This window comes from Nannobrachium achirus (assembly GCF_963921795.1).
Source record: "Nannobrachium achirus genome assembly, chromosome: 4".
NCBI lineage: Eukaryota > Metazoa > Chordata > Actinopteri > Myctophiformes > Myctophidae > Nannobrachium > Nannobrachium achirus.
In genome coordinates, this window is record NC_137813.1 from 55,089,636 (window position 1) to 55,161,072 (window position 71,437).

Genomic DNA, 71,437 nt, shown 5'->3' on the forward strand with positions numbered 1-71,437 from the left:
TCAAGAACAGACTAACTGAGCTCCATTTAAGTGAAAAGTACCTTTTCTTTGATGGCTGGCCAGTTTGCTGACATAGAAACAGGGTTTTTCAAAAAATCTTAGAAGGATTCAAAAGACACTTATAGAATCGGGTCAAAATTCTAATTTTCACGATTTTTCAAAAATAGCAGATCTACAAGCTCGCAGCGCGGCACTCGGTGCCTGAATATAAAGTAGTTCCGGTAATTTGGCAGGGATCAAATCATTAAAAATAGATGAATCCACAAAACTAGCGTCATTTGTATTGTTGACCTATTTCGTTCAACTTTGACCCCTCTGTCACATGGTACTATTTTTTTGTGTCCAGTATCACTACGCCGCTGCAACGTATTTCCCCAAAACAAGGTGCTTTGCAGTCAGCTGATCAGAACGAAACCTCGCTCTATATGGTAGAAATAGGCCAACAATACAAATGACGCTAGTTTTGTGGATTAATCTATTTTCAATGATTGGGCCACGCCAAATGGCCCCCACCCATTGAAACTACTTAATATTCATTAGAAACTGACCAGAATTCTGACCACGGGACTCTGGTAATGAATTAATACATTTGTAACCACTATTTTAATGGCAAGTATTTCATACAGCTTTATGTAAACATTAGCAGCACAGTGGAAATGTAGAACAGACCGTGTGAGGTGCACTCTTAAAAGGTAATATTGTACACGTGTTAACAATGGTAACCTAAACTAGGTCAACAAGGCAGTAAATAGGTGTTCACACATCTCTATGCTTCTTCCAAGTCATATTGATGTCAGTGTGCTATATTAATCGATACATTTATTGATTGGAGATACTGTACTGTATGTCAGCTACCATTCTAAGAAAACCATTTCGGACCCTTGTATCTGCAATCTTGTTTCGGCCATGACCCACCTTTCATGACCACAGGAGAGTAGGAATGAAGATTTAGTGGTAGATCAATAGTTTTATCTTCTAGCATGTCCTCTGTCCAGACAGGCTCACAGACAAGAAAGACAACATCATTCAATTTATTTGTGTAGCACTATTATTAAAAGATCACACCCAATGTGAAGTGAGCGGTGGCACGTTTTGCTATGGCAAAACACTGAGGAAAAAGGATACGGACACACGCACAACCACTTATAGGAGCGGTTTGCACCGCTCAAAAAGTAGAAGAAAAAAAAAACATCACAAAACACTGAGGCTAGGGTTTCTACAGGTAGTTCCTTTCCCTCCTCATGCTACTGCCTTGGCAGCCATGTCATTCCTGAAAAGGAACCGGTTGGAATAATGTGTTCCTTCAGGGGAAACTCCCCCTGTCAGGTGAAAAGAAGCGGCTTGGAGTCCTCATGCATAGAAGGAAGCATGAGGTCAGTCCGTTGCTATCCCAGGTTGGCAGAGGGAGTGTAGCGGCCAGGATTACATTATTAGACTATTGACACTGGGTTAAAGAATGGGTTAGGCCTACAAGTAGTGGGATAAAAAAAAAGGAGCATGTTTCCTCAGAGTATTTTGTTCCTCCATAGCTTCACGCTTAAGGTCCTCCAGCGGACGATCACCTCTTGCCTATCAGTGATGAAAAAAAAAGAAAAAAGATGAAGATAAAAAATATACTTTGCTCCTACAGTATAGAATGGAGCCTGTATAGGGGCTGTGTGTGTGCAACAAAATACATTGCTAGAAAGACTAGGAAAACAATTAAGGCTATAGTCCTTCTCTGGCCTTCTCTCTGCGCACGTGTCTGTTCAGAACACCCAGCTGGCTGAAACTCCTGGCACACAGTTTGCAGCGATACGGCTTTTCTCCCGTGTGGATGCGCTCGTGTGCCTGCAGGTTTGCCAGCTGGGCGAAGCTCTTGTCGCATTGCTTGCAGGGGAACGGCCGTTCCCCAGTGTGGATGCGATTGTGCGTAATCAGGGTGTCCAACCGGTTGAAACTCCTGTCGCACTGTTTACAATGGAAAGGTTTTTCCCCGGTGTGGCTACGCAGGTGCTTCTTCAGGTCGCCCGACTGAGTGAAGCTCTTGTGGCAGCGCTTGCAGCGGTACGGCCTCTCCCCGGTGTGGATGCGCAGGTGCGTCTTCAGGTGACCCATGAGGTTGAAGGTCCTGCCGCACTGTTTGCATTTGAAGCGCCTCTCTCCGGTGTGGAGGTCCTCGTGTCGCCTGAGGTTGCTCAGCTGACTGAAACTCTTGTCGCACTGCGTACACCGGTAGGGTTTCTCTCCCGTGTGGCTGCGCTGGTGTCGGTTCAGGTCGCCCAGCTGAGGGAAAGCCCTGTCACACTGCTTACAGAGAAATGTCTTCTTTTCTGTGCAAGTCGGCGCTTGTATCTTTACTTCTGCTTGGGTTAATAAAGTCTTGGCAAACAGTTGCTGACCATACAAGCCTGCTTCATCTGTGACCAGCCACAGACAAGGAGACTCCTGTTTCTGTCTAGAGCTGGCGATCTGCTGGGATGACGGGGAGATCTGTCCATTCTTCAGCATTTGGCAGTAGTGGTCATTGTGCCTGCTCTTCATGTGTTTATGGAGGTAGACCTGAGATGTGAAGGAATACGGACACTCGGAACAGGAGAAGACCTGAGTCGGGGAAGACTGAGACCCCACTCCTTCGGCTGAGCTGTTGTTGTCCCACGGCGTATCAAAAACGATTGCGTAGTCTTTCGCCTGTTCATCTCCACGCGAGACGTAAACTAATTCTCCCACCCCTACACACTGTAATGCCATCAGGTTCTGTCCTGTTTCATTATTAGCATAGTTCACATAGCAGTAGGGCTGAGTCTCTTCCTTAGCAACGTAGTTGTAGTTGTTACGCTCCTCACTGACCACCCAGTAATCACTTTCTATGGCTACCTCTCTGTCTGTCTTCACTTCTTCGTACGGACCAATGTCAGTCCTAACAGAGATCTCAGAGTCGGCATGGTGAAACACCTCTAGACTTCCATCTGGAATGCCTGGCTGTCTAATCTCAAGTCTACGAGGCGGGGCCCTGTTAGCCATGGTTACCTGTTCTGTGGTACCAGTTCTGGATGGCTTCCGGAAGTAGTTGTGGTCTGCTGTCACTGTCTGTTCCGTGTTATCCATTCGGGGTCGTCCTCTGGACTTTCTGCCGCCAGGATGCACTGCGACTGTTTCATTTTGACCAGCAGACAGACGGGGAGTCTCCTCGTCTTCCTTCTCCTCCTTCACTCCCTCATTCATCTTGTCTGTCCTCGTCAAATCTATGGGTTAGGGTAGTCGTAAACTAATGGTTCTTCACGGTGTTGTGGTATCAGATATCCTCAGCATTGGCCAGTTGGTTTCACTCTGCGGGAGAAAAACACGTCTTCAGGTCTTCAAAGATGTCAGTGTCCTGTCAATGAGCTAGTTGTAACCATTTCAACTGGTTTAAAAAGCTCTATAGGATCTGTGACATATTTAAAGAGAAACAGGTTTGTACCAGAGAATACTTTTTATATACAACAGCTTTGGTATGACGTCAGACACAAACACAAGCTGTTGACATGCATACCCAATTACCCATATACAGTACAGATAATCCTATATTAAAATTGGCTTACCTCCCGTAAGCCAGCGGGCAGACATCTGACGTCACGCTCATGTCACCATGACTCATGACTCAGCCATAACCATATAAGGTGGACAAAGCTCGAGCCCGCCATGACATCACCCATTGGTTTGTGGAATTCCCATAACTAGCATTGACTATTATGGTCACTTTGATTTGGGCACTGTATTATATTGATAGTTGTGCTTTAGGACACTTTATGTATATATATTTATATATATTATTCGTTCCCTTTCTTGATGTACCGTGCTCTTACTGTACTTACTGTACTCTGTTCTTGTTTTTTCTTTATCTTTTTCATACTTCTCTGTAACTTTGTAAATAACCTTATACTGCTGTGCTGCCTCTGGGCAACTGATTTCCCCCCTTTTGGAGACTCATGATGATCGGGATTCTTTGGACTACCTACATATCTCTGAGAGGACGTCTCCCAGTGAGCAATAGTCGGCTATTAGACGTCTGTCTAAAATTGGTCTAAAAGTGAATGTCTTTTAGATGTCTAAGCTTAGACTAGACGTTGATTAGAAACGGCTATATATAGACGGCCTATATATAGACGGTCTATGTCTAATCTAAGCCTAGACATGGTCTAAACATTAGACCAATTTTAGACTAGCAGTAGACATATCGTCACTGTCGGGCTGAAACCTCGTATCTCCAAGTTTCAGATTTGTACATGTTTTGGCAAAGTAAAGCCCTGCTTCACCATACAAGGCTGTTGCACAAAGGTAGTGAAAACAGCTGATCTACAAGCACACAACGCCTCGCGGTGCTTGTAGATCGTCTGTTTTCACTAGTTCAAATCATTTTTAAAATGATAAATACAATACAAACGTTTTTGGACATACAAGGTTGCCACCCGACAACGACGATATATTAGACGTCTAATAGCCCACAACATGCTCAGTGGGCTGCATCACAGATGACATCACACCTATGGTTAATAGAAAGTATATAAAAGGGGCTGCCGACCAAGAGGCATGTGATCAATTAAAATGTCATCAGATGTTGTTGTTGCCAGAGGCAGCAGTGCCCAGCAGGCCCTTAAGTCCTTCTGGCCTGGAGTCATGGAGGAGATCAGAAACCTCACCGTGGATTACTTCAGAGAGCAGCAGGAGTTGCCTCTTATACGTATCAAGAAAATCATGAAGATGGACGAAGAAGTCAGGATGGTCAGTGCTGAGGTTCCGATGATGTTTGCCAAGGCCGCTCAGATCTTCATCACAGAGCTCACCCTCAGAGCCTGGGTCCACACGGAGGAAAACAGGAGACGCACGATGCAGAGGAGCGACGTTGCCACCGCGATAACAAAGTTTGACCAGTTTGACTTCCTGATCGACATTGTGCCCCAGTACGAGCTGAAGCGCCCCAGACAACAGGAGGAGGCTCGTCAGTCTGCGGAGCCGCCCCCGTACTTCTTCAGCCCGGTTCATCACGGCCAACACCAGGGTCAACAGGTCAACACACAGTCAGCCGCCACGATCCAAGCTGGACAGGTAATCATGGCACAGCAGGTACAAGTGCAGTCACAGGGCGCACCTATCACGAATGCTCCGGTGGCCATGCCGGCGGGTGAAGGCCAGCAGGTTTCGAACATCCAGATGGCACAACGTCAGACTCGGATGGCCCAGGCTCAGGGTCAGACAATGCAGGGTCTGCAGCACACGTTGGCCAACACCGGAGAGATCCACCAAATGCCACTCAACATGGGCCAGCTGCAGTACTTCCGCCAGGCCCAGCCCGTCCCAGGAACGCAAGTGGGCCAAGGACAAATGCAGGCGCTAGCCGGCACCCAGCAGATCACGCAGACAGAGCAGCAAGGCCAGCACTGGCAGACCGGCGGCTACTGGCCCAGCAGCGGTTCAAACAGTTCAATGACGGACAGCAGTCGTATCAGATCCAGCAGGTGAGACAGGAGCTGACCCAGCAGCCCATGTTCATTCAGTCTGCCAATTAGAGGGCTGACGGGCAAGTGATGAAGGTCGTGAGTGCCACGGGCATGATGATCAACCTCATCTGGGTCACCTCAGCGATGTTTGAACGAATCGAAAGTCCTGGTAGAGTGGAGGACTCTGCTTAGGGGTGGCCTAAACGCTTTGAATTTGAATGACCCCAAATTTGATATGCATTAGGCCACGGACCCCATTTGATACCATTGGGTATGTCTGGTACCCCTACAGTTTAACTCTTGCGGGTCCATTTCGACCCCTATTGGGCCGTCACTATGTAGTTGAACTGCGTGTGTGCCGGAAGCAACAAGATATGTTTGGCACCCACTTGGACCTCCACCACATAGGCCCTATTGTGCAATATGTCAGAACAGGATTTGTACCAGTTTGAGTTAATTGTGGTTATTTGTGGTGACAGAGCCCCACCGGTTTAGTGAACCAAATGTCATGGATGCTGATAACCTAAAACACTCGTCTTGGTCCAAAGGTTGCAGAGTTTCTTATTAGACTGTGATGGCTTTTTATTCAATATTGAATCAAATTGACATTCCCATTACACTCTAGACACCTCACTACCTCTCTGTCTCTAGATCTTGTCCTAGATGTCCTCCAAGTAGGCCTATTTTGATGGGTACTTGTCATGGGTAATCTCATTAAGCAGCTTTTCCCTATAATATTTTACATTGTTTTATTTTATTTATTTATTTCACGTGAATGAGGCAACTCAGCATCTCAAAGGAGAACTTTTTTTTTAATGGCATGATTTTGTAAACCACAAAGGGAGAACAAATCTTGACACAAAAGAACCGTGTGCTCAGCGTCTCTCAGCATCTTCTGATTGATTCTAAGCTTTAGCGTGGCCCCACCGGTTGGCCTGCATGCTAAAAAGCAGGCACATCCATTTAGATTTGTTTTTCTCCCATTTACACATTATATGCTGTTGATGCTGAACATCAAAAGGTTATCATTAGATCATTGTAATCTCGCAAGTATAGTCAAACGGGAAGAAACTACCCCTGTTGTGTTATCAGAATCATGATAGACTGTAAGATCACAACTGCATGCAGGGCATGACATTAAGGTTGTCCTGTTGTCCGGGACAAGTAATAAATCCTTCCAGAAAATGTACTTGTCCGTTGGACAAGTCAAGTGGCTCTTGGTTTCACTTTTTCTGTGACGCTCCTGGCGGCTTTGTGCTATTAAAGTGTGTGCTATTGTGTGCCTATATGCAGACTGTGGACGGCCCATACTCTGGAGTGGAGGGCAAAACTTCAATAAAGTTTATTTAAAAAGGGAAAAGGGGGTAGTTCACTCATAGATAGACACTGTATACTAGTTTCCTGCACAAAACGATGCCAGCCGGCCAGCCCGCCCGCACATGCAGGCTTACTCACAGACATATCTGTCTAATGTCAAATTTGTATCCGGACAAGTGAATGGGAAATTAAGGGCATCAAAAAGTTAATGTCAATGCCACCACATAAGATTAAAGAATGGAAGTCCGCACACAGCTCAATGCTCCACAGTGTTTATTTAAAACATAAAGTTAGACGACGTTTCGGCCATCAACTGGCCTTCGATGAAGGCCAGTTGATGGCCGAAACGTCGTCTAACTTTATGTTTTAAATAAACACTGTGGAGCATTGAGCTGTGTGCGGACTTCCATTCTTTAATCTCATGTCAACCTGAGCCCAGCACCAGCACTTGGAAAGGATGTGCGCATCACCTTGTTCTTTTAATGCCACCACATAACAATAACATGGGCATATAAATGAAAGGCAAGAGCCTCATGAAAGGAGAAAAAAATAAAATAAAAAAATCACAGTTCATTCTGTTAACGCCAGAGGGCGACGTAACGCATTCTTCCCCAGTCCCCACCTCCTCTTTTGAAACGGTAGGATCAAGTTTGTCCTTTACGTCTCGCTGTAGTTGCCGGGTAGCGGTGGAGGTCAGGCGTGCGCTGTGCTTGAAACAATCCCACTGCGAAATGCCGTTGAAGTTCCGAAAAAGAGACCCATCATATTAATTACAACAACCAGGGCTTTTCATTAATTAAGTCTCACCGGCCGGGCGGAAGAGCCACGCGTCGGGACAGGGAGCAAGACGTAGAAAAAGGGGGTCCACATAAAGAGCGGAGCGCCAAAACCAACCCACCACCACCACCACCCCTCGTCCCGTTTGTCCTTAACCAGAGATTTTGACATCAGCGGTTGGAGCGCAGCGCGCAGGCCGGAGGAGGAGCACCGGAGGACGGGCTAGAAACGTCCAGAAAGAACGGTCACATGAGAGAACAGTGAAGACCAGCTGGGTCCGCGTGGAGGAAGAAAACAACGTCGGAACCATGAGGAAGGACGTGAGGATACTGCTGGTGGGGGAACGTAAGTCAATGGTTTGATGCAGACTTGTGTTAGCGAGGATGCTAGCTCCTGTTACATAGGAGGCTATAATAGCCGAGCGCAGAGGAAGGATGTAGCTTGGCTTGCCAACAACACACACGCACAAAAAAAGAGCAGATCTACAAGCTGCCAACGCGTCGCACTGTGACGCTTTGGCAGCTTGCAGATCTGTTCTCTTTTGACAAGCAACAGGAGTATTTTGTTTTGGATTTATTAGCTTCTCTTCAGCATGTGATCAATTGTGTAACAAAACAAATGCCATGTGGTTATGAAATGTACAGTCCAATACTTGGTCTCATAACCACACATTGATCTCATGTCATCTAATTATTTGTGTATTTAATATTATTGGAATGAATAACTTCAGAACTAGCTGGTGCTGATATGGCCAAAATTAGAAGTACTCCAAAGGTGTTAATGACAATGTCATGGGTTTGTTTGGTTTCAGTTTAAACATTATTGGCAGCATTTGGCATGTCATTATCTACAGCACGAACTGCACTGTTCTAATGCAAAGTGTAAATGGCTTAAATAGCTATGAATGTCAACATGAAAACAGATCAGATTGATCTCTCAGCCTCGGTAAAAGACCCGATACAGTTATTATGATTTTGAATCAAGTTATGTGACATGTATCAAACATGTATGTTCTGTTGACTTTGAACTGTCACACCAAAGGCTGCGTGGATCTCCCCTGGTCTGTTTCCATGATACCCTCCCCTGGTTTGTTGCTCTCTTTCTTTCCAGCGTGTGTTTGTCTGTACTATTTATATACTGTATCAGTTGTGGTGGTGATACAACCGCATGGCCTACATACAGTAGCCAGAGACAGGGGCGTCACACCAAATTTTGGGCCCTGGGTACAAGGATTCACTGCGGGCCCCCCATGAATGTTAACTATTGAAAAATAGCAGATATACAAGCTCACAGTGCGCGCTTGCGAGCTTGTAGATCTGCTATTTGTGAAAAATCGTGAAAATGTTTGCCAAGAAACCTATGTTTCCTTGTCAGTGATGCTCAAACCTTTTCATGTGAAGGACCCCCCATCTAAAAATATGTAGTTCCAGGGACCCCCCAGAAGCAAAATTTGAGTTAGAAATGTTCACTTAAAAAATACATATATTCAAAGATTTGCGCACATTTTCACGACTTTTCAAAAAAAAAATGCCGAGATCTACAAGCTTGCAGCGTGGCACTCGGTGCCGCGCTGTGAGCTTGTATATCTTTCATATCTTGTATATCTTTCAACAGCTAAAGTTACTAGGGCCCCTCCACCTTGGGCCCTGGCAACTCAGTCCCACTTTCCTACCCCCTGTGACGCTTGGCGTTGAGAGGGGCAGCCAAAATGCTACGTGCCCCCATGCAGTCTTTAGCTGGGGTGTGTATGTAGTGCAATGTAGTCAAAAGATCATAGAGGTTGAAGAACGACATTTAAAACATGCACGTCATTGGATATTAGATACGTGGTTGGGTACCATACCTTACGATTGCTGGAGAGCATGGAATGGAATAGCAATATTTGCTATTTACTAATGCAGCTATACAGTATGTATGTTGGCATAGCAACACCATTGCAGTATTACGTGCAATTAGGGATGTGCCGAAACCGAATACCGAATATTGGAAACAATTGGCCGAAAACCGAATACCGAATAGCCGAATAATACATGTATATAATTTATTTTGTATTACTAATTTTTGCACCATTGCTGTACCTTTGTTGTAAAGCTACCTGATTATGGCAAAAGACATGATTAGGGCAAAACCTAACTTAAATTATAATCACCATATGGTTCCATAAAACATTTATTTCTCACTTTTGAATGACATATTTATTTTTGTGTAGAATTATTTATTTACTCTTGTGTAGTAAATTTGTAATAAAAGACAAATTATGTCTCAAAATATTAACATTCCATATAGTTGAATTATCTCATCATAAAGAAATATCAATGTAATTATTGTTATAAAAAAATATATATATATATATATATATATATATATATATATATATATATACATATATATATTGAATATCCTATACATTATTCGGTAGTATTCGGTAGTATTCGGTATTCAGTATTCGGTAATATTCGGTATTTGGTATTCGGTACTATTCGGTAATAATTATTCGGCTGTAAAATCAAACCGAACCGAAACCGAATATGCGTTTTTTGGCACTATTCGGCCGAAAATATTCGGTCACATCTCTACGTGCAATAACACTAGGATTATGTCAAACTTAAGTCTTCCACAATTCCGTTAATTCAGTTAATGAGCCGACCTAGTACTCCCAGGTATGATTCCAGCCCTCAGCAATGAGTCGAAGACGAAGTGTCCCTGAGCAAGACATTTAACCTCTAACTGTTCCCCCCTCCCCACACCTCCTCTGTGGGCAGCACTCAGCTGGGGTGGAGCTGAAAACTGAAGTTCCTCCTGGGTTGTGATGGGTATAAAAAAGAAAAAAAAAAAAAATTGCCAGCCTTGCCACCTTCCTTGTTTACAGCCTCAGTCAAATATTCTCTCCAACACCTTGACGCTTAACCAACCCACTAGGGCTGTCACAATTATTACATAATCGTCTAATCGTGATTATTTGACATAATCGTGATTATTTTTCATAATCGTCATAATCGTTTCCAGTCAAAAATAGTGGAAATAGCAGATCTACAAGCTCACAACGCGTCGCATCGCGACGCGTTGTGATCAAAGTAATTTTTTAAGTAGTAGGCCTAAGTTGTCAAATATGTCAGTAATTTCTTTGTATATTTAGGTTATGTGTCATATCTACCATGTACAATTTCAAAGCCTAAAAGCCAAACAGAAATGTAATTGTCAACGACAAAAACACAATTAAATCGTTAATCGCCAATTATTTGAGTGACAATTAATCGTCATGTAAAATGTCATATCGTGACAGCCCTACAACCCACCACAACATATATGTATGTAACCCTCTCCAGGAGGTCTTATCTGTGCCCTGTCACTCGTGACATTAACCAGAGAGGTCAGAGAATGTCCCCCTCTCTCTAGAACACTTCAGGCCATAATACAATGATAGTGCACAGTGCACTGATGCCTGTTTGATCTTGTGTTTACACAGCCAAGGTGGGGAAGACGTCCCTGATCATGTCTCTGGTCAGCGAGGAGTTCCCTGACGAGGTAATGATATAAATGGAGGATCAACAGAATGCTTTGAAATGTTTTTTTTAAGATATTGGTCTGTGCATTCCAACTCTCTGTACTTAAATACGATTGCACAGTTATAGTATGTGCTGATTTTTCTTTTTAAATGTTTTGCAAAGAGGGAGAACAATTCATTATATTCACCTAAATGTTGTTATTCGGCCTCAAGGTGGTGTGTGGATAAAATAAATAATGTCACTGTAAAGGTCCTTCCTAGTGCTTAGACACTGGGAGCATCATGAATAAACAACCCGAAAATGCCTCGCAAATATTTCACATCAAACTGTTATTTGGTCATGCCTCATTCATACATGTTGATGATTTTATTCACTGTGAAAAATTGGCATAATTTAGAAAAATTATCGTTTTGTTTTGTTCACGTTGTGTGTGGATGTATTAATGACACAAGCAGCAGTTTAAATTAATGCAAATGAATTGCATGAATTAAACGCTCCCAGTGTGTAACAACCTTTACTATGAGGAGGAGAGGGCCTCTATATCTTGGGCCTCAAGTATCAGGCAGCTTCTGTTAATAATTCTTACAATCTCCCTTTCTGTTCGGTGTCTTCAAGGTTCCCCTCCGAGCTGAGGAGATCACCATTCCAGCTGACGTCACCCCAGAGAGGGTCCCTACGCACATAGTAGACTACTCAGGTAACGTCACCCCAGAGAGGGTCCCTACGCACATAGTAGACTACTCAGGTAACGTCACCCCAGAGAGGGTCCCTACACACATAGTAGACTACTCAGGTAACGTCACCCCAGAGAGGGTCCCTACGCACATAGTAGACTACTCAGGTAACGTCACCCCAGAGAGGGTCCCTACGCACATAGTAGACTACTCAGGTAACGTCACCCCAAAGAGGGTCCCTACACACATAGTAGACTACTCAGGTAACGTCACCCCAGAGAGGGTCCCTACACACATAGTAGACTACTCAGGTAACGTCACCCCAGAGAGGGTCCCTACACACATAGTAGACTACTCAGGTAACGTCACCCCAGAGAGGGTCCCTACACACATAGTAGACTACTCAGGTAACGTCACCCCAGAGAGGGTCCCTACACACATAGTAGACTACTCAGGTAACGTCACAGGTAACGTCACCCCAGAGAGGGTCCCTACACACATAGTAGACTACTCAGGTAGCCCAAACCAGACATACCACCAACACATCATTCTGTCTCATCACACCTTAGGAAGAACTCAATCAGTACGATTCCTCTAGAGCTGGGGTCTTCAACAGGGGGTCCCCAGAGTTACTACAGGGGTTCCTCCAAATCTTTTTTGTATTAACAACTTGAACACTAGTGTCCATATTCTGAGAACGTTAGCCAAAAATAGCAGATCTACAAGCTGACAACGCCTCGCACTACGAGGCATTGTGAGCTTGTAGATCTGCTATGTTTGGCAAAGAGCTTTGGTGTAGAGGGGAAAAAGAGCAGACTAAGAACAGAGTGAAAGGTCAAGTTTATTGAGTATTGACGGTTCAAGTGGTTAAATATCTGAAAACACAAATTGACATGAATCCAAAATACACTGATGATTGTGCTGTCAACAATTACACTATATGGAATCTATGAAAAGGTTGTGGGGGGTCTCTGCTTCATCTCTCTCTCAACTAAGGGGCCCTTGGCCTGAAAACATTGAAAACACCTGCTCTAGAGATAATAACATGCACAAAAGTGTAATGAATGTGGATGTGTGAATCTTTTTATGAGTTACAAACTTACAAAGAAGCGTTGATTGCATACAATTCTCCACTGATGTGCCCTTGTTGACTCTACAGAGGCAGAACAGTCAGAGGATCAGCTCTTTCAAGAAATATCCAAGGTTGGTCAGAATTTGTTATAACCTTTACCTCAGCCCCAAAAAGACTCATGCCTGGTTTATTTAATGTTTTAAGTACATTACTGTTCGGGCTAACGTAGTCTTTTCCGTCTCTACAGGCAAACGTTATTTGCATAGTGTATTCAGTAAACAACAAGAAGTCCATTGAGAAGGTGAGCATAGTGTTTATTAATCTGACTAACCCGGTCATCCTGCTACATGTTAAAAGTTAATTACGTATAAAGTGCGTCTGACTTACAATATGAAGCATTTGGTGAATCATTGTCGATCTGTCTGGCATATTAAATTTACAAACAAAACTTGTGTATGTTGGTCATGAATATCTGTGCCAGCTTACAGCGCTTTATGTTTTGGTGTCTTGTTCCCACAGGTGACAAGCCATTGGATTCCCCTCATAAATGACAGGACGGACAAGGATAGCAGGTGTGTTTGTGTCACGTAGTGGTGTGTGTGTGTATGTGTACGTATGTACATATGTATGCGTACATCTGTGTCCGTTCCCCGTGGATCAATGACAGCTGGGCTGCTGGAACTCTCTTGATACTTATCGAGTCCTATTTATGTTGACATGGTATAGCCTGCCTTGCTAAGGCAGCTACTGACCTGGTTTTCACATGCATACGAGTTGTGTCCCAATGGGAAACCTGCCTCAACAGAGAGCATGCATCTTAGTTCATGTGATTCTAGCTTATGACTGCAGCAACAGGTTTTACAGGGTTTCACGCAAGAGTTGGATATTGACTCATCTTGTACAGCACATGGTGTAGTGTGACAATCAGCTATGTCTTAAACTTTCAGTCACAAAAACAGATTTGATAAGATCTGCCAAATAATTTGTAATCATATCCTCTGTGTGATTGGCAATAGGGGAATAATTTACTGTACAATTACAAGTTTAGGCATTTAGCGGATGCTATTATCCAGAGCAAACTGCAAAATCAGAATAAGCAGAATAAAGACCCATCAACCAACAAAAAACAATAACAGTCAAGTAATATAGTGCTTCAGTTAAGGACTACAAAGTGAGTAACATAGCAGTTAAACATCAAACCTAGCATCTGTCTAACATACTTAGCATATGTGGACAAGCAGACAGACCGCATACAATATCTAACTAATGCAGAACGTAAAGGTTACAGAACTCACCTGTACAATGAATGGTAGTGCATTGAGGACTGAAATTCTGGATCAAGGTTACATACAGTGCTGTGTATGTAACCTTATCCTACAGGACAAGTAGAAATAATTGTTCTCACCTTTTGGTTATAAATAGAATTAAAAGTATGACAGCCATCCATGCTATGTCCAAAATTCAGTCACTGAGTGAGTTGCTGTAGTATATGGCAGCAACCTAAATATTTGGCCTGTAATTACTGTAATTGTGAACACACTTTGGACATTTAGATTTCTATGACTTATGATATCTGTTCAGTCATGTATGTTTGTATAGGCTTCAATGTTCCTTGAATGCCTAGGGCTGTCACGATTATGACATTTTACATGGCGATTAATTGTCACTCAAATAATTGCGATTGGCGATTTAATTGTGTTTTTGTTGTTGACGATTACATTTCTGTTTGGCTTTTAGGCTTTGAAGTTGCACATGGCAGATATGACACATAACCTAAATATACAAAGAAACTACTGACATATTTGACAACTTTATACTTAAAAAAGAACATTGACAGTGGAAATAGCCGATCTACAAGGGACGTTGTGAGCTTGTAGATCTGCTATTTCCAGTATTTTTGACTTTTTTTTAAAAATATAAGAACATTTTTCAACATGGAAACGATTATGACGATTATGAAAAATAATCACGATAATGTAATAATTGTGACAGCCCTATGAATGCCATAATGTAAGGGTTATACTCTAGCTTGCATATGGTTTTGCTTTGTGACACTGGATTTGCCCTAGACTAGAGGGCAGATCACAGGAAGCAATAGTATGAATGGCTGCAATGATAAGCCCTTCATTAAAAGAATGAGAAACTATAGTAGGAGGGTGATGTATCAATAAGAGTTGTTACTTCTTGCAGGGTACCGTTGATCCTGGTGGGGAACAAGTCAGACCTGGTGGAACACAGCAGCATGGAGACCATCCTACCTATCATGAATCAGTACCAGGACATTGAGACCTGTGTAGAGGTAAGCTGCTATATAGTATATATGTATATAAAAACACACACTTGCACGTACGCAGCTTCCGGATGTCAGCGGCTGCTAACGTCTTTGCGGAGGCATGCTTTGATGAAGCATTTGCGAAAGATGAGATGACAAATGAAACACGACTCTGGATTCGCGATGCCGTGGTCCATTCACAATCCGACCCAGACGCATCGACCGGCTAAGTGAGTGAGTGCAGGACAGATAGGTCCCAAGCTGCAGCTTCGGGCTGCAGCCCAGCAAGTACCGACTCCTCTTACACTCCAGTGACTGACTGGTTAATGGGTTATGTTACAACATACTGTGCTCTAAGGCCATGACCCACTGACTGACTGACTGACTGACTGACTGACTGAGAGAGAGTGTACTGAGAGGCAAGGGTGTAATGGAGGAAGCTGTGTCAAATTCAAGTCCCCCCCCCCCCGGTGTCATGTGAAGTTTCATTGGTGGCTCTTCCCGGCTGGATTAGTTACCAGACTAAAAGTAGGAGATGGAGACTGCGTGAGGCGGCACATGTGTACACACACACACATTTGAAAATGTTTATTATGTCCACATGAACAGAATACAAGAATGCCTCGTACAAAAGGCATAAACACTGCCAGTGCAGTCAGACAATATGGACGAAATGCCAGTTACAAATTGCATAGATGGCAGAACATTGTTACATACTGTATAGTTGACATACTTGTCAGACACAGCGGACAAAAAAAGCACACAGAGTGTGGTGAGTGCCTCGGGACGGATATTGGACTTTTCATTGTTGATGACGTGTCGATCAGTCAGTTTTCTCATGAGACCAGTAAGACTCTCTAATCGGGAGATAAGCCACCGTCAGGTCGCGGAAATCCATGTTGATGACATGACTTTAGAGATACTGTGTACCGCGTGGCGTGATTTTAGGGCAAAATCTGTAGGAGCAGTGTTAAAAAATGTGTTTTGCAAAAATCGGCCTGATGGTGGCGCTAAAAGAGGGGCATGTGAGAAATCAGGGGCGGAGGTTGTGATTTGCCATCCCATTTGCGTGATTTTAGGCCAAAATCTGTTGGAGCAGTGTTAAAAAATGTGTTTCGAAAAAATAGGCCTGATGGTGGCGCTAGAAGAGGGGCATGTGAGAAATGAGGGGTGGAGGTTGTGCTTTGGCAGCCAAGGAGTGTGTGTGTGTGGCATGGATAGCGACAACGGTGGCGGAGATATGAGTAGGGCAAAAGTGTGACGTGACGGACTGACTGACGGACGGACAGACTGACAGCCGGTGGAGGTTTCACCAAGTTGATAGAGTGAGATCTCTTAGGCCTTATGTCCACCAAAGCAGTTGAACACTGTTCAACTTTGGGTAGGCTGCTGTGTGTGTCACTTTCCCTTTTCAACAATCAAAAGTGTAACGGGTGCACGACAACAGACCAGCTATCAAATTCCTACAATTACAGTGATGCTACTCGCTGAGATATTTCTTTAAACATCGAAGTATAATGTACCAATATAGCCAGGAGGGTCCATCCTCTGTCAGTACAAGCCTTCTGTTCATCCAGAGAAAGTACTCTCCCTTGTGCCCTCCTGTTTACTTCTGCACACAAAGCAATGGTTTAGACTTCTTTATTGAGGAACAAATAAGACATTTCAATACATATTGGATCTTCGTCGGGTCAATTAACCTGATGAAATATCTTATTTGTCAGAAACTGAGCCATTGCTTGGTGTGTGGGTTCTATCTTTAAACTATAGCAAACATAAACTAGAAAAATATTGTTCCTTCGAAACAATTGTGGGCTCGCTTCAAGCCAGAAAACAATGGCTATAAAAGCACAAAATGTCAAGATCGCAGGCAGTGCTCTCTTTGACGTTACTGACGTCAAAGATTGGTCCATTTTGTTCCAAAAATGTGTTGTGCAAAAGTTGACCCGCTGGTGGCGCTATAACAGGCCAATGTGAGAAGGTTGGTATCTGTTCCTTGACCTATTGGGAATGTGCTTGCAAGATTTCACGCACATCCCAGGCTGTGTTCATGATTTGAGGTGTTTTTGGCTTTGGACACTTTATCGCTGCTTGCAGCTATATTTATTATTATTATTTTATATTTTTTTTGTGTGCACTTCATAGGCATGTTAGATAAAGGTCCTTAGATTGCGTGTAGAATGTTTCATGCAAATTGCAAAAAAAATCCTAGAATAAAAACGGGTTTAAGCGTTTTACAAACTGCTCAAAATTATATAGCGCCCCCCTTTGGCCATTTGGGGTAAGATTGGTTTCAGTGATATTTGAACTAACCCTCTACACTATTTTGTCATGAAAATGTGACTTTGCATGTATGTTTTAGAGGCAGAAGAATAATTTGCATAAAAATGCAATATTGTTTGAATTATTTAAAAAAGCATGTTTCGATGTTAAAGAAATCCGATCTGACAGATCTTTAGATATCGGTCCAAAGTTCACGTAAAAAAAGTTTTGTGCACGTGACGCAAAAATTCCAGAATAAAAGCGGGTTTACGCGTTTTACAAACTGCTCAAAATGGCGGAAAATTGAAGGGCGGAGCTTACTTAACAACGACACAGATGTCTTCCGCTTGAGTCAAAGCACGCGTGTAACAAGTTGCATGTCTTCAAACGAAACGAGTCATGACTTATGCCCGTTTGAAGTTTGAATTTTCAGACGCTTCGTATAGCGCCCCCCTTTGGCCGATTGGAATAAAATTGGTTTCAGTGATACTTTGACTAACCCTCCACATCTTTGCCAAATGCCATGAACGTGTAACTTTGCATGTATGATTTAGAGGCAGAAGAATAATTTGCATAAAACCGCAATATTGATAGAATTATTAAAAAATTATATTTCACTTTAAAAGAAATCCGCCGAGATTAGTTTGACCGTATTGGTCCAAAGTTCATGTGAAAAAAGTTTTGTGCACTTGACGCGAAAATCCCAGGAGGAGATAGATTTTTACTGTTTTTCATATAATTCCGAATTGTGGGAGACCTAAAGGTCAGAGGTCAAAAGTTAGAGGGTAAAAGTTGTTCGGCATGAGGAGACGCATAAGTGTATACAGGTTTCATGGCTGTATGTATAACACAGCATGAGCTATACCTGTTCAAAGATCGCACTTTCGAAGGCTTCCTACAGCGCCACCATTTGGCCGATTGCTATAAAAAATAATAGCACACTTCGCCACTGTAAACTGAACACATTGATGTTTTTATTTTCATTTTCTCACTAAGTATGTAGGAGTAGAAAGGAACCGAAGTTTTGAGGAGAACTTGATATGACTGCCTGCCTGATAGATAAATAATGACAATATCTAAAGTGTGCTCGCCTTTAGGCGAGCCCACAAATATGTGTATGGTAAGTTTTACTATACGGAGAGGCCATCACTCTAACTTTGGACGTTCATACTTACCACGTGTCTCCTGTCTTCTCAGTGCTCTGCCAAAAACCTGAAGAACATCTCTGAGCTTTTCTACTACGCCCAGAAGGCTGTTCTGCACCCCACTGGACCCCTGTACTGTCCAGAGGAGAAGGAGGTGAGCCCTGAAGATTGATTACTCTTTATTGATCCTGCGGGGGAAATTCAGTTGCCAATGAGCTGATGAGAAACCGCTGTGGCCGCGTAACATACAGGGTTCCACTCTAGTGTTTTGAATACTAAAGAGTTTCCTTTTACAAGAGCACCCACCAAATCAATTTAGTCATTTACAACATCTTTGTGGAATTTATCGATTTCTATCACTATCCTGTCATTTCCTTTTTCTCTTTTTGAATTGATTGCTCAACGTCTGAGTGGCCTGCTCTGTGTTGTGTAGCCACCCAATAGTCCAGTGGTTCTCAACCTTTTCATGCTGGGACCCCCAAAATAATCATATTTCAGCTGGGGACCCCCCCCCCCCCCCCACCCTGACGAGCACTAAGAGTTGAGGCATTTACATTTTGTATATCACGGTTTTATTGTGAAAATAGCCGATCTACATGCTAACAATTTAGCCAATGATTAATTTGTAATTTTAGATGTATTAAAAATCCATAAATTGTCACTTTAGAAATGTGCAGATACCCTCTATACACTTTATGTTGGTCTGTTTACTGTTGAGTAAGAAAACAATGTTTCACATTAAGTTAATCTGGGGACCCCCCAAAATAATTTGGGGACCCACAGGTTGAGAACCACTGCAATAGTCTATGGTTTATTATGTTTCTGTGTTGCAGATGAAGCCTTCTTGCATCAAGGCCTTGACTCGAATCTTTAAAGTGTCCGACCTGGACAATGATGGCATCCTCAATGACAACGAGCTCAACTTCTTCCAGGTAACTTCTCCATTTGTACTGTATTATCCTCCTGAGTGTGACTTTGGCTTTGTGTGTACTTTGACTGCGAGCCAGTGGCACAAGTGAAAAAAAAACTGCTGTTTTGCTTCACACCTCAAAATACGGGTGAAAGAAGGTTAGGGGAATTTAACAGGCAGGTTTAGACCTGAAACAACCCTTATATTTACACTTAACTGTAAGGGTTAGATAGTCTAGCATCCTTATATATGACATCACATACTGCACTTGGCGGTAGAGGAACTCTGCAGTTAGCGGTCTGACATTTAGCAAGATTAATTGTCAGTTTGTTATGTGATGTGGTGTGGTAGGTGTGTACTATATGTATGTCTCCATGTGTACGTAGAGAACGTGTTTCAACACGCCGCTGGCACCCCAGGCCTTGGAGGACGTGAAGAACGTGGTGAGGAGGAACATGACCGATGGAGTCAATGACAACGGACTCACACTCAAAGGTCTCCACACACACACACACACACACACACACACACACACACACACACACACACACACACACACACACACACACACACACACACACACGCACACACACACACACACACACACACACACAGACACACAGTCAGTCAGTCAGTCAGTCAGTCCTCCCTCCCTCCCTCCCTCCCTCCCTCCCCAAACTTTTTAGCTCGTGACCCAAAAGAGAAATTCAACGTTCGCCCGGGAAAACAGTAGATCTACAAGCTCACAATGCAGCTTGAAATTGTCACTACATCTTACATATTTGTTTTCTAATTTATGGAATATCTTAGATTTTAAATGTATTATTTATTAATGAAATTACTTAGAAAAGTCATTGCATTTTTGGTTTTATTCTTGAAAATGTTAGCTTTTTTGGGAATGTTTTTTGGAAAAGTTTTGAAATAATAATAATAATTAAACACAAAATGTAGGAGGAATCCAAAATTAACTCACCCACCGCTATTTTTAAGACCCTTCTAATGGTCCACACCACCAGGATTTTGCCTACCTTTAACGTGGGCGCGCGCGCGAATCCATTGCGCGATGGTTCACCGATTGCATTCACAATACGATCCAGACACGGTAAGCAACAAAACACTACAGCCTTCCATTGCTCAAAGCGAAACCGACGGAGCGCCACGCTGGTGTTGCATAACATTGAACCGGATGACATTTCGGCAGACAGGATACAGGCGTCGTTGTCCCGCCCCCCCATTTCCGGTCTGGAACATCCAGATCCGTTTTTTGTGAATAGCGCCCTTCCATAGAGCGCTATGGACGGCGAATCGGCGATCATACTTTTTTGTTTTATAGTTATTAAAGCTAATTGATAACTCTTCATATTCGTCATAAGCAGAGTGGACCCATAAATATAGCTCGTCAAGCTCGTCATAAGCAGGGGATGAGTTAAGGGACCCATGAAAATGTATCTGCGACCCACAAATGGGTCCTGACCCATTGTTTGGGAAACAGTGCTCTATTACAACATCATAACTTCCCTTATCTCTCCTCTGCACTCCGCAGGCTTTCTGTTCCTACACACGCTGTTCATCCAGAGAGGCCGACACGAGACCACCTGGACAGTGCTGAGGAGGTTCGGCTACGATGACGACCTGGAGCTCACTCAGGAGTATCTGTTCCCCATGTGAGCCGCAGCGTTTTCTGTTTCTCTCATTGTGCGGTAGAGGGAGGCAGGGGAGATATTAGAGTTGACAACAGATTTAAAAATGACATATACTAGAGCGGTGCCCGTTGGGCACTGGCCTACACGGGAATGAATGCCCCACGCAGTTATGCAATACCCGTTGTAACCGTCTGTCTGTGTCAGGCATGCCCAAACATGGAGTCAAGGCAGTCTATGACGTCATATATGGGGATTTGCAAATTCGTCTTCAAATTTGGGCACTGTGTCACTCCGATCCTAGCCGGATATGCGGCTGTCACCGTGGTGGCTGTTACCATGGTGGCGACGCCATACGAGCATATCAGACATACATCAAACAGACATCTGTTGGATTAATACAGTAGTTAGATAGTGATTGAAGGTCAAAGCATTCAAGCATCCACTGGTAATAGCGGCAATGTGAGAGGCATCAAACCCCAAAATGTATTTGGTTTCAGTAACTTTAAAGGAATAGATACATGTTATATATTTGGGTTTGATATCACACTATGCCATGATCAAATTGCAGCTATGATAATACAAAAAAAAGCATTCCATTCGCCATTACTGAACTATTCCTTTTCTGTACATGGACGTGTCCGCTGTGCCTCCATTTTATCTGGGAAATTATAAAAAATGGACTCTGTATGGATTACTCAGGCACTCCCTGGCTTGGCAAAGTTTAAAAACGTAGGTGACCAACGCATTTCAACCATTGGATGAAGGCCCCTTGTCCGAAATGCCTTATTGGATTCTTTTTATGTTCACCTGATTCTCTCACTTTGATGTCGGCCTTCTACAAAGGGAAGGTAATCAAAGGCCTTGACCTACAAACGAACCCTCTCCAAAGAGCACTTGTTTTAGTTTCTGATAATTACGGACCCACGCAGCGCTCCCCCCTCTTAATTTAACATTAAATGACTCAGATCGAGGGCAAATCCATGCCTCTGTTTTTGCCAGTGGGGATTATGTTTTCTGCATGCATTTAATTCAGTCATGTCAAAACATGCATTACCTATTGGCAAATGAAGTATGCGTGTATGTGTTTGATATTTATATTTGATAATATCATAATGTAATAATTTCAAATTAAAACGATTACTTGTGTTAGCCAACCTAGCCACATTAACCCTGGTGTCCCTATTTTGGGGCACCCCCAATTTGAATCTAAAAAAAAGAAAAAGAAACGGTAGATCCATAAGCCCACATCATGTCAGGTCTTGTTTTTAGTTTTTAGTTCTTTTTTGTTTTAGTTTTCTTTTTACAAATGTAACCCTATCTGTATACCAGGCTCAAAGTCCCCCCAGACTGCACGACAGAGCTCAACCACAACGCCTATCTCTTCCTCCAGAGTGTCTTCGACAAGCATGACAAAGTGAGTCAAGAATGTGCTATACAAATATATGTATATACATATTATCAATTATTATGAATATTTGTGATTTATAGACTATAGAAGTCGCTACTTGCATGCATTCCATAAGTTGGCTGTAATTCAACAACCAAGGAAAAAACCTCATCATAGTGAGCCTGTCATTGTCTCTTCAGGACAGAGACTGTGCGCTGTCGCCCGAGGAGGTAAAGGACCTGTTCAAGGTGTTTCCTCACATGCCTTGGGGTCCCGACGTCAACAACACAGTGTGCACCAACGAGCAGGGATGGATCACCTACCAAGGATACCTCTCTCAGTGGACGTAAGAGAGCAACACACAATAATATGAAATGCTTCAAAGATGATGCATTACAATTTTCAATTTAGGCATTTAGCAGACGCTCTTAATCCAGAGCGATTTACAATAAGCAAGTATAGTTAGTTAAGCAACTAACTATACTATACACACAAACAGATGCCAGGGCACAATGACCTGGCAACAGTCTGCTATCTAATTTCAGTTCAGCCTTTGCATAAGCCTGCAAGGTCGTCGAGGCTAGGGCAAGTGCTACAGGGCTTACCGTAGCACTTAGGGTATCTACATGTGCAATATCATTGTACATAAAACACTGGGATTTGGGATTTATGCAATATCGACGGCGTACATTCCAGTCATACTATCTGGGACTTAACCCATTTAGGCCTGAACACATTATGACGCAATATTTTATGCTTTAAATATAAAAAAATTGCAGATATACAAGCTCACAGCGCGGCACCGAGTGCCGCGCTGCGAGCTTGTAGATCTGCTATTTTTGAAAAATCTTGAAAATTAGAATTTTGACCCGATTCTATAAGTGTCTTTTGAATCCTTCTAAGATTTTTGGAAAAAACCTATGTTTCTATGTCAGCAATCTGGCTCTAGCCATCGTCAAAGAAAAGGTCCTTTTCACTTAACTGGAGCTCAGTTAGTCTGTTCATGAGAGACTACTATGTCAGTGGTGCTCAAACCTTTTCATCTGAAGGACCCCCAAAATGATATGTATTTGGCCACGGAAACCCATCTCAAAATATCTAGTTCCAGGGACCCCCCCCAGAAGCAAAATGTGAGTTACAAACGTTCGCTTTGAAAATACATATATTCAAAGATTTGCACACATTTTCACGACTTTTTCAAAAATAGCAGATCTACAAGCTCGCAGCGCGGCACTCGGTGCCGCGCTGTGAGCTTGTATATCTGCTGTTTTTCACCGGTTAAAGCGTTCAATAATTCTAGGCCTAAGTGGGTTAATGCTTGTCCTGTCTCTTCTTTGCCAGGTTAACGACCTACCTGGACGTGCAGCGCAGTCTGGAGTATCTGGGCTACCTGGGATATTCCATCATCTATGAGCAGGAGTCCCAAGCAGCAGCCATCACAGGTAAGAGGACATGCCAGTCCTCCGTTATGAGTGGTGGTTGTTGTCCTGTCCAGAAGGATAGTTCCAATAACGTAATCATATTTCGGTCGTAAGAAAAAATCATGTGTATTGTAGTGATATTAAGCACATTCAACCAGGCCCGTGTCATTATAGAAACCACCTCTTTTTGATCTACCAGGTGATCAGATTCTGCTAGCGAGTTGATCGAGTTGTTCAAAACAGCCTTTATTAACCGTTATGGTTTGATGTGTGCATACAACTTTTCTCAGATAGTTATAATGCTTACCTTTACTATTCATTTATATCAAATTATTACATAAAAAAGTGTCTGAGAGGGGCGCCCGCTGGCCTACTGGTCCGGGCGCATACCACATAGGCATGGATGCCTGGCGGCGTCGCCGGTTCGATTCCCGATCCGGACGACCTTTGCCACATGTCATTCCCCGTCTCTCGCCTCATTTCCTGTCAAGTCTACTGTCTATCAATAAAGGCATAAAAGCCCCAAAACAAAATAAATATTACCCCAAAAAAAAAAGAGTGTCTGAGAATGTGTCTCCATCCATGTCTTCCACAGTAACGCGAAACAAGCGCATCGACCTGCAGAAGAAGCAGACGCAGCGCAGCGTGTTCCGCTGCAACATCCTGGGAGCGCGGGGCAGCGGCAAGAGTGGCTTCCTCCAGGCCTTCCTGGGCCGGAACCTGCAGGTCAGCACCTCTCTACTGCAGCAGGGGTTTTCAAAGTGGGTGACGGGGCACCCTGGGGTGCCACGACGGCAGTCCAGGGGTGCCGCGAGATGATTTGATTATATTTGGAATTTATTTGGACACTTGAAAAAATATTTAGTATCATGGCTGTTATCTCAACGTTTTCCTTCGCAACATAATCACTGTCGGGGTAGAAACCTCGATCTCCCAAGTTTCAAATGTGTACGTCTTTTGGTAAAGCAAGGCCCTGCTTCATTCATACAAAACTGTTGCACAAAACTTGTGAAAACAGCCGATCTACAAGCACACAACTGTGCTTGTAGATCTGCTGTTTTCACAAGTAGATCTGCTGTTTTCACTGCTGTTTTGAACATACAAGGTTTCCACCCGACAACGACCATAAGGTGCTGGGAGTGAAAATTATAATGTAGGGGTGCCTCGGATTAAAACAATATTTATGGGGTGCCCTGAGACAAAAAAGTTTGGGAACCCCTGATGCAGGGATGGGACCATAATCGCTATTATCGTTCATCGTGATGAAAAACTGCTCACGATATCGTATTGTGGAGATTTAAATGTATTGTGTAATTGTCTTCCATCATACACTTGGATGAACTAGCTTTTGTTGAGCTGCTAATTCAGAACCACTTAAACTCTCTATACTAAATAATAGAGACCCAGGCCACTAGATAAAACAGATCTGTAAAGAGTTAAGTTGGTAAGCTTTTTTTTGTCACTCTCCACAAATCGACTCACCAAAAATAGCAGATCTACATGCTGGGGTATCAAGTGGTTGACAAAGGTGGCATAACGTTATAAATCACGTTAAAGGTTGATTTGCACCATAAAATAATACTTTTAAAGAGGTCTAAACACGTCTTTCCATGTTGCTGGTTCAACAGCATGCCCCGACAAAGGTGGTATTTTAAGCACATTTTGATTACTTTGATAATATCATTAATCACAATGAATTTTGCCACAATTATCATGACATGTACTTTCCATATCGGCCCATCATCTCATTCCTCGACAAACATGGATGATTTGGAGCAGATGTTTGGCTCATGTTTGTGTGTCAAAGTCTGCCTTTGGAGGTAAAGTGAAAATGAGGGCGGAGCGCTATCTGGTATGAATATAATTGATGTCGATTGTTTTCTATTCGTAGTGGCACAGGAGGATCAGAGAAGACCATAAGTCCCTCTACGCCATCAGCACCACCTATGTCTATGGTCAGGAGAAGTACCTACTGGTAAGGACGGGCATCTGCACTTAAATCACTGTTACAGTCATATCATGCAGTATTGTGCTGTGTAGTTAACTTTCCTTCTCCCTATCTCACACTCCCAGCTCCATGAGGTGATGCCAGATTTTGACTTCCTGTCAGATGCAGATCTATCGTGTGACGTGGTTTGCCTGGTGTACGACATCAACGACCCTCGCTCTTTCGAGTACTGCGCCAAGGTCTACAAGGTGTGTAACGTGCATTAAGAACATCGAAAAATGAAAACTGCACCCTTAATGTGCTGTGACCTTTCGGGCTACATGCACTTCATCAGACTGATAGACGTTAACATTAAGAATGTCGTCATGGTATGCTTTCAGTGAAAAGCCGACTTAAAATGTTTAGGAACCAAATGGGACAAATTTGGTTCCATTAGTATATTCTTAAATGATAACTAAGGACTTTACTGTGTATTCATAGCATTCCTCATTCAGACAGTTTAGCCAGTGGTTTAAATACACTGTGCCTGTTTTTAAAGGGAGAAATTATTTCACCAAAAAGGGTCATTATAGAACTGACATGCTAAGTTTTGATGCAAGGCTCTGCAACAATTAACAAAGAGTGAAAAAAAGGTTCAATTGCATTCCAAGTTGCCTGACGCCGCCAAGTGAAAGGGTATTGGCTTTCCTGAGTAACTTTTCGTGCTTCGTGTTTGGCAGCAATACTTCATGGACAGCAAGACGCCGTGCATGATGATCGCCAGCAAGTCGGATCTCCACGAGGTGCGCCAGCACTACCACCTCGCGCCGCTGGCATTCTGCCGCAAGCACAAGCTCCACCCGCCCCAGCCGTTCACATGCAACACCGAAGACGCGCCCGGCAAAGACATCTATACCAAACTCACCACAATGGCCATGTACCCGTGAGTAGTAAACCTTCCTGTAACCTGCCCTCACTTATCACTTTATCCCGCTTTTCTCTCATCCTTTTCTGACTGACCGGAGACTTGATTGATTGATCGATCGATTGAACACTTTTATTAGAAGTTTGTGTAGGAAAAGGTAGAGTTTCATGACAGTACAGTACAAGGTCAACTAAAAGGATACGCCCAAGAAAGCCTATGTTTCAATTGAGATCCTTTTTTTATTAAACTCATTTAACATGGAATGACAGATAGAACACAGTACTATGCAGAGGACATCATCAGAAAAACAGTAGTAAAAGTATAATGCAAAATAAATGGTATTTACAATAGAAAGGTCAGGGGGAGGTAAGGATAGGCTTTATTTTCATTTACCAGTTTCGGGTAGCAGCCGCCTCTTAAGTGGCTTTTCAGTGCCGTTTTAAAGGAAGGTAGGGATTTACGTTCCTTTAAGGCCTTCGGTAGGGTGTTCCACATTTTTAGCAGGAGAACACATTTGACCCTTTTTTGTGCCAAATCTCTGTTGGACTTGATCTGTGGAGCTGCCTCTCCACAGACTTCCATACTGTATGTGTATACGTGTAACGGAGGTGATCCGAACCTCCCCACCCGGCTTCGAACCCGGGTCTCCCGCGTGAAAGTCCAATATCTTAACCATTACTCCAAAGGGATATCCCTATGGAACGAGGGCAGATACTAGACTTTTGAGGCTTCAGGCTGGGGCTGCGACTCTCTCCGCCACACTCACCCCCCTTTGACCTCCTCCTACGGGGAAGCCCGGATCCGGGTCACGGCACCAATGTAACGGAGGTGATCCGAACCTCCCCACCCGGCTTCGGACCCGGGCCTCCCGCCTGAAAGTCCAATACGAGGGCAGATACTAGACTTTTGAGGCTTCAGGCTGGGGCTGCAACTCTCTCCGCCACATACGTACCACTGCATGCATCATTACTGTCCTGCTCCTGTGCCTGACCGTCATGGCACACAGGGCCTTTCCACTTAGCAGTGAAGCTTTTGCCCTCAGCCATTGATGATTTATGTAGTCAGGATGGGGAACACCAGCCACAAATGCTGGTACATTTTTGGTTGTGTCAGGTTAAGCTTGACTGTTCTTCTACCTGGTACATTTGGAAGGTTAACAAGTCTTAATATATTCTAAAAAGCCGATAAAAATGTTAAAATCTGGAAAAGAGGCTGTAGGATTTAAGGAATCCCAGCAGTTCCTGAGTGGGGTGTACTTGTCTGATCGTTTACAGCACAATAGAGATTGCTTTGTTATCTGGTTACAAGTCGATATGGTGTGCCAAGGCGTTTATGATGAAATCTGTTTGCATTCCAAACCAAAAGAGGCAAGGGGACACAAAGTGCATAAATACCTTATCTCTGTTTAGTCTCACGATAAAGCTCCCTAGACCATTATGCGTGTGCATGCTGGCTATTGACGTTGTGCTAGTCCAGTCCATTGACTTCATCCAGCTCCTGGAGTCTGGAGAGACTGATTAACTCCTCACGGCTTTCTCATCGGATTACACTTCAAAGTAGATTAACGAGAACAAAATTGGACACACCTGTTAATCTTGGCTTAACAACTGCACAAATCCTCTTATGTGTGATGCTAAGACCATTAGATTCCACCGTGATGTGGAGCAGGAGTAACACGTCTTTGCAGCGAGGCGGGGCTTTAAGAGGAAAGCGTTTGGTCAGCTCTGTAATGTGACTCGAGCAGGCTGGCTAGGCTTCCAGTCCAGAAACCCACCACAACAGTAGGAGCTCTGTCCATAGCCAGGTCCTGCCTTAAAGGTAGGGTAAGTGATTAGGGCTGTCTCGATTATGACATTTTACGTGACGACTAATTGTCGCTCAAATAATTGCATGAATCAAAAATATCAATCAAATGTCTACAACGCAATGGTTCTACAGTCAGTTATAGCTGCGAAGAGGACATATTTATACAAGTTAGTTTTCAGTGCAAAGCCTGAAACTTTGAGGTCTTTACTCTTCAGTATTAAACTGTCTTACATGACGTTACCCTTACGCTTTCCCCCTTTTTTGTTTGTGGCTTTCCTTTCCTATATTTGTCCTTAAATTGACAGTGATTGCAATGGTGCTTTACACATCTTTTAATTGTTGATGTTGTACTGTATGTTGTTACTTATTTACTTAGAAATTAATATTTAAGGATGAACAAGCTAATGGCAGCTCCATACTATTTTTGCCATGACTGGTTTTTCGTTGAACAGTATTTGGCATTTGTCAATCATAGACGAGGCTTTGACCTCTTGATGTGGGCACATGTATGTTTGGGGACATGCACGTACGTGTGTGTGTGTGTGTGTGCGTGTGCGTGTGCGTGTCTATATGTGTCTCTCCGCAGCCATGCCCGTCTCCGCTGCATGTGCACCTGCAACAGGTGCACCTATTGCCTGACTCAGAACCTCCTCAAGTCGGAACTACTGCACAGTATTAAGGCTCAACTCTGCAGGGTCGTTTTCAACAGGTCCATTATATTATCTAGAGATCGCCCTAGTGGTTTTAACATAGCCTTCACTTTCCTCTCTCTGTCTCTATCCTTTGGAGTGGTCTGCTCCATGAGCTCTCTTAACACTGAGTAGTTATAATAAAAGCTGCATCATTAACCTGTCCCTTAATGCTACTTGTTAGGCTGGTTTACTTTGCATATCCACTACAAAGAATAGGAGAACTTGGAATGATATGAAAATGATTTCTGAAAAACAATATCATAAAAAAAATACCCTACAAAAACAAATATGTTGCTACATACTGTACATGTACTGTAATACACAAAAATGTGTTCCCAATGGTTAAGACATTTTATCCAGATTCCTTTTTTTTCAGAATGGCTATCCTAAAATATTCCAAATGGATATCGCCATTGTACAGCTGTCTAATCGGAGCCGTCCAGTTAATCGCTGTTAGTGCTTATTGGTTTAAAAGGGTTAATATTTGTATTTGACTTAAGTATGAGGAATTTGACCTGGCTGCCACGCCGAGGCTCCGGGTGGCCACGTCATCCGGATAAGCTGAGCCGCCGCGGGTGTTTTTGGTCAGCTTGTGATTGAGTGTCTTGGTCTCTGCCCCAGCTCCACCACCCCAGCCACCTCCATTCTGTCCCGCCTGACAAAGGGCTGCAGTCTGACCAAACTGCGTGAGCTAGCACCTCGGCTACTGGCCAGGTGAGGGAACAGTGTGCGGTGATGCTTGGGAATCTGCATGGATACTGCACAATGTCCTAACCACTTTCATGGGAATCTGCATGGATACTGCACAATGTCCTAACCACTTTCAAACTCACATACTTATTCTGGGCAAAGACACACAATTGTTAAAATAGCTAGAGATGTAACAGATACCATTTACCATCTAGGCCAGTGGTTCTCAAAGTGGGGCCCAAGGACCCTTGGAGTTCCTTGAGGGGGTTCCAAATTGAACCTTGCTGTTCTCTTACTCTCAAAGTTATGGGGCTCTTCAAATGAAAGGGTTTGAGAAACACTGATCTAGGAATAAATACAACATTTATAAATATATGAAACAGTATTGCAACATCAATTGAAGCATTCAAAATGCATAATAATTGATTACTGTAAATTACATATCATGGGAATGGCATAGTCTGGCATACTCGCTGATACCAATACCTGCTTTTTAGGCAGTGTCGGCAGATTTTACGATACCAGTACCAGTATTGGAACATTTCTACAAATAGACAATCTACAAGCTCACAACACAGCACTGTCCATGAGATATTTTACCTATTTTTAACATACTGTAGGGTTCACATTACTTAACCATTTTGTTATGAAGAGCAAGGAATTGTACTTCTGTATAGCGAGGATCGTGGATATCTATGAAACGATAGAACTTTTATTTCAGAAGACAGTGAGTTGTTTGGCGTTGGCTCTGGAATAATATGGATGATACAATTTATCTAAGACCTGGAAACGGTATAAGAAGTGCACAAAGACACAGTCAGAAAAGTAGTTTGTACAGACCTTAAGACTCAATAGTACCATGGCCAATTGCCATGGTTTTGTTGTCCAGCCACTAATTATGATTACATTGAATGCTAATCAAAATATCAAAACCATTGAATAGATTCAGTGTTCGTGGCAAAACAAGTTTGATAAAAAAAAAAAAAAAAGGAAAAAAGGGAAACCAAGTGTAGGAAGTAGGAACTGTGTGTAACCAGTGACTAAACCAAAGCATGAATTTCTGAAACCTGAACAACAAAGAAAGCTATCTGGCCCTAGCTGTCACCTGAGGTGGATATGCAAATCGTAAATCTTGCACTGCACAAAAAGCTGCATAGTTTGCATGGTGAGTGAACGAAACACGAAACCACAGCTCTGTAGAGTTTGGCTAGTGCTTTGTCACGCTCAAGCTGAAAACCTCATTGATTTCGGCATGTCTACATGTTTGACTCTGTGATTTCCTTAATCATTATAAAACTGTTTTAATTTCTTCCTTTGCATACTGCCTTCATGTCTCTCTTTGCTATTTGACCACCTTCATCAATAATAAGAAACACGGTGCATGATTGATTGCCTATGACATTTTCAGTCTTGGAAGTTAATCTCATTCAATTTCTTCCACTAAAGTCCAAACCCACAAGAGAGGTGTGTTTACTTTTGAAAAACGTTTAGATGCCTTCGTCATGTTTACAAGAGCCAGCAAGCTTCTTGATTTCGTGCACTATGATAAATTGTGATTATAGTCAATTGTTAACAGCCTTTGTTAATTGTCTTCTCTTGTGAGTTTCGACTCTAAAATACCCTAACTGATTTGTCTGGTGTTACATGAAATACAAAATCAAAACATTGATGTTGATTTATTGCTGTACCCACCAATCACCCTTTTAATTCCATGCTGTTCTTCTACTGTTTCCTGTTGTTGTTTTTCTTTCCTTCTCCCTCCCATCTCTGTAGGTGTTCACACATGCATGTTTGGTTGCCTCTTTTCCTCTTCGTCCTGCATGTGGCCACCCAATGCTGATACATTTGTTCATCATATCTCTGCATGTCTCATATCAAATAACTGGCTTTCATTCAGTACTAGCCACAAGGGGCTTGCCTTGGTCCTCAGTGTGTTGTCGCCATCTGTTGGTGGTAGTTGGTAGATGCCAGTCCCTTGCAGACTGGAGAGTAGTGGAGGGGTGGTGGCATATTACTTTGAACGAAGTTACTTTGGAGCGTGAACTGCTTTTTCTTGGATTTAGCTTGCTACATTCACTAGTGATTATGAGGCCTGCAATGGCTTGGTTAGGGGGAAAAAAAACACAAATTTAAGTAAAATGTTCTGGTTGGGTATTCAGGGACCCAGGCATGCCCAGTTATTGCTGTGTCCTGGTGATGGGAGAACATTTTTTGCAGTCAGAGTGTATCAAAAATGCCTTGGTTAAGCACCGCTGTAACGACCAGTTTAACATTCACCAGTGTCGGCAGGTTAGCATGTCACCAAATTATCATTCACCAGCGTCGGCAGGTTAGCATTCACCAGGTTAGCATTCACCAGCGTTAGTTTTGCTGAGGTTATGGTTAGGGTTAAGGTTAGGTTGAGGTGTATCTCCGTCCCCCAGACTTTCGTCACCTCCGTGCAGCCGATCACAAGCTTCGGTCTGCCTTAACCGAGGTGCATTTTTGATACACTCGGACTGAACGACCTGCAAAAAACACTCTCCCTCCTGGTGATGTCTCCTTAACCTGCCGGGAGTTGACGATTAATAGCATGCCACTAAACTAGAAACGATGTCACCACTTTTCCAACATATCTTCGTATAATTGGTCCTCACTAATATTCATGATAAAATAGCAAAAATAAAACATACAAATCTACTCGGGGAACAGTGTGCGGTGAAGTCTGTCTCATAGGAGGGCTGTGGGCAGTTAAGAAACCTGTCTATCAATCATAGTTAGGCAGAAAAAAAAAAAAAGAACAATGTCTTCCATTGTAGTATGGTAACTTTTCAGGAATAGAAAGTCTACAGTTTTAGTTTGGATTCCCCATCGATGATGTCATTGGCAGACATGTTTCTGAACTGCCCTCCTAGACACAGACCAAGTGGAAAGAAATTGTGCTATTATATAATGAACATTAGTGAGGACCAATTACATGAAGACAGGTTTAAAAGAGGTGAAGTCGTCCTTTAAGACTAATTTATACTTTGTGAAAACGACCACATCATAACAATTGGAAGTGGTCATTTAATGAAGTATATAAGGTCATACACACCACATTGATGGCAGTTCTACTGTAATTGGGTTTGGCTGGCCCAGAATGAAGTTCTGCATTGTTACCTGAGTTACCGGGTTAGGGTTCACAGTTAGGACAACGTGGGGGCACTAGACATTAAGTCTCCAGTTAGTGCACTGCTCTTACCCAGACCTACATATGACAATGTGTAAAATGCGTCTGATGACTCACAAGTCATCTGCTGCATTTATTTCCCCCTCCTGCATATTATCTCTCTTTATACTGTATTAATCAATCATAAAAAGCTGAATAGCCCTCAGAATAAAATAATCTGTGCCAACTTTGCTTTACATTTCTATTTATGTTTGGCTCCAATTTATAGCCCCTAACTTAATGCAGTGTCACAGGAAAGGTATCGCAACACAAGTGTTGAAAAAAACAACCATGTAAACAATTTTGATACACTGTCTAACAGCACAACAGTTCTTCTACAATATACAGTTCTTGATACTTTATGATTATCGTTTCGTTCATTCAAAAAAAAGAATTGTTCCTTCAAGACTTCAACAAAAATGTTGCTAAGCAACATAGGCAGATACATAACATTAATATCTAGTTGGCTAGCCGAGCGATCATAGCGTTATGTTACAGTAAAACATTCCAGTGCCGTACTGTATATCATGGTTCCTTTGTGGAACCATGACATGTTTTATTTACATTCAGTAAAGAAACTTAGTTGGAACATTTCGGCCAATCAAACTAAGAGAACATTTATTTCCCCTTACAGCATAGAACCATAAGTTTGATTTAATAGTCCAAACTAGTTATTAACTCCAATTATGAACTAGCAACTTCAATAAAGGCTTTTTAACTTTTTTTCACCAGAAGAGTGCCCTGGTTTCTTTTTTCTTAGTTGCAAGTTTTCAGTTCCACAGCTAAAGAGCACCTTCGCCACACAACTTCCGAGCACCCCAGACCCTTTCCCTTTTTCACTTGTAAATAATCTTTAAATATACAGTATCAATAATTTAGTATAATTTAAAACAGCTTGGCAAAAAATAAATAAATAAATCTCCAATTACCAATGGTAGTCATACATTTGTCAAAAAACCAGAAACAAACCCTGCAGCCATCATAAATAACAAACATTGGTTAGATAACTGATTATTAGACACATGTGTTCAGAGTGACAGAGCAGCCCTCGGATGTGGCTGCCTTGCGGTGTGTACAACCTGTGTGAATGAGGTGTGTATTAGCCTGGCTGACACGGTTTGTTTTTCAAATGCTGTTTTTTTTATTTGACCAGGCTTGATTTGCGCTCATGGTTTGTGTTGTGTCAGGTGAGGGGGGGTTTCTTTGGGTGGAGGTTGAAGTTGCCTACTGTATTTGTGTGTGTGTGTGTGTACTGTGTGAATGTATTCTATCCTTGCCGGTGTGTTGGGTGTGTGTGTGTGTGTACTGTAAGGCTGCGGGGCTGGGTGGAGGGTGTGGGGTCCTACCTGCTGGCTGAGGAGGATGATTTCAGCCTGAGTCATCAGGTTACAGCCATCCCCCACATAGAGGAATCCATCTACATGGAGGCCTCTGCTAAACCACCCAGGCCTCCTCCACACAGGTAAAGAGAGACTACAGACACAAGGGCTAAGGACGTGTGTGTGTGTGTGTGTGTGTGTGTGTGTGTGTGTGTGTGTGTGTGTGTGTGTGTGTGTGTGTGTGTGTGTGTGTGTGTGTGTGTGTGTGTGTGTGTGTGTGTGTGTGTGTGTGTGTGTGTGTGTGTGTGTGTGTGTGTGTGTGTGGATTCGTTTTTCAGATGAATCAAATAATATAGAAGCATATTTTCTTTCTTTTACTTTTTATTATTTTAATATATCAACCAAACTGTGAAAAGATTCAAATAGATCTGTCATAGTATGTGAAAAATAACCAAGCTACTACCAGCTTACAACCTGCCATTTTAAAGCAATTTCCCCCAAAATCGATTATCCTTGGTAAAAATCTATTATTGATTTATATTTTATATTTTATAAATGAATAAATTGACACTCCTATGGGGTTGTCTTAGACAACGAACATCATTATACTGTATATAAGAGAGCAAGAGAATGTGTTCGTGAGAGATGGTGTACGGCTGTACGCCTGTAAGTGTGAGAGAGTGTATGTGTGAATACCGTATATTAGCTTATTTTGAGTGACTGTAGCATGTTGACTAGCACAGACTAATTTAATTGCTATTAGAGAAGTGCAACTAACTTATAGTCTGCACTTGCCCCGTATGAAACGGTCCAACTTCCCCCGGGTTTCGTTAACGTCATATTTTTTCTCTTTTTTTTTATGAAGTTAGTGTTGGTGGGTAGGACAGGCAGGACGTTTCGTTTGTTGAACCTGGTTCTGTGACGTCTGCTACTAGTATAAAGCAGGGGGTTGGGGGAGCAGAGACTGTGTGTGTTGGTGGCATTTGTTTCAAGAGAGGTACTGCCGGTGAAAAAGAATTCTAATGTGTGTCAAAGGCCTCAACTATCGGGCAACTGACATTTGGGGCCGTCAGTGGCTGGCTTGTCTGCCTGGCTGCGGGGCGGTCAGGTCTCTGTAGTACATCTGTGTGTGACTGTGCTGCCATGGGAAGTTGCTATTTCTCCAGAGCAAAGTCATCATTTGAGCTACCGGCTCGGTCCGTAGGGTACATAAAATGCTCTTTCTGCCTCATCACTCTCTCTCTCTCTCTCTCTCTCTTCTGCTACATAATCACCACCATCACTTCATCGTAGTCTGCACAGCTATGTTATACTTAGTTGTTGCAGACATTTTTAAAATACACAGTTTTAATATATTTTATGTCATTATTGTCAAACAGAACGTAAAAATTACACCCAATGTGAAGTGAGCGGTGGTCGTGCTTGCATAACATCTTCAATTGGTAATTGGTGATGTAATACAGGCTACACACACACACACACACACACACACACACACACACACACTGCTATGGCAAACGCTGAGGAAAACACATTGCTATGGCAAAACGCTGAGGAAAAAGATTAGGATGTAATTGGTGATGTAATATGGCTACACACACACATATATTGCTATGGCAAAACGCTGAGGAAAACACATTGCTATGGCAAAACGCTGAGGAAAAGTGGCTACAGATATGTCTAGGATGTCATTGGTGATGTAATATGGCTACACACACACACACACACACACACATATTGCTATGGCAAAACGCTGAGGAAAATACATTGCTTTGGCAAAACGCTGAGGAAAGGTGGCTACAGACACACGCACAGCCACTCTATGGAGCGGTTTACCACCGCTCAAAAAGGTTGTTAAGGGTAAGGCAGCTAAGATAAGACAGATAGAAAATGTTTCTGAGCTGAGGTGTTTGTGATATGAATATAAACATAGTTGTTTTATTATGTTTCCTCCGTTTTTTTTTTTTTTGCCTATGTGTGTATATCAGCTTGGTTAGAACTTAGGCCTCTTTGCCTCCGTCTCTCCATCCCACAGGCAACATCACTCCTCTGTTCACCCCTGCTGCTTCGTTGTGTTTCATCCTGCTTCCCAAGCCAAGCCAAATGACAAAAGAAAAGCCCGTTGTCAAGCAGGTTAACACAAACAAATGTAGTAGCTGTCACATACGTCTGAGGCAGGGGTTCCCAAACCTTTAAAACAGCAACGACTGCAAAATAGCTACAGTATATACCATACAGGTTTGTCAAAAAAAAAAAACAAGAAAATATATATATATATATATATATATATATATATATATATATTGTGGAAAAGTTCATTATTTTCTGTAATTCGGTAAAACAAAAAAAGTGAATCTATTCTAGATACAGTGCATGCAGTGAAATATTCAAAACATTTTTTTTCTTTTAGATTTATATGCCATACAGCTCGTAAAAAAGAAACATCCATTTCTCAGACTACTCAAAACAAGCATTTATAGGTCAGTCAGTGATGATTTGGGATGCTATGGCATTTGTGCTTCCAATGCTTTTTTACTTTTTTATTGAAGACAAACCTGTATATATATATATATATACTGTATGTATATTCTTTCCCCCTGTTCCTTTCCAATTGGCCCCTCTGACACTCCCTGGCAGCTCCCACTTTGAAAACCTGTGCTTTATGGGAAACTGGCTCTGCCACAAGGACCTTTGTTCCAGGAGGTTTTCCATCTGAGACAGAAGTGGGCTTTTTGTTTTGTCATTTGGCAACTTGTCCAACATTTTCTTTTACAACTGAATAAAAAAAATGTTTCATGTTCTTTTAATCTCCTTCTCCCTCTCTCCCTTTCACTCTCACGCAGGCACATGGCTCAAGCGGACGTGAAGAACTCGACGTTCTGGCTCCGAGCGAGCGTGGGCGCCACCGTATGCGCCGTGCTGGGCTTCGCCATGTACAGAGCGCTGCTCAAGCAGCGATGAACGGCCAACTCAAAAGCATGAGACGAATACTTCCTCCTCCACCCTCATTACCTTGAAAGACTGAAAGACAACCCAACCAACCAATCGCGTGGCCTCAGGCACACCTCACCCCGCCCTCTACCTCCCCCCCCCGCCCCCCCCCAAAAAAAAAGAAAACATACAAGATGGAAACCATAGATTCATTTTTATATACATTTGAAACTGAAGAACAATGTTTATTTGTAAGCCCAGTTATGTTTTCCCTCTTTTGTTGATTTGGGGCATGTAAGAGGTTCCTTGCAATATCGAGTAACACAACATTCAAATGTAACTGCAGGCATTCTGGGTGCTGTTGGTCTTGTCCAGGTCAGACATTAGTAGTCACTGGTGGTATTATTAACAGATGATTGTACTCCATACGTTTCTTTCCCTCCCCTCTGGTCAGTATTATTATTTAGATGGTTGTGTAGATCAGAGACAGAAGAGGCAGCCACACACAGATGCAGTGACAGGGCCTGCAGTTGTATATTCCTCCAGTGTTTTAGGATGGACTCCCAGCTATACCAGATGAGATCACTGAAGGTTAGTAAGCCACGGTGAATGACCTGCAGCTCTTTACTCTGCACCCGCAGACAGACACACAACACAACACAACACAACACAGCAAAGCCATTTTTTAACAGCATAAAGTTCATGGGTGTTGTGCACATTTCTTTTCTTTGAGATTAATTTATTAACCTGTTATTTTTGTCAATGTTTTGTTTTGTTTTTGAGTGTTCGCCTTTTCCTTTTTTGCTCTGCACCGCATGACACAAATTTTGTCATGGTACTTTTTGTATTTAGTATTATCTTCACACTCGACTTCATGACTGTCTGCCTCTTGTTTTTATTTTTCTGGTTTTCGAATAGAGCCTTACCTGTCATATTCTATTTTTATGAAATCGTAGACACTACGGAGCTAGAGATAATGCTGTTATTAACAACAACAGGCCATTCAACGCACCTCTCCCACCTTAAATAAATCTATGGAAATGTTTATTCTCATTGACTTTTCCAGCATTTACAATAAAGAACTGTGCGATTGAGTCTGGCCTCATGTCTGTTATTACTATGAAATTCAGTATGTGAGAGTGGTGAGAAAATATCCTCAACTGTAGGACTGTAGTTCTCAACCTGTGGGTCTCGGGATCCCCAGGGCGGTCCCCAGATGACAGTAAAGTGACAATTTAAGGACTTTTAAGAATCCCAAAAATATGATTATTGTTGGGAGGTCGCGGCCTGAGGACGACGACCTCTAGCTGGGCAGTGGTTAGGCCCTCGGCGTTGAGCTTGAGCACTGACAGGACCTCAGCCTCGGTGGTCGGAATATCTGCCCGTGAAGCAGGTCCTGACCTTGGCCTAGTGTTGATTTTGAGAGCAACATTTTTATTTAGTTCTAGTCATAATCTTTTGAAAAAAGAAAAAAAAAATCCATTTAGTTTTAGTCATATTTTAGTCATTTTAAATGCTTTAGTTTTAGTCTATTTTTAGTCGACTAAATACCATAAGATTTTATTCCACAAAATCTCTACGGTTTGTTTAGTTAACACATGTATTTTGGTGGGCCTTGATGGCATCATAGTGCCTGATTTTACACTTGGTTGCATGCTGAACATATCTGATCTACAAGCTCACAACGTGTCGCAGTTGTGAGCTTGTAGATCGGATCTTTTCAGAGGGCAACACCCAAGCGCAACCAACACCAAGCGCAACCAACACCAAGCGCAACCAAACAAAATTACTTGTCTTTTAGTTCTACTGGATCTCTTCTCCACTAGTCCATCCTTAACATTTTAGTCTAGTTTTTATTTGTTGATGAGTGTCATTATATTTAGTTTTAGTCATCATAGCTTAGTTTTAATTTTGTTTTCATCAGTGAAAAAAAAGTTGTCGACAAACATTTTTAGCCATAGTTTTAGTCGACAAAATCAACACTGCCTTGGCCTGCCAACTTGACAAATGCAATCATCTTCAAAACGAATGGTGTGTTTTTTAAAGTTCCCCTTCTCAGTGGCTACTATTCTATGTAGTAGGTGGTCATTGAAGACTGAAGTTCACTTTTCACCTTTATTGTTTTGTTTGTTGATGTCCAAAATCCCCTTTTGTGAATCAGAATAGAGAAGTAAAGAGCGAGTGTGTGATATTGTGTATCACTGTGTGCGGAGGAAGTTGGACCAGCAACACAGATACACAGAACTATAAGCTGCAGCAGCAAGCCACCATGTCGACTGACGGGACTAGATTACTGTTTGAGGGCTTCTTAAAGAAACGAAAAGATACTATGGTAAGATGGAATTTCAAAATAGATTTGTTGTTAGACGTGTGTAGAAATTAACTATTGAGTACTGTTATCATTCATCAAATCATTACCTATAGTATCATACCTATTGAACAACACAGTATATCTACCTAACTATATGATCTAATAACTCCTTCCTATTAGTCTTGTGAAACAGTGTGATACTGGTTCATCAAAACAACAAACGGTATAGATCAATCTACTGTCTTCTCTCTTCAGAAAATCAGGTGGTCAACGTATTGGTTCAGACTCCAAAACACGACGCTGTTTTTCTACAACAAGAAAGGCGGCAGTGCAGTAAGTAATACATTTGCTGTAATGGAACAGACTAATACATGCAACACAAGTCAACAGGATTGACATTGAAGCCGACCTTATCAGCGTCTCCGTATATTGGGGATAAACACTCTTTCAGGTGCCCCTGTACATTTATCTATTCATCTATGTATTGATTTTAATACATTTTTTATTCCATCACTCCACAGTTACATCTGAGGGGCCTGTACTACATCTACACTGTGAGTACACCTTTGATTTCACATGATATTAAAAAGTAGTTCTCAAACCTTTTCCTTTCCAAAGGGACTCCTAAAAATTGATATATATTTGTCCGCCAAAAATAGCAGATGTACAAAGATGCAGTGCGGTACAAAGTGATGCTCTGAGAGCTTGTGTATCTGCTATTTTTAAATAGCCAAGGTAACACATATCCCTGGGGACCCCCTGGAACCACTTCAGACATACATTCTACTGTGTTTAGAGATTTGTTGATTGGACAGCTAGTTATGAGTTGTGTTTAGTTATGTGTTGATGTTAGGGTACATGATGGCACATGAGTTGTGTTCAGTGACTTGTTGATACAGTACACATCTAGCAGGGGCGTCAATTGGGTATGGCAGGGGTATGCAGCTGCCATACCCTGGGTCCAGGGGAGAAAATAAAAGTTACTTTTAAATATAAATCCATGAATGTCTTTTTGTCTTCCCGTGCTGGTTATTATGTTGTTAAATTACAGTAAAATAAAGTGCAAAATTTTACAAAATGGTCACTTTAACAAGGTATTATAATTATATTCCCCACACTTGTATTCTCCCCATCTTGACAAAATGGTATATTCCCAGGTTCTGCAGGTCAGCTGCACAGGTACAATTCATTATTGTTAATTGTGGCACGTTTACTAACATGCCAAGTTTAGCTGCACTTGAACAACCATTCCAGGCTGCCATATCCAGCCCAAGAAACCTTAGAAACGGGGGGAAAAAATAGAATGTACTTCTTAAAATAAATGTATCATGCTTGTTGCCTTCGCGCGCGTGCAAGACACCAGTCATGTTGCCAGCCATACCTTAGCTTTTTCTGAACTGACGCCACTGACATCTAGTACAGTCATGATACATGGATTGTGACCCAACTTGCACCAGGTTCAGACGGTGAGGGAGGTGCCGAGGGAGGACAGCAAGCGCTTTGTGTTTGAAATCACCATGACCAATGGGAAGAGAAAGGTGTTGGTGAGTCATTTCTGCTATTTGAAGGCATGCAGACAATCATGCTGGGGGTGTAGGTCCATGCATGCTTCTGCGTTTGATATCTATGTGTTTTATCCCTGCTTCTGGTAAGACCGAATTACAGTTTACAGTTTAGGCATTTAGCATGACGCTTTTAATCCAAAGCGACTTACAATAATCAGGTAATACATCAATATAATAAGCAAGATAATATGTCGGTACATCAACAATGATACAACAAATGCATAGGACTATCAATCTAGAAAGAATAATAATAAATAACATAGGTTAGTGCTTCAGTAGTGCTATGGGTTTAGGTGGAGTCTGAAGAGGTGAGTCTTCAGTCCACGGCAGAAGCTATGGAGTGAGTCTGTAGTTCTAAGTGCGACAGGGAGTTTATTCCACAGTTTGGGGGCCAGGAGGGCAAATTGTCTAGGACAAGTGGATTTTTGTCCTGGGGTTTTTAGCGAGGTTTCTGTCAGCATCCCAGTGAAGGTGGGGTTGTAGGGTTTGATCAGGTTTTGGAGGTATGGAGGAGCCGTACCTTTGCCTGCTTTGAAGGTCAGCATCAGTGTTTTGTATTCAATGCGGGCCACAACCGGGAGCCAGTGGAGGGAGTGGAGAAGGGGGAGACATGTGAGAATTTTGGCTGGTTGAAGACCAGTCGTGCCGTGGCATTTTGGAGCAGTTTGAGAGGCTTAATTGCACATGCCGGGAGGCCAGTGAGGAGAGAGTTACAATAGTCAAGTTTGGATATGACAGATGTCTGGATGAGGAGCTGGGCTGACTCCTGGGTGAGGAAGAGTCTGATTCTACGGATGTTATAGAGTGTGAACCTACAGGACCGGGTGACTGATGCAATGCGTGCCTTGAATGATAGCTGGCTGTCCAGGACCACACCAAGGTTTCTAGCAGTTGGAACCAAGTCACCAATGCATTATCTATAGAAATAGTGAGATCTTGCATAGGGCAAGACTTAGCTGGGAAGAAGAGAAGCTCCATCTTGTCTGGGTTCAGCTAGGTGGGCTGACATCCACTGTGAGATGTTGGCCAGACATGCAGCAATGCGTTCCTCCACCTGGGTTGCAGAAGGAGGGAAGGACAAAAACAGTTGAGTGTCATCAGCATAGCAGTGATAGGATAGGTTGTGAGCAGAGATGACAGCACCAAGGGATTTAGTGTACAGGGAGAAAGGGAGAGGGACAAGTACAGATCCCTGGGGGACTCCAATTTGTAGGGTGCGGGGGGGTGAAAGCAAACCTTTCGATGAGACCTGGTAGGTCCGGTGATGCCTAGGTCAGCAAGGGTGTCCAGGAGCAGCTGGTGATTCACTGTGTCGAATGCCGCTGATAGATCCAGAAGAATCAGGACGGCAGAGTGGGAGGCAGCCTGGGCGGCATGGAGTGCTTCAGTGGCTGCGAGGAGTGCAGTTTGCGTGGAGTGGGCTGGTTTAAATCCCGACTGGTTGGGATCCAGCAGGTTGTTCTGTGAGAGATGGAGAGAAAGCTGGTTAGAGACAACGCGTTTTTGAAAGAAAGGAAAGGAGTGATACTGGTCTGTCTTGATGTCTGAGGAGTCAAGGGTTGGCTTTTTTTAATTAGTGGGGTTACTCTGGCTGCCTTGAAGGCAGATGGAACACAGCCTGAAGTTACAGATGTGTTAATGATGGAGGTTACAAAGGGGAGTGTGTAATGGTCTGGAAGATTGGAGAAGGGATGGGGTCAAGGGGACAGGTGGTGGGTCTGGAGGAGGTTATTAGTTTAAGGACCTCGTCAGGAGAGAGAGGAGAGAAGGAGGACTGACATGACATGCTGGGGGTGAGTTAGATGCCGTTTTATGGGGGAGATGGGAGAAGGAACTGCTGATGTCATCAAAGTCAAGTGATCGGTTGGTTGATTTAATGAACAATGAATTAAATACATGCATTTATTTAATTTGATCTCAAACCTAGTAGTCAATCTCCAAGTTCACAACACGTGCAAGCTTAATGTAGATCAGCTATGTTTTCTTAATATAAATGACAAAACCAATGTGCAGGAGATCACTTGACAGATTCCTATGATTATTAGTTGACTAAGAACATCTTAGCCCTATATGAAGTCCAAATCACATTCTGACAATGTTGTCTTGTGACTCATTCAATGACCCTGTGTGTGTGTGTGTGTGTGTGTGTGTGTGTGTGTGTGTGTGTGTGTGTGTGTGTGTGTGTGTGTGTGTGTGTGTGTGTGTGTGTGTGTGTGTGTGTGTGTGTGTGTGTGTGTGTGTGTGTGTGTGTGTGTCACAGGCTGCAGAGACAGCTGCTTTGAGGAAGGAGTGGATCGGGCAGCTGTGGCAAGCCATGCACCTCTCTAACCCAGAGGCCAGCACGCGGTACGATGATAAGAGCTTGGTTTAATGTGAACCACTAATCTACTCATATAAAATGCTTTAAATTGAGGTGTAAGAAGTTCCATTCTAAATATACGAGTTTACAGTGAAAAGGGTTTTGCTCTGATACATTCTGCTGGGAAGGAATGAAATAATTCCACATTTTACCACATAAACATGGTTCTGTTCTGTTGCACCTCAGCTTGGGTGTTTGTCCCCAACGCGAGAGGGGACACTCCAGCGTGCCATACAGCTCAGGCTGTGACGATGACACCGCTCTGGGTGTTCGGCCCGTCTCGGCCCCCGCCTGTCCTATCCAGAACCTCCACCAGAACGGCACAACCTTCTCTTCCATCTCCTTCTCGGAGGAGGAGGAGCTGAACAGTGAAGATCCTATCCAACAAAACAGCTTTTCAGTCTGTAAGTCTGTAAGGTTTGAGTGGGTGTAGATCGGCAACTATCGATTTTTTTTCTTTGCCTACTATCGATTACTCTTACGATGAATCTAATAATCGAGAGGAATATTCTTTTGATGATTTAAATAAGGAAAACTCATTTAAATTAATTAATGCAAAAAGATTTGAATAGATTTGTTTTAATAATCAACCTACTTACTTATCTATTTTATACTTCAATGTACAACAGTGTCTCAAAAAAAGAACAGCTGACGAAGCCCAATCATCTCTATCTACAATTTTGGCCATTTTCTATGTGACAAAAGTGACCTTTGAATTTCCCTCCAAAATTCTGTCCCTTATTCTTTATTAAATGTTGAACACAGCTTACTGTGTGCATGTGGCTGGCTATCGTCATAACATATGTGCCAAAATGTGCAGAGGTCATCATATGACGGGGTACAATTTTTTGTCAAGGTGACATGATATAAGAAATGCAACTCTGCAGGCTTGGCATTCTTTTAGTATGTTGTAATGGTCACTAGGAGTGCTAAAGAGTGTGTTTTCACTTTTCAGGTGATGGCCATGCTGCCTATGCACATGAAATGCCCGGATCCGAGGCTAAAGCACATGAGACCAGTGGCTTCAAGACTGAGGAGGAGACACGGGAAGAGGTAGAAGAGGTGGACTATGACATTTTACCACCACCAAAGAGTGAGTACAGTACAGTTCTGACTGCTGTTACAGGCTTTTGTGTTATGAAAGTACTGTATTCATCATTTGCCCTTAAATTATATGATATAAATTGGAAAGGGGGAAAGGTTAGTGCAGTGCAGCCATTAATATTTTAATGTCAATTAAAATGTGTGATATTATAAACTGAAAAAGATAACTATGCCTATTAATTGCGTCCTCTTTAGTGATGTATGAAATGAATGGTTCATCAGAGGAGGACTTATCTCAGGATGAGGGCCTTCATGAGGTTCCTCAGCCGGTCTTGTTTGGAGATGAGGAGCTGTATGATGTTCCTCTGTCCTACAGGTGGCTTCATGACCATCAAGGTGAGATTATCTTGTCTTCTACACCTCAAATAAGTCCATTTTATTTCCAAATGGAAATGGGGTGTTACAATGGATACAAAATACAGTTATTATTTAGTCACAAACACTTGTTAATATACTTATCATTTTATTTCATTTCATCAGTATTTATAAAACCACAGACAGACATTTCACTTTTGAAAAAAAAAAAAAAAAACACTGTCTTGTCCTAGACAATTTTCCCTCCTGGCTCCCAAACTGTGGAATAAACTCCCTGTCGCACTTAGAACTACAGACTCACTCCATAGCTTCCGCCATGGACTGAAGACTCACCTCTTCAGACTCCACCTAAACCCATAGCAATAGCACTACTGTAACACTCCCCTTCCCTCAATGACCACACATGAAGTTAGATAGCATTTTTGAGGTTTTAGAAAAGTATTTCTATGAAGTTAGATAGTATTTTTTTTTTAGGTTTTAGAAAAGTATTTTTACTGCTTAGGTGAGTGGTCTACTTATGTTTTTAGTTTTTCTAGATTGATATTCCTATGCATTTGTTGTATTGCTGTTGATGTACTGACATATTATCTTGCTTATTACAGTGATGTATTACCTGCTTATTGTATGTCGCTTTGGATTAAAAGCGTTTGCTAAATGCCTAAATTGTAAATTGGTGGTGGGCAATTAAATTAAACATATTGGCAAATAATACACAACAGTTAAACTGTAGTGATACCAAGCAAAATTGCTCATACTGAAGCAAGGCAATTTTGACATGCATGTGAAGAGCTATTGTGCCATCTGGTGGCTGAGAAGTAGTACCAATCAAATCTATCACCAATCAAATCAAGTTAAAAATGAGTGTGAAAACAATAACATACACATTTTGCCCGATAGCAATGAAATTCTCAAAGCAGAGTATTATAGTAGGAGTGTTTGCTATCATTTCAGAACACAGAGAGGCAATGGGGAGCATTTACGACGTCCCAAGCACTCTTCTGAGGACAACGTCAGATGGTAAGTCTGTCTGACTTCATCTCATGTCACTGTAACTGGATTTCTTGTTCTTGTCTCACGTGATGGTGACAGTAGAGCAGGGGCTCTCAAACTTTGTCATGTCACGGACCCCTAAATTGACTTCTATTATATTAGGTCGTAGAACCCTGTTTAAGATGTATTCTGTCATAGGGACAGACCCTTTTTGCATTCAAGTGAATTGAATTACTCCTCATTTGGCTGGGGTCCCGTTTGAAAACCATAGTCTTTTGGGCGGTTAATTGTTGGCTTCCATGCCTCTTCTCCACTCTGACAAAATTAGCATAGATGCTTAAATCTTTATAAGAAAAGTGAATGGCAGTGGTGAAACGACAGGCCAATGTCTCTCTGTTCTGTCTGTTTAGCTACAGTAAGTGAGCTCTACATATTTTGTTGTACGAGTACGACGGATAGTGAAAATAGCCTTTCAGCCTATAGATCCACAATGTTCAACAAAATTAAAGTTGCATATAACGGCATGCCCAAAATAGGGAAGCCAGGTTGAAAAGCTACTCCTAAGCCGTGTTTCTGCATTCAAATGTAAACATATTCTATTCGTTTGTGTTCATGGTTGCAGAGGAGGAGGATCTGGAAGTGGGAGTGAGCCTGCTGGAGGATATGATGGCCAGTCTTGGGGGAGAATCTACAAGCTGGGGGACCAGAGAGACTGCCTCAGCAAGACCATACACACCAATATACTTCTAGACTAGAACACTGAGCTCTGGACAGCTCTGAGATCCTGAAAGGCCTGTTTTGGATGAGGTTTCCACCCAACATAGACGATGTACTCATTGTACTGTATGTATTGGTATGATTTCAATATTCATCCTATATAAATACACAAAGATGAATTGTTCTTTACACTGTACTAGGACACTGGTTGTACAATACTTTATATTTCCATTTCTATGCAACGGACGATGTGCTGAAGCTCATGTTGCAGCCATTCCACATCTTGGACAATAAAGAGACATGACCCTGCACTGTTGTCTTTGAGCTTCTATTTACAAAAGAACCAACCAAGTATTCATTTATAACATTATATACTTAAGTTGTGCCACACTGTACAGAGCTGAGAAGTGTTACATGGTCCACAATAGCAAATTCACCCACACATCACTTTTGTTCATTTAAATAAACATAAAAACATCAATATTGCTTAATTATACATGGTGGACAAGTTTCCCTGACATGGCTCAAGTCTAGTTTTAGGCAATCTGGCAAGCCATCGTCAAAGAAAGGGGGACGCCCACTCGGTATGTCCCTCTTCCTTTTAGAAGAATAGAGTCTGCAACACTGGTATACTCAGCTCTGTTTTATTGCTTCAGAGCCGAGTATACCAGTGTTGCGGACTATTCTTCTTCTGTACTGCCGTTTATCCAGCACCTGGGCTAGAGTGGATTAGTGCAAGCACTATCACCCCCTCTTCCTTTTAGAAGCATAAGCTATCATGTTTTTAGGAAACTTGTAGCGTACTTGGTAGGATTTCTTCTAACCGCTTCCATTCTTTAAAAAATCTACTAGCTCACAACATGTCATCGTGCTGCTGCCGTGGGCTTGCAGAACTGCCATTTGTGATTTCTATACATTTATGAAAATAGGGATTCCAGGCCAAAAGTGGTTAAATTCTTGGACTTATTCATGCATGGGAAACTGTTCCTTTGAAATCCAGTTGAACGATAATAGCAACATCTAAAACACACAGGCTATGATTTACTGAGTATTACCAGAAGACAATAAATCCACTTTCCCGAACTACCTTAACAAAGGCAGCACTTAAATGTCCCTCAACGTGTTTCTGTATGGCAGATGTAAGCTTCCAGCAAATGCTGAGTAAATCGATCCAGAAAATGGTCTCATACAGTACATACAGGCACAAGGATGGACGATTGGCGTAGTTTGGCTGTCAGAGGAGACAACCAGGCTGGTGAGAGACGTGAAGATGACATATATATATATACACTATATATATTTTACATTACACTTGAGAACTTTGAAGACTCAAAAACTATGCTAGATTCACAACAGCAAAGCATTCCCACATAAGGATTAAATAGATTTAGAAATATAACTTCATAGACCAAGACAGCAGTTCTCATAATATGACAAAACTATAGTAGTGCAGGGAATGAATTGAACTACAGTACAAGCAGTGGAACGAATGTGATGGCTAAAAGTGATTTGTGCATTCTCTAAAATAAAAACATGTTACTCTTTGGAACAGAAAAGAATCAAGGCAAATAACAAAAAAAATAAAAGAAGAAAAAGGGGGGAAAAAAGATAACATGAAAGTAACCTGCCACTCAATTGAGACAAACATCCATAAATGATTCCATGGTGGGTAGAATTTAAATGACTGTTTAACTAAAAAGTAGCAATGGTGATTTTATAGATTTTTGGTATATAGTGTATGTGATTCCAGTTGTCTTCATGTATTAACATAAATAGAAACAGGAAGATACAAATCATATCATTACATATTATGTACTGTAGCCAGGGGAGACAAAATGGACAAAGTGCAAAACACAGGAAGTCAAATTGCTAATTATTTATACATTGTTTGTAGTAACTACATATTGGCTCCATTTTGATATACACTTATTGGAATTGATTTTATTGTTTCAACTTGTCCCCCAACTTGGGTCAATTATGTTTTTCATTTGTCCTAAAATGTCTCCTTAGTGTCAACTCACCTGACATTTAATATCTAAGGACCTGTGCAGTTGTTTAAAAGTTATTTAATCTAGTATGTCAAAGATTACATAAAATACAATACCGCAAAGATACACATTTGACAGACCTAGATTTGAACCTGTGGATTAGTGTTGTACAATATGCCTCCCTAATTTCTACAAACACCAACAGCCTTTCTGCCTGGGCGCTATCTAAACCAGCCAGGGGAGGAATTTACTGGGGGCTTTTATCCTTCTAAAGAACAAACTTCTTGAAAAGTCTATAATACAACTTTATATTCACGGTGATGGTCAGTTATCTGCCAAACGGCTGGTAGAGTATATACAGTCTAAAGCCTCTATCATAGTCCAAGGTGAAGCGATATCACCTCACCGCAGTGTAGTTTTCTATCTATCACCTAAAAAATGTATAACAAAGTCTAGGTATAGCTCTTCACTTTGGACTATGATAGAGGCTTTATTAGTCATTGCCCAAGAGTTGATTGTATCAATCTTGGCAGTTTGGCTGGTGTGAAGTAGCCTGGTAAAGTCTCCCTGTCACGGAATTCAATTTCATTTTCATTCAGCAGGCCAGTCTGCTGAAACCAAATAAAATGTGAGTTCCACGACTGGCATGGTCTACCAGGCCTGGTGTGAAGTTCTCAACCCAGGCGTCTGTGCTGAGATGAAGGGGAATCATGCCTTGGCCTGGGACGGTTCCCTGAGGAACTCCTCCAGGACAGAGATGATGCTGCAGGCCTCGGGCAGGTCGCTGTGTTCGTTCCTGGCATTCTGCAGCAGCACGTCGCCATTACCGCAGCCCTGCAGGAACTGGCAGCAGCGGAACAGAGCGTAGTGGCTCATCTCTGCCTGCCGCACGAAGCGCTTCAGGCTGTTCATGTCTTGGATGGCCTGCAGGGGGCAAGGACAAGGCATTGTATAAGTAACCAGATGAAAAAGGCCAATGTTCCCTGACAGTGGTTCTCTGTCGTCCCTCAGTTTGGTATGCATTTTGTAGACGTAGCTCAGAGTGCACAAATGGAACCAAATGGAAAAGTAAAGATCCATTGAGTTCCATTTGTACACTCTCTGAGTTGCAGACCTGTAAGACCAAATTATGACAATAATTTAGCTATAGGGACCCCTGGAACTCACTCAAGGACCCCACTTTGATTACCACAGTTCCACAAGAAAGGAAAAGTGGGCAGTGGGAGTAGAACTTCCAAACATGTACTACCAATGTACATGTGTGCTGTTAAGTCATATTCAATTTCTCTACTGTCACCTTGAGTTTGAAGTTTTCCAGGATCTGTCTAAGCAGGAAAGGATTGCAACGCTCTGCTGCATTCAGGAATGCCTGGATCCAGTCATCACAGAAACGATTACTGACTGGGGGAAGGAAAAAAAACATGTCAAGCTGGACTCAGATTGCAGGACAATAAAACACTATGACCTATGATGATCTAAAACTGTGAAACAGTTCATCAAGGACCCAAGTTCATAAAGTCTTGTGCTCAGTCTTAATGACAAGGAATGAGGAGGGTTTGGAGGGGGTTATAGTGAAGTGTTCACTCTCCTTACACAGACGGTTGGACATCACACTAGTGTGATATAGACCTCTGTATAGGAGTGTTTTTTTATTTGATATCCATTTGCTAGTGTGTACTTGAAAATTGATAGAATAATCAATCTCAAGTGCTTGCTGTTGTCATGCAACCAGTCCTTCGGTAGGCTATGTCAAACCTCTATTACACACCTCAGAGTCTCAGACTGTCCTGTGTAACTTTGATATGATCACTCCCTGAGTGCAGTGGTGCTGACCAAACGCTCATCTCAGGATTTTCCTCTCATAAAATGTAACCTGGGGAGGCCAATCTGGCTCAAATCTGCACTAGATTACAGCAGCCTGAGCCCAGTTTAACCACTTAAGCCCTATATTTGTACGACAAATATCCAAACTACAAGACCACAGTGTCTTTTCACCTACAGTATAATGACATGCCCAGCATAGGGATGCCAGATTCAATCATCTCTAGATTACTCTGATTACCACCTACCAGTGTTTGAGAATGTGGGAGGGCTGGTGGAGCAGTCTATTATCAGGTTAGTGTCCTCAGACATGGCCTTGCATAGCGAGGAGGTGGTGGTGTCCTGTTGAGAGAGGCCCTGCAAACTGGCTGCTTTCACGAACCTAAACATCCACCAAACGGAACACTTGAGTCACATACATGGAAATTTACAGCAGCACATACACACTCAGCAAGTAGTCGATCACATGCATGGAAATTTACAGCAGCACATACACAGCAAGTAGTCGATCACATGCTAGCTAGCTGCAAGTACATTTACTTAAAATAAGTACTGCACTTAAGTACACATTTTAGTTTAGTGATTCCAATTTCCAATACTTTTACTTCTACTCCACAACATCTCGGATCCAAACCGGACTGCACCTCTGGGCGAAAAGTCGTGTGAATTCTCAGACTTTTCATGGTGAACGGACTGGTATTCGATTTGTTCGTGTTGCGTTATTGGTAAACTAACTCACCTGGCCACATCAGCCTTTGTCTTCTCATCTGAATTGACAACGTCCACTTGAATGTGACTCAGAGCCTGAACACAATAAACGTAGTGATTACAAATGTATCTTTCTGGCATTGTTATTTTTTTACGTTTGACATCTTGAACATTAACAGCAGTAATCATTAACCACAGTAATCAATGCAGGCAGATGTTACATGCCACAGAGTAAACAAATATTTGTCTTGTGATGACATGATGATGTAGATGGGTAGCCAGTTCCTTTTTCTTTTCAGTTTTTTTACTTCCTCACTGGTTTGGTTTGTTAAGACTGGTTAATATTAAGCCAATACAACAACAGTAGACTGAGTTGTTGAGTAAGGACCAAGTGTGGTTGCTGTGGACTAGAGTGATGAATATGCAAAAAACTGGTTTGGACTTTAGACAATTCATTGGCAGTTTTCAGAGTCCCTCGGGGAACATGTCAATGAGAGCAAAATCTAATTATCACATAAAGAATCTTGAACAATATAGAACATTCTAGGGCCACACTGTTGAAACGGTGGCAGCGAGAGGTGACTCACGGCATGCAGCAGGAAGCTGATGCTTCCCTGGACCAGCAGCACCACGCGATGGATGTGCATCACCGACTCCTCATACCAGAGGCTCAGATAGGGACGCACCTCCGTCTCCAGGTTCTGTAGCTGATGCACGCACAGAGGGAAGGAATGTGTTAAATCACTGCCATCAAGGTTACGTCAACACAAGGACAGAGAGTTATAAAACACAGATTCTATTCTCTTGCAGTACAGTACCTCTGGAGTTTGTAAACTGCTCTGCAGGCCTTGGACATATTTGTCGAGCTCTAGTCGGAATGTACAGACAGTCAAGGAACTGGGAAGGGTTGCTTGTTTATGAATGCATACGTATGTATACAGTACATATAATATATATGTATCACATAAGTGATAATCAAATGGCTAGCCCCACAACCAAAAGGAAAGATAGGGTTGTAGTAACTGTAAGAGGGTTGTTTATGTTGGTGATGTCTATACAACTGGAGTAAAACAAACATTTCACAAATGGCATATTATTTTATATCTACAAATCAAATTCTTTAAAAGAACCACACCGGTAGTCTGGCGTGTTTCTCAAATGATTCAAAGTATACTTGACATTACTGCCGATTTTCAATACAGTCCTTAATTTCAGTAGTATGAAAAGCAACTTTCAGAGCCTTGCTTGGGATAGGTATTCCAATGCAAGGTTATTGTATTGTCTCATTTTAAAGCATGGAATTGATCTAGACAAAAATTGTCCCTGGAGAAAGCATTCATTTACCAATTAAGTTCAAATGTCTGCAACTGGATTATTTTTGATACATTTAATGTTGATGTCATGTTTAATCATGTATAATGTCACAAAGGATATAAATTGAGTCCTTTTTCAGAGCCCCCCATGAAACAGATGACATATCCATTTCCATCAGCATCGGGCTGATCGGGGGACCTCTCCTGCTCCAGAAGACAGCAGTAACATCCCACTGCCTGCTCTGGGACACTGGGAACAATCAAACATCAATAGAGTTGTGTCATTAAAGGTAGTTTAAGTAATGTTATTATTTATTTGTTAAAATGGAGTGTTAAATAGCTCTATATTCCGTAATATTTGGTTTAGACTGAGTGTTTGTTCAGTAACAGGGGTTTTCCCATCTCTCACTTTAGTAAACATTACATTTTCAGATCAGGGTACCACTTTTATCCAATCAGGAGAGAGAGCGCTCATTAAACCAGTGGTCCTCAACCTTTTCAGGCCGCGACCCCAGAAATAACCACATTTTAACTGGGGACCCCCCCCTGACGAGCACTAAGAGTTGAGGCATTACATTTTGTATAACACAATTCTATTGTGAAAATAGCAGATCTACATGCTCAGGAGGCGTAGTGAGCATATCTGCCTCAAATATTTGACAATTTGGCCAATGTTTAATTTGTCATTTCAGATGTGTTAAAAGGTTCTTATAAATTGTCCTTAAACTTTAGAAATGTGCAGATACCCTCTGTACACTTAAACTTTATGTTGGTCTGTTTACTGTTGAGTGAGAAAACAATGTTTCATATAAAGTTAATAATCTGGGGACCCCCCAAAACAATTTGGCGACCCCCCTGGGGGTCCCGACCCACAGGTTGAGAACCACTGGGTTAAACAATTTAAATTGATAGTGATGAATCAAACAACAGAAATGAACATACAAAATTGGAACTGTAACACCATAACATCATGGTCATTCTCTCCTAATATATTGTATCTCCTTTCTAAGTAACAGGTTTGTAATGTAATTGTGGATGCACAATGTTGTTCAATGAGAACAGCTTCTTTATCATCACCTGAGTTCCACAGTGGCAATGTTGCCCATGCCCCCCAGCAGGGCTCCTTTACTCAGCCTCCTGGAGATGTAGCTCCGTAGCTCCGGTTCTGCCTCCGCCGGCAGGCTGCTGTCCACTAAGGTCAGGCTGTGGACAGGGATAGAGGTGGTTAACATGGATACGTGCGCCCGGCCAGTGAGAGGTGATGATGGGGAAGCTTGCAGCCGGTCAGATCAATGGAGGAGATGGAGGAAGCTGATGATCAACAAGACTAATTGTACAACATAGACAACAGGTATCTTGCGTTTTTCTTTGCCCAACTGAGTCACACAGCCTTTTGTGGAGTTTCTAATGACTGGCATGTTTTCTATTACCCATAGTTTATTACTCCGTCATACAACGAAAATAGACGATCCTGCGACACATTCTGAGTTGGAAGATCAGCTACTGTATTTTACAAATGTAACACTGTCGTACATCGAAGTATAAATGCTGCTTAACCCATTCAGACCTGAGGCTGATTCTAAAAATGCCTTCTAAAACCTAACCTAAGGTTTCTGAAAACCTTCAAATTCTTATTCATTTTTATTTTAAATGAATGATGTTGCTATGTATAGCAAAATACTAATGAGACACAGAGGCAGCTCCCGGTTTGAAAGGTATAACGTATAGCCACCATTGAAAGAAGAACGCATGCTTTGCCTGTATTCTTCATGTGTCTACCAGCATATTCAAAGGTTTTCATTTTCCTCGAACCGGAGTAGACAATTGAAAATATCAAAAAAGATCAAAGACTGTGTAACTCAGTATTGTAGAAATGTCTGCAGAGCGATGATAAATCAACTAAGAGCACAAACAGGAAAGGAACAACGTTTGATTCCATGTTGATTGGATTTGCCGTGTCGGTCCCAGCATGGTGGTAAATAGATAATAATAATCAAATGCACAACACTTAAAGCCACAGAATCACAAACCACTGAAAGCGAGAGTAAGTCGGCGGGAGGGTCCATGGTTCACCATGGTTACCTAAAGTCTTCCTGGCTGGTTGTGGAGTCTGCTCGCCTCTGGTTCCATGATGACGCACTTTCTCCACAGGCCTCAGATCTAAGACAGTTGACAGTTCACTCTTCATTTGGCGGTTTGTAAACCCAATAAGACCCGAGGTCGATTCTATAGATGTCTTCCAAGTCAGTAGTTCTTACACAAACATAGCAGATGTACAAGCTCGCAGCACGGCTCCAAAATATGTATTGCCCTTTAAGAGATCTGTTTTGTAATTTTTGTTTAAATTAATCTCACACTTTAATGTGTACAAAGGGATTTCTCCCCTTTTTTTTCAGCTGTCGATTTTCAGTTTTCTTTACCTTCAAATGATAATATTAATAATAATAATACTATCTGGAATCTATATAGCACTTTTCTGAGAAGGGGAGGGGGTGTAGGTAAAGCAACAACTTTATTAGTAAAGAAATAAGAGATAAAAGCAAAGAGGCCATTGCCTTCCGTTAATTTCAGTATGGTATGCAAATCAACAAACAGAAATGTGAAACTTGCTTGTGACACTTTAGGTTTCCTCCATTTATTTCTGTCAAAGTTACTCATTGTTGCTTAACTGGCATTTTAATAGCTATGTAGTGGTGTCTGGAAGAGTGGGTAAACTCTCAATTTTGATTCCTCCTAATTAAAGGCAAGGTGGTTCTCAACAACCTAAATGTAACTTTCCTGTTCTATCCCGGATTTGAACCCGGCTGAGTCAATAGAGCCAGCATGCTTGCTCAGGGGAGAAATTGAATTTTGACTTTCACACCAGAAAAAAGATTGTCTCAAACCAGACATAGGGTCTATTCTAAATGTCTCAATAGAAGAGCAGGGAGACCAAATACGACCACAACAATTGTATAAGTTACATTTTACTGTTGTGTTACATAAGTTACTGTTGTGCTCGTCTCGGAGCACAACAGTATGCAGCGACGGGTGAGGTTCTATATGGGGCTAACTGTGTGTGTGTGTGTGTGTGTGTGTGTGTGTGTGTGTGTGTGTGTGTGTGTGTGTGTGTGTGTGTGTGTGTGTGTGTGACTGTGTGTTGCTGCTACAGAAAGAGACGAGATGCATTTGTTATGCAAAACTAAACTAAACAAAAAGTACTGTAATAAGTGAAGTGTGTGCATAATAATGCAAACACTATTTGACAGGCGTGCACATGTAAAAACACCAGCGACAGACCATTGCAGGTCATATCCCAATGCATTCAAGTGCATTGGAATTTATTAAGCATCATTACCTCAATAATAATCCTTCCAGCTCAGTTATTGTACAAGTAGCATGGCATCACAACACCAAAAATAAAGTATAGCTGTCAATAATGTGTCTCAACATGTTATATCACGAAGAACTGAAGACAAAATAAGCTGTACGTTTTGGGGACATGAAGCTGTTACCTGGTGCCTTGATACAGATATATGGTGTAGTAGCAGTTCAGTTGGATTTTCTGGTTGTATGCTGCAATGTCTTCACTGTCGAAGTCATCCTTTTCTTCCACATCAATGGAGTCTTGGAAGGACGAGGTCTGCGAGGTAAACATCTTTACTAGCAGCTGTTTAAAACCACAGATGACAGCAAGGCTCCGTGTGTTATTTATCTGGCATCTACGACGCTGAACGAAAGAGTAGATACATAATACATGCGGACGGACGTAAACACACGTCACAAACGTGGATGAATGATTGTTGACGTTGTGAAGATCGAGTATTTTTTGCACGCATGCGTACCGGTGCTCTGTACGTGTGTAAAAAATGCCCGACTAGCTATGATATTCAACTCAAACATTGGTTCCCGGTTCCGGATTCAACATGTTTTCAACGAAGAATACCATATCAGAGGTTTTAATTATGTAATATTTTAATTATGAGAATGGTAGTGGGCAGACATGTAGAATAGGAGATTTGCTGGCTGTATTCTGTGTATATTTTTGGAAATTAGTGAACACTTATATTTTAACATTCCAATGCAGAAATCTCACACTGTACATGTCCCTGTTAATAATGCGAAATGTAGGACTACTCATATAAATATTCTGACTGTTTCTATCTGACCATAATATAGTAGTAATATTTGTTATTATTATATAAGTGTGGCGACCCGACCCTTCAATAAAGCTACATGGGGAGAAAAAACAAAACAAAAAGCATCCGCAAAGATTTGTGGGATGAGGTTTTGAGCTGACTGACGCCATCTTGAGTTGGGTTTGGGTTGTTGTTGTGGTGTGGTGGTGTTCCTTTCTAGCTGATGGTGGGTTGATGATAGCAGACAGACATGGGAAGAAAGAAGAAAAAGCAGATGAAGCCTTGGTGCTGGTATCCTTTAAATGCCGGTGGAACGGGGGTTTTCATTAGCAAGTCAACGTGGCTTGCACTGTGTGGTACATTATTAATAGCCTTGGCTAACTGTAGGCAATGGTTAGCTAAGTGTGGTAGTTAACTAGCTTGAGCTTGGGATCGATCTCCTAGTGGTCCAGAGGGCCAATATGAGGGTCATTATGCCCAGACGTAGTGCACTATGCCTGGGTGTCGTATTGGGTAAAGCAGAGCGCCCGATTAATTGAGTACAAAGGACCCCAATGGAAACAAGTCATATGCTTTCTTGGGTTAAAATCCTCTTACCAGACTTTGTATTGAACTGTATGTACTTTTCTGTGCTTTTTTTGGGATCTGTTAATAAAGTATCCAATCAATCAATCAATCAATCACTGTACTCTTTGAGAGGGTCAGTATTGCTGAATGTAGTGCACTGTATTTGGCTGGAACTGGAACTTGCCCCTTCTTTTTGGTATTAAGCTATTAATGATCAGCCTGGATGAAATAGACTATAACCGAAGACTATAACCGATTATATTTGAATTCTTATACACAAAAATATTAACAAAAAATACCTTTATTTTTGGGTGATACTTGGTCAGCATCTTGTTTTGACAAGGCTTTTGCACAACAAGCTCAGTGGAACTACTGTATCATAACAAGGCATCTTATTGTCAAACAGTAAGCATTAATAAACTGTGTTCCTAAACTATGAAATCAGGTATTGTAACAGGGATTTCGACGACGAAAAGATTCTCATACAGCATCAGAAAGCCAAACACTTCAAATGTCATATCTGTCACAAGAAGCTGTATACTGGGCCTGGTCTGGCAATCCACTGTATGCAGGTGAGTCCATTTGAGACGGTAAAATAAATAATATCTTCAGACCAGACGGTTTCCCTTCTTTTAACCATTGGAACCGGGAAAGGTCTGTGTCATTTTAGGTTGAGATAAAAAAGCATTATTTATACTTTTGCTGTTCAAAAATATCTGATATACAAGCTCATAATGCGGCACAAAGTACTATTTTTGAAAAATCTTTGAATATATATTATTTTAAAGCGAACATTTTTAACTCCAATCTTTGCTTCTGTTCGTCCCTGGAACCACGTATTTTCAGATGGTCTGCGGCCAAATATAATTTTGGGGGTCCTTGACCTAAAACACTCGACAAACATGCTTTTTTTCCTCCCAGAAAACTGATTTAGAGGATATTTGTAGAATCTGCCTCAAGTCCTAATGGGTGGATGCTATATACAAACATTGTCACTGTCGGGCAGAAACCTTGTATCAAATTTGTACATTATTTAAATGATAAATACAAAACGAACGGTTTTGGACATACAAGGTTTCCACCCGACAACAACGATATATTTGTTTTAGGTTCATAAAGAGACCATTGATGGAGTTCCCAATGCAATACCTGGGAGAACAGACATCGAATTGGAAATCTATGGCATGGAAGGGATTCCAGAGAAAGACATGGAAGAAAGAAGAAGAGTACTGGAACAGAAAACCCAGGGTATTAACAATGAAATTAAAGGAGCTATAGTCAACTTTTTCATTGTAGGGCCGACACTTTGTTTACATCCTAGTCTATAGACTGGAATGTAAACAAAGTGTCGGTCTGACAATGGCCAAAATGATTATTTTATCATTATTTTACGCTTTTTGTGGTCATTTTTGAATAGAAACACATACATATATATAAGAAAAAGTTGACTATAGCTCCTTTAACGTATAATCAACAATGCCATCTGTTTATTATTTCTTGTGAACACTGGTCTTTGGTTGGTTGGTTGATTACATTTTATGGATAATATGATTACATTTTATGGATAATATAAAGTGAGAACACTTGTTTCCAACATGGTCCCTGATGTCAGAAAGGCAGGACAGACAGAGTAACACACAACATCCATCACTATCCCATGAACACATTACACATTATTATATATTATAGAAGACGAAATTCATATGAAAAACGGGGGACAAAATGTCCTAGTATGTTCCTTTTTTTAATCACAATCAATATGCCCCTCTGTTCATTCAATGCCAGACTCCCAGAAGAAGAAGCAGAACCAGGATGACTCTGACGACTATGACGAGGATGATGAGCCTGGTCCCTCCTTCCAGCAGCCTGCTGCTGCCCAGCCCCAGGCAGGCTTCATCCCTCCCATGACCCAGCCTGGCATGCCTCCTGGGGCTGGGGCACCAGGGATGCCACCAGGCACCTACTCAGGTCAGTAGCACTGCTGTACCTAGACATACAGTACATACTTTAGCTTCTCCAACCATCAGGATGGTCTTCTTTGAACCTAAACCTAATCAGATTCTTCAGTAACAGTTAGTGCTGACGATTTCTCTGTGTACTCGATAGCCAATGGATACGTTCTTCCCTTCCATGTTTTACTTTGGTTACTGGCAGATACGTCGATTTAACACATCTTCCCGTAACTTAAGAATATTTCAAATGGCCATAATTTGATCCACAAAGTGCACTTACGAACTGCTTTGACTGTTGTAGGTATTTGTTTGATGACTTAACCTTTCCTAGGCTATGTATTTGAGGTTGAAATAATTCACCCATGTTACTGTATGTGTATGCATTACATTATGTTGTATGTTGGGGCAATAAGATGCAGAGAATATAATAATATTATTATTATTATTTTTGACCAGATCTCTGTCTATCACTTTGTGAAATCTTTCTTTTATTCTGTAGGAATGCCACCGATGATGCCAGGTGTGCCACCTATGATGCCTGGGATGCCCCCTGGGATGCCAGGAATGCCACCAGGGTGAGAGATTTGTATTTCTTCATGTTTTACTGGTCATTAGTCACTGTGTCTTGTCTATGTATTCATCGATGTATTCATCTTTCTCTGTATTTAGTATGATGCCAATGGGTGGAATGATGCCTCCAGGGCCAGGGATGCCACCCATGATGCCAGGCATGCCACCAGGTATAGGTACACACTGCAAACCATCATAAAGCCCTCTTTAAAGTAGTGTTCAAAGTCTGTATTTTTCTTGCGGTGTGACATAAGCTAATTTCTCCTGCCGTCCTGTCTTCACAGGCATGCCACCACCAGTGGGGCACCGTCCAGGTCTGAGCCACATGGCACAGGGCCCGCCTGCGGCAGGACCAAGCATGCTGACTAGACCCACTATGCCCGCAGCCCCCTCAAACCAGCCTGCTGTCTCTAAGCCTCTTTTCCCCAGTGCTGGACAGGTAATCTTTCGACTCCCGGAAAGTATTATCTCAGTCCCCCCTAATCTCCAGCATTCTGACAGGATATACATCTCATTAACAAAGAAATCCCTACTGTTCTAATCGAACATACTATTAGATATAATAGGCTGATTGAAAAGAGAACAAAACGGCACTGCTTAATCTAGAGACATTTTGTTCATCACTGCAGGATATTTCACTACTCCTATTCTTTACTCTTTTCCTGTGCCACAGATCGGGAGTCGGGTTGCGAGCACGAGTACGAGTGCAGGCTCGTCAAGTGCGGACACTCAGTCCACCTCCTCTAATGCTCTGTCTAGCAGCACGCCACAAGTATGACGCTGTCTGCCTGCCCCACTCTTACAAGCTACAGCTTTACAATGGGCATGCACCCAATTGTATATAGTTTGCTTATCGATAAGTAGAGCAGATTGACGCTTTTTTTAAACAAATGTATGTGTGTGAAGCTTTTTTTAATGTATTTTTTGGTTTTATTTATTTGCAGAGAAATGTTCTCCAAAACCCTGTGTGGCAGTGACTGAGGGATGCTGTCCAAATTGCTTGATTGTTAGATTTTACTATATTGGCCTGCAAATGGTTTCATGACATGACTATATATGCCATTGTTTGCTTTGTGACTTTTACTACAAATCTGCACTTTATGGAACCCCACATACCGGTACTTGCCCTTGATAAATATCTGCTATTGCCTTTTTGAGCAAGTTTGGTCAATGCTTTTGTTGCCATTTTGTCACACATTATGCGTCTTGTGCAGATTTGTAAAGTATGTACCGGTAAGTACATTTTTCAATTGGTACAGGACGGCACAGCATGCTTTTTCAGTTCTAATTTCTTTTTGCACACTTGGAGTGTGTATGACATGATCATGCTTTATAGAGTTGCTCACTGTGTGTGTGTGATGATAAACATACTGTAGGTGTATTACTAACAATATGGTGTTGACAATTGGCATCACCATCACACAGTCATGGGAGTAACCTTAAAATATGATGTCTTTATTTTTAGGACAAACTTTTTACTCTTCCTATAAAGTTAAGTTTTAACCGTTCCTTCTTTCGTTTATATGTTTTCTCCCTCAACCCAGAGCCTACAGACGGTGTCGGGGTCACCACTCCCCACCTCCTCCACAACCTCTGACCCCTCCAAGCCCACATTCCCAGCCTACACCCAGGCTGCTGCTGCCTCAGTGGCGGCCAGCCCCAGCACTGGCAGCAGCACAGTTTCCAAGCCTCCCTCTACTGTGACCAGTAAGCCCGCAACACTCACCACCACCAGTGCAACCAGTAAGTTGATCCACCCTGATGAGGATATCTCACTGGTAAGTAGCCCCGCTTTTACAGCCTCCTTTTCTAGCTGTTTATTTTTTGTACAGTAAGTGGCTAACATATAATGTGTGCATCCATAAAAAGATAGTGTCTGTAACAGTTTGTCATGTTCAGTTAAATCAAGTTTAAAGTAGAATTCTATGGCTGTCAAGATTGCATTCAACATGATCTTTCCTGACTCAAACTGAATGAACCTTTTGTTTGTTTGCCACCCTGTTCTTTACATTATGCCATTGTCTAATCAGTTCTCGTCTTTGCTGTGTTTGCTGTGTTTGTGTGTGCGCTGTAGGAAGAGTTGCGGGCTCAGTTGCCCAGGTACCAGCGTAATATCTCCCGCCAAGGCCAACCCACCGCTGCTGCACCACCAGTGGGCATGATGACCCCTCAGCAGCCTGGCTTGAGGCATCAAATACCTGGTATGGAAGTGTCCCAGTTTCCTTCGCTTAACCCATTTAGAGTTGACCTGAGGCCGATAAAAAAAAAAAAAAACCTTATAAATCCTAACCCAATTCTTCTGAAAAACGTTTTATTACAAATAAAAGGAGAATACCGTACTAGCCCTTCTGATGTTATGATATCCCCAGTGTTTCCCCATATGAATTTCACACCTTGTTTTTGGCTCCCACAACATGATTATTTTGGAAAAAGGCGCTTTGTGACACACCGGTGTGCGACGAACGACTAAACTAGAGGCATTCGTCTTTTAACATTGAAAATCTGTAATCACTATAACAGCCACCCAATCCTTGTTTCCTCAGGTCAGTATGGCGGCCCGCACCAGGGGATGCCACGATTCATGCCAGGAGGTATGCCTCCGTACGTACAAGGTCCCCCGATGGTTCCCCCAGGGTACCAAGGAGCGCCCCCGCGGCCACCCATGGGCATGAGACCCCCGGTCATGTCTCCGGGAGGCCGCTACTGAAGCCTGGTCTACTGTCTTCTATAGGTTTGGACACTCAACCCTTTTCTAATGTCCTCAACTTATAGTAGACAAGCCAGTATTGTAACATAGAACAATGTACTGTACATTGTACTTGTCACTATGAGGAAGAGACACTGAATACACAGCAAACAGAAGTGATCTCTAAAGGCATCACACAGCGCATGGGGGAAAAACAAGTATTTACACTGTACCTAATCAAGCCTATGAACTGTTGTTGTAAACCATCCTTGTCCTGTGGCTGTTTTTTTGTCCTTATGTTTCATTTAGGTGTGTAGAAGTGTAATAGATATGGTTCGTAGTGTTGTGAAGGCGCTGGAGTTACATGAGCTGTACCCACCTTTTACCAAGGCAAGTTTTCATACTACATTATCGTTCTAAAGAAAAGCAGTGAGGCCTTCACAGCACATTTAGGTGCTGTTGGACTTTGCGTCCCCAACTTTGTTTGGTGAGGGCTTCAGAATGTTGTTTTCACTGTTTTTTGTAATGCTGTGCTCACTGGCATTTTCTTTAGGCTGCACTACTAATGCTAAGTCTATGAATCACACACACACGATTACCAAATGAATTGGTGTCATATGTATTGTTGTAAAACTGTATTGTAATAAAACGTCCTGAAACCCTAAGACTCTTCTTTACGGGAATTTAGCGGGCAAGACGCATCACAGCAGGTTTGTACTCCAGTCATGCGCTGCAGGCTACATGACTGGTGGTCATGCGTTTTCAAAATGATTTTGTTCTGTTCAGAATCCAGAAGTTCAAGTTGTCTGTTTATAGCCTCTTTAATTGTGTAAAAATGGCATTTAAATCTTAAAAGTAACCTTTGTTTTTAGTTTTTTTGCTTTTGATTACACGCATGACATGAATGTATTGCTTTATTGTATTATATGTTTTAATTATCCACTTAAGCCCTATATTATTTGTACTACGAATAGAGAAAATAGCAAATCTATAGCTCACAACGCTTTGTGAGCTTATAGATCTGCTAGTTTTGAAAGCGTTTGAATTTTAAAAACATTTTCTTTCCCCCCCATCTATATTGACATTGGCCAAATTTGGGACGCCAGGCTGAAAGTGGTTAATTAATGGTCTTGAATGTATGCTATCTGAACTGTAGTTAGTGTATTATTGGCCGTGGACAAAGTCAGTGCATTGTATACGTAGAGCTGCAGTACTACTGTTAGGGTGGCTGTGGTGCTAAAACCCAGATTTCTCTTCTCCCTGTAGCGATGCCACGGGGGACTGGCTGAGGCCCTGTCTCAGTGTAGCCCTGTGTATCAGCCTGAGGCAAGTCTCATACACTTTTTCTGTCTTCTCATTCATTACCAGGGGCCCTCACAGCGTACCCGCTGTTGGATGTCAACGTCCCCAAACTTGCAGCAAGTTTGGTGAAGGCCCTTGTTTGTTTTGTTGCGTTTTAGGTACCATTTTCTTCAGGCATGTTAGCAGTATGTAAGATCTACTTTTAAATCTGTGATGCTTCCATTTGACATTGTGACAAATTCTGGTTGGCACAGTGGAGCTATTTTTAATCTGTACTTTAAGTAACGATTTGGTACATTTTAGACATTAAACAAGCCTATAGTCACTTCAATTTGGAACTTGTAATTATCTTTGAAAAATGATTGCCACATTCAGCTCAACCTCAAAAGCCTGTCACCTAACAGCCAGGAATGCATTAAATGTTTTCTTGGTTTTTGGAGCAAAATGAGACATCAAAATGGTTCTGCCACTTAATCCTGTTTGTTTCATCAGCTTTCCTCACTTGATCATTTGACATTTACTACTTAAATGAAGGAGAAACCCTGCCAGTAACAGGTTAGTTACAGCTGTAAGTACCATTGCTAGAAATTCCCTAGCTATGTCTTTGGTTTTGTTTTGTTTTTATTTTGTGTGTGGGCACACAAGATCTTATGCAACAATCCCGTAGTGGGTTGTTGTGGAAAAAGTGTTTGATTTCGGGGTGATAAGGGTTGCCTTGTGCCATTATTTTTGTTTACATCTGACAATGTAAGAGTAACCAAGCCATTCAGTGCTTTGGATTATTAATATATTATTACAGGCAGACTCTTCATTGGTAAGTACTGGCTTTGGCTTAGTCTCACATATATGCCATACCTTGTTTTCCAATATGTAATGAATTAACTTCTCTGTATAACGAATGTCAAACCTATATTATACTATTGTCGGATGCCATTAATCTTGGTTATGGGATGCCATTAATCTTGGTTATGTCATATGAAAATGCCACTGTCATGACATTAACATTGTCTATTCCTTGTAATCATTTCATATTCTGTCTCAGGACATGACTGGTATGGTAAACATCAAGGAAAAGCATAAGAGATATGGCAATTGTATTACAGGTTTAGGTTAAGCCATCAAAACCGGTAAAGCATCTGTGTAATTTTAGATTTTTGCGTTGGCTCTTCCAAAATAGGAGATACAAGTTCACAGCGTGTCACTTCGTGCTACACTGCGAGTTTGTAGATCTGCTATTTTTGAAAGATCTTGAAATGTGAGAACTACTGATTTAGAAGGTCTTTGTGGAATTGGCCTCTGGTCTTAGATTTAAGGATGCTGTTTACACTCTTTCTCCGTTGGATGATGTTGGTCATGTACACCACCAGGTCTGGATCCTCACTGTATTCTATTAATAAACCACATACTGTATATGAATTCTGGTGTGACTTTTGTGTTATATTACTCACCACATTGTACTTACCGTATTGTGAATGTATTGGAAGGCAATGTGTATAGAAGTTGAAAAAGTGAAAACAATCATGTAGAATCTGTATAATGTAAAACTGAAAAAGACTGTCATATGCCTCTTTTTGTGCTAACTGTGCCAGACTAACATTCAGATGTCTGTGGCATCTTCATCTGAGCCTATAGTATCTAAAAGTCATGATATAGCACAAATACAAAAAGTTGTTTAAAGGGATATTTCACTTTAAAAAAAAAAGAAAGAAAAAACGTTTGGTCGTCTACTCTACAGATTTTAATTTGCTTGATTCAATATTTAGATATTGGATGTAAATGTTATCAGGCCCTCCAGGCCCAGAGCCTCTCCCCATATTCACCCATTGTGTGGTAGAGCTCAGTGGCACCATGATAGATTCATTAAAAACAAAAAAATATTTTTTTCTGGTGACTCATAATACCCTCCTAATACATGAGCAGGCTGTGTTTTTTCGATAACTAATTTGTTATAATTTTGTATTTAATGTTTTCCATTTTCCCAAAGAATTATTTTTAAAAAATGAAAAATGAGATGCAGTGGACCTTTTCTGAATAAATACACATTCAATGCTCAGTTCTACTAAATGAAAACAAAATGGCAAGCGAGCAGGAGTATTCTTTCTTCGATTAGGTCATATAATGTTTTTTTCTTTTTTTCTTTTTGATTATCATATAATTCCCTTCAATATTTTTGAAAACTTTATGTGCAGTCTTGTTTGGTTAGATTTTCTTTTGTTCTGTTTTAACATTACAATTTTAGTCTATTTTATTCTTCATATCATTCACAATATATACCTTATCACAAAACATTTTCAGCGTTGCTTTAACCATTCTTATTACAAGTGACTGTGATATTGTTTCTATTCAATCGTAGTCCACACTGCAAGCACAAAGAAAGACAAATGCTCTGTATATTCATTTCAGACTCACGAAAAATACATCTAAAGAAATGATCCTAATGATTTATTCGATACATCATTAAACATTTTTGGGTAAGAAGAGCAGTTAATATCTATAAAGTTTACCTGCCTTTTTAATGGACCCTTTCCACAGAAGTGTCATTTCAGAATAAAGACAGCAGGCTCCGCTAATACAATGAATTGTGGTTTGTTTGATTTAAGTCAGGGGTAGGCAATCTTTATTATCAAAAGAGACCAATTTCGGCCCAATAATTAATAAATCTGTCAGGAGCCACAACACGTCTGCTTATTTGTGTGTGTGTGTGTGTGTGTGTGTGTGTGTGTGTGTGTGTGTGTGTGTGTGTGTGTGTGTGTGTGTGTGTGTGTGTGTGTGTGTGTGTGTGTGTGTGTGTGTGTGTGTTTTTTTATGTCTTTCAATATTACTTTTTATTGTTTGCTAATTTCTCAAAGCACATCATGTAGTATACCAGTAAAGTCAGCAGTGTTGGTGGTAAAGGCAAACATTATTTTAATTATCTGATGTATTTGCAACATCTTTCGTCCTTTACAATAGGAGAATATATATACCAGTTGCCAAGCATTGACAATACCAGGGATTCACCACAGGGTACCCACTAGGCTACCCTGAACAGGCATTGGGGTTGGCACGCTAACACACTACTCCAGTTGTAAGGTATGTGTGGGCTAAGAAATGCAGGATATACAGTCTAACCTACAGCAGGGATTGTCAAATGTTTCTTAAACCAGCACCCCATTATATGGGGGAAATTGTTTGGCGACCCCACACTTGATTTATAGTGCAATTTAAAGTTTAAATAAAGTATACATTAATCTACACATCTACACGTGTAAATAGTAGCTGAAGTGGGACAATGACTTGTAATGAATGCAGATTTGTTTAAGAAGGAAGTTTGGGAGGAGAGCTGTTATCTACATTATTACGCCTGGCTAGGGTGACCGTATGTCCCCCTTTGCGTGGGACAGTCCCACATTTCCATGACTTTTCAGGCGTCCCACAAATTGAGACCCTGTCCCACATTGAGACTGGCAGGCTCCAGTAATAATCAATGTGCAGGTGTTCATAGGTGAGCAAGCTATAGCTAGACACGTACAGCATTGCTCTCTCACAAATAAATTATAGGGTTGGGTAGCCTAATAATTGGATGCTTATTAAGCCTGTTGAAATAACGTGAGAAATATCCCTTAGGCTACAGCAGGTTACAAACAAAACGATAGGCAGTATCAAATGACCTCAAAGCATTTAATAACTTAAGTAGCCTAAGTTGCTAGTAACCACCCCGCCTGCCCGTCCCACATTGTCCCACACAAACAATACTTCTGTCCCTCGAATAACCAGTTTGGATCTGGTCACCCTACGCCTGGCTGGGCCTACTGTACCTCTGGCTGTTCCCATGGTTACCTCTATCCAGTGGTGAAATGTGTTACAATAATATTTCTGTATAAAAAAGAAAAAAGTAAATTGTGTGTGCTAAATTATTATATTGGAATTATAATCCTCTAGAGCAGTGGTTCTCAAAGTGTGTTCCAGGGACTGTCTGGGTTCCTTGAAGGGGTTCCAAATGGATCCTTAAAGGTTTGTAACTCTGAGAGTGATGGAACCAAATGGACACTTTGCGGGTCCATTTGGTTCCATTTGTACACTCTTAGTTATGGGGCTTATGGGGGTCCAGGAAATTTAACGTTTTGAGAACCACTGCTCTAGAGCATGTTCTTATCAGACATGTCATCATGGGGACAGACTGATGTCCTTATAAGAGATGTGCTGGACGTTACGACCATGTGGTGTCTAGCTCTAGAGGCTAGAAAGGAGTCTAAAAGTATCACAAACCAGAGTAACCAAAAACTACATTTATTAACAATCAAAGTTGAGATTACAGGAACTGAATACAAATATAAATAGGGAAATGTATGTCGTCGGGGTGACCAAAGCCAAAATACTCCACCCTACCTGAAAAGGAATGAAACTAAACTACACCAAATCTAAAATGACACTCTACGCTCCCTAACTAAACAAAACATGGTCAAAAAAGGGAATAAAAGAAATGGCAGCACACCCCTACCAAGCTTCCCTTCTCTTGTACACCACCAACACATGGTTTGAAATATAGTTAATGATATAAACAATAAAGTTTCCCAACTATGGATAGCATATATTAGAATTGTCTGACTTTTCACTCAGCATTAAAGTTGCCTTGCACTAAGCATATGGCACACAGCCTACAGACAGTAGTGACACTAGCAACAAAAGGGGTTCAGCACAGGTGATGGCAACATGGCTGAAGAGAAAGTGAAACACATGTTTATTATTTTCAATAATAGATAAACAATCACATACATTTACAGCTGTATATGAGCCAAGTTCAGATTACAGCTTGAATGCCTCGGAAACTGGTCTCCTGAAAGCAAGCAGACTTTCATATGCCTCTTGCCTCTCAAATATTTTGTAGGCTATACATTATGAAGAGTTTAATTAGTTTTTTGTTATAGGCTATGTTTTGGACAAAGTATACCGTATCACAACACAGTTAATATTCTCATGCTAATGTTTGCATTGCTTTACTCAATAGGTCAAGAAAGTAAAAAAAGTATATTATAAACATTGTCTACCATATGACATACAGTTAGTCAAGACATACAGTACATACAGTGTACTTGATATATCATTATACATTATTCATAATTTACAATGTTTAGGAATGGAGCATTTTTTATTCTGACCCTTATTCTTGTTCATTGTTGAGATTCATGCTTTTATTAAACACAAGGCTTGGTGAGTCTGAGATTTGGAAGCTTCCGTTCATTACTATTTTATTCTGTCCCCGTTCTATGCACTCCTGAGAGAGAAAATACAAAACTTGAATACTGAGCCATAGAGACAGCACGCTCAATCTGAAAACAAGTCCCAAATATGTTTTAAATAATGATTCTCAAGACATGTTTTGTTCGTTGCTCTGACTAAACTGCTGTACATACCAGTGCAAAGATGCACTTTATCTTCATCCTTTAGATGGCTCAAGGCATAAGGAGTATCTGTCAAAGTCTTTATATCTCATCTTTCTTGTATCCGCAGTAGTGCTGTTAGTTGAAAATGAGCATCAGAAATATTCATTGAAACTAGTCCATGACTTGAACTTGAACGTCAAAGGCAAGTACTCCGTCAAATGAAAAGCCTAAGTAGAAGGAGACATTCTCATTTGCATTTGGCAGGGAGGAAGAAAATCTAGGAATAACCCTGATCTTGCTGTCCCTGGTTGCACCTTTGACAAACAACTTTCCGTTTTCTGTCCACCCTTCAACACGTTTCAATGTCTGTACAACTTCCTTGATTTTCCATACTTCCCCACGAAGCCACTTCAGGTTTCTTTCACTTATAGGTCCTTTAATGTGTTTCTCAATAGCAGTCCTGTGAACAATCTTGTTAAGCCCCCGTGCCTTTGCCAGATAGAAGTGGGTCACTATTCTACTTTTCCTTGGACAGTGTTTGATTTTCTGCTCAAAGATCCTCTGAAGTGTATCAATGGCTGATACAAGTATCTTAGCGTTCCCTGAATTGAGGTCTTCGTTTGTCTCAGGCCAAAACAGGAGGGAAAGGAGAAAGAGTGCACTTGCTGATGTATTTCTCCCCTCTTTATTAAATTTCATGCAGAGATGTTGAAGCTTTTGAAGGGAAAATAGCTTTGAGGAGCCAGGTGATATACAGTTGAGAGCTATTTGGCAAAATATGAATTTTGTAAGCTCTGCTTGGTCAAGGTAATCCCTTCTCATGTTTTCAGGGTACATGCCAATTATTTCTTCAAGCTTTTTTACTGATCTCTCTGGTTTCCCATTATAAAGAAGTGACAGAATGGATGTGATATTTCCTCCACCAAGCTCATATGTTTTCATTTGTCTTTGGAATAGTTTAACATTTTCAGAAGGGGAATCCGTTTCAGCATTCATGCTGCCAGCCATTTCGCTGACAACATCTTGCACTTTGCAAAAAAAGCCAGCATATACAGCACTCTTCCTCGTTAGCCATTTTCTTGGATTATCTACTTGTTCTGGCTCCCTTGCATCAAGTTCTTCATCCTCCTCGCTAATATCTGTCTGAAAGTAACTGAGGTCCTCAGAAATTAACTCGAGTGCATTGTACAAGCTCTTATGCAATCCTTTCAACTGATGATGAAACTTCTGCCAGGGTTTGTTAACATCACTTGGTATGTAATCTGTGAGCAAATACTTCATCAGGTCAGAATTTCCATCACCGCTTGAAAAAACATCTACCTCAGACAAGAAGTCTAAGAGCCTACAGCCAACATCTACCTCACCATAATATGAACTGTTAAGACTGACTGTCTCTTTCTTCGGTGTTTGTTCGGAAGCTCGGAAGGCAGAAATTCCTTTCAAAGCCATGTGAATGATCTCGATAGCTCTTTCAGGAGTCGGTTCTTTTTCTTCAAGGGTGTCACGCAAGTGGTAAAACCACCTCTTGTAAACTTGACCTAATGTATCAAGCACAAATGTGTCGAATGGAAGAGAAGATTTTGCAACTTCCGCCCATTTTAGGGCCTCGTCAAATCTTTTGTGTGTGTAAAGCAGACGGGCAAGCTGTTGAGCCACCAATGGATCTCTTTCCAGTGATAGGTAGGCTGCTTCCATGAGGTTTACAGCTTTCTGAATACCATTTCTTTCAGTGCTGATATGCTCAATTAGAGGGGGAAAGTTTGTATCTGTTGCATCTCCTCGAATTATTTTGTTGCGTCTGATGAAGAGAGCTCTGATGAATGTCAGAAACTCCTCTCTGCCAAACCTGTTATTGAGCATCACTTTGTCATTAATCAGGTCCATGGCGATGTCACACTGTGGCATATTTGTAGACAACTGAATAAGGATTTCTGTGGCCAACTTTGGGTGAATTAATCGTATTGATTTGATATTTGCTGATTTTTCTCGCAGATGGATGAAAATAAGCCTTGCTTCCTTACTGAGATGCTCTACAAATGCTTGGTAGCGAACTCTATCCACATATGAAGCTATGCCAAGAGACAATTCACAGTGTGATACAGGTATGTAGGAGTCTTGGATGTAACAGTTTAGGAGAGCCACAAATCTGATTAGGCGTGTGGTAGGAGATGAATGATCAACTTTGTCCAAAAGGTTTTTGACAAAGTCCTGAATGTAACCTGGTCTGAATTCTTCACTCATCAGCACAAATGTGAGGATGTAGTCTGGTTCAAACTTCAGCTTTAGCCGTTCTAAAGTCTTTTTGAACAAATCCTTTTCCCCTTTTGACAGTCTATGTGTCACTGCGACTGTTTGAGTTGGTG

The 71,437-nt window shown here is 41.7% G+C and overlaps 4 protein-coding genes and 1 pseudogene across 9 annotated transcripts in view; 3 read left to right on the plus strand and 2 right to left on the minus strand.

Annotated features, from left to right (window-relative positions):
* The first annotated feature begins 4,566 nt into the window (after positions 1-4,566).
* Positions 4,567-5,651, plus strand: LOC308283010 (nuclear transcription factor Y subunit gamma-like; annotated as a pseudogene). Its single transcript has one exon. The product of its transcript is annotated as a nuclear transcription factor Y subunit gamma-like (transcript).
* A 1,813-nt stretch (positions 5,652-7,464) lies between these two features.
* rhot1a (ras homolog family member T1a) lies at positions 7,465-38,420 on the plus strand. 3 transcript variants are annotated; one of them, XM_080724304.1, is made up of 20 exons: positions 7,465-7,898; positions 11,020-11,078; positions 11,675-11,756; positions 12,893-12,936; positions 13,053-13,106; positions 13,325-13,377; positions 14,996-15,104; positions 18,537-18,638; positions 19,318-19,416; positions 19,781-19,889; positions 20,938-21,058; positions 22,367-22,451; positions 22,625-22,770; positions 23,766-23,866; positions 24,441-24,571; positions 25,737-25,820; positions 25,919-26,041; positions 26,513-26,715; positions 29,090-29,212; positions 37,238-38,420. In XM_080724304.1, the coding sequence occupies exons 1-20, from the start codon at positions 7,862-7,864 to the stop codon at positions 37,353-37,355; spliced, it is 1,983 nt and encodes a 660-aa protein (XP_080580430.1). In that variant the 5' UTR covers positions 7,465-7,861; the 3' UTR covers positions 37,356-38,420. The 3 variants fall into 3 exon arrangements, with proteins under 3 accessions (XP_080580430.1, XP_080580431.1, XP_080580432.1); XM_080724305.1 differs by lacking the exon at positions 29,090-29,212; XM_080724306.1 differs by lacking the exons at positions 7,465-7,898; positions 11,020-11,078; positions 11,675-11,756 and adding an exon at positions 11,911-11,948.
* A 10,741-nt stretch (positions 38,421-49,161) lies between these two features.
* Positions 49,162-56,177, minus strand: cUnh17orf75 (chromosome Un C17orf75 homolog). The gene is made up of 10 exons (XM_080724089.1): positions 56,011-56,177; positions 54,599-54,676; positions 53,594-53,719; positions 52,629-52,766; positions 52,022-52,100; positions 51,791-51,910; positions 51,235-51,299; positions 50,744-50,877; positions 49,972-50,075; positions 49,162-49,598 (listed from the first exon to the last, which is right to left on the minus strand). Exons 1-10 carry the CDS (start codon positions 56,151-56,153, stop codon positions 49,383-49,385), a joined length of 1,203 nt encoding a protein of 400 aa, XP_080580215.1. The 5' UTR covers positions 56,154-56,177; the 3' UTR covers positions 49,162-49,382.
* Positions 56,178-56,842: 665 nt separating this feature from the next.
* On the plus strand, positions 56,843-65,021 carry znf207a (zinc finger protein 207, a). Of its 2 annotated transcripts, XM_080724383.1 has the most exons (10): positions 56,843-56,925; positions 57,647-57,773; positions 58,311-58,449; positions 58,987-59,169; positions 59,653-59,728; positions 59,823-59,893; positions 60,008-60,162; positions 61,268-61,501; positions 61,798-61,924; positions 62,267-65,021. In XM_080724383.1, the coding sequence occupies exons 1-10, from the start codon at positions 56,885-56,887 to the stop codon at positions 62,428-62,430; spliced, it is 1,317 nt and encodes a 438-aa protein (XP_080580509.1). In that variant the 5' UTR covers positions 56,843-56,884; the 3' UTR covers positions 62,431-65,021. The 2 variants fall into 2 exon arrangements, with proteins under 2 accessions (XP_080580509.1, XP_080580508.1); XM_080724382.1 differs by lacking the exon at positions 62,267-65,021 and having other exon boundaries at positions 59,823-59,899; positions 61,268-61,868.
* A 2,943-nt stretch (positions 65,022-67,964) lies between these two features.
* LOC308283448 (sterile alpha motif domain-containing protein 9-like) overlaps positions 67,965-71,437 on the minus strand; it is a 9,777-nt gene continuing 6,304 nt past the window's right edge. For both annotated transcript variants that reach the window (XM_080723882.1, XM_080723881.1), the window contains exon 5: positions 67,965-71,437. This exon is cut by the window's right edge and continues 2,460 nt beyond it. In XM_080723882.1, the coding sequence (XP_080580008.1) occupies positions 69,246-71,437 (2,192 nt within the window). In that variant the 3' untranslated portion in view covers positions 67,965-69,245.

Coding starts and splice junctions, on each gene's coding strand:
- znf207a (XM_080724383.1), top strand. CDS start 56,885: ATGGGAAGAAAGAAGAAAAAGCAGATGAAGCCTTGGTGCTG. Junction 58,450..58,986: donor ACTGGAACAGAAAACCCAGG/GTATTAACAATG, acceptor ATTCAATGCCAG/ACTCCCAGAAGAAGAAGCAG. Junction 59,729..59,822: donor ATGCCAGGAATGCCACCAGG/GTGAGAGATTTG, acceptor CTCTGTATTTAG/TATGATGCCAATGGGTGGAA.
- rhot1a (XM_080724304.1), top strand. CDS start 7,862: ATGAGGAAGGACGTGAGGATACTGCTGGTGGGGGAAC. Junction 13,107..13,324: donor ACAAGAAGTCCATTGAGAAG/GTGAGCATAGTG, acceptor TTGTTCCCACAG/GTGACAAGCCATTGGATTCC. Junction 21,059..22,366: donor CAGGAGTATCTGTTCCCCAT/GTGAGCCGCAGC, acceptor TCTGTATACCAG/GCTCAAAGTCCCCCCAGACT.
- cUnh17orf75 (XM_080724089.1), bottom strand. CDS start 56,153: ATGTTTACCTCGCAGACCTCGTCCTTCCAAGACTCCATTGATGTGGAA. Junction 54,677..56,010: donor TATCTGTATCAAGGCACCAG/GTAACAGCTTCA, acceptor CAACTGTCTTAG/ATCTGAGGCCTGTGGAGAAA. Junction 51,300..51,790: donor TCAGCTTCCTGCTGCATGCC/GTGAGTCACCTC, acceptor TATTGTGTTCAG/GCTCTGAGTCACATTCAAGT.